This window comes from Suncus etruscus, chromosome 11, assembly GCF_024139225.1.
Source record: "Suncus etruscus isolate mSunEtr1 chromosome 11, mSunEtr1.pri.cur, whole genome shotgun sequence".
Lineage (NCBI taxonomy): Eukaryota > Metazoa > Chordata > Mammalia > Eulipotyphla > Soricidae > Suncus > Suncus etruscus.
Genome location: NC_064858.1, coordinates 63,021,414 through 63,093,502, shown reverse-complemented (window position 1 = coordinate 63,093,502; position 72,089 = coordinate 63,021,414). Strand labels below are relative to the sequence as shown.

General features: G+C 36.1%; 1 non-coding gene across 1 annotated transcript; it reads right to left on the bottom strand.

Moving 5' to 3' along the window:
• Positions 1-34,490: 34,490 nt before the first annotated feature.
• LOC126023582 (U6 spliceosomal RNA) lies at positions 34,491-34,597 on the bottom strand. The gene has a single exon (XR_007500696.1). It is a non-coding gene; the product is annotated as a U6 spliceosomal RNA (small nuclear RNA).
• Positions 34,598-72,089: the final 37,492 nt, after the last annotated feature.

Here is a 72,089-nt window from a genome sequence, read left to right as displayed (position 1 = left end):
ATTGTCTCCCCAAAATGCTAAATAAAAATAACAATACCTTTATGTTTTGTTATCCAATCACAGAAAACAATGTAATCATAAAGATATGTTATTCACTCATGTAATCAAATACATTTTAAAGTATTATTCTCTAAGATCTTAAAAATTGATAGGAAAACATAAAAAGGAGAGAAGATATTAAAATAAGGCAAAGTTTAATATAACATGAGAGTTCTAATGTTTTTGCTTGCGTAACATTAGATAGTCCCTGAAGCACCACCAATAATGATCTTTGAAATGTGAATTAGGAGTAAATCTCTGATATGCCTCTTTCTCTCTCCCATATCTCTAAACATATTAATGAAGGTTTTTATGTGTGTTGCAATTATGATGTTAATGCAGTAAGTGAGGGATGTGGCTTGCTGGTAAAATGTATGACATTTGGTGCCAGAGAGATAACACAGTGGTAGGGCATTTGCTTTACATGCAGCCAATACTGGTAGTCTTCAGAGATCCCTTATGGTTCTCCAAGTCAGGAGCCATTTCTGAGCACATAGCCAAGGAGTAAAACCTAAGAACGACTGGTGTGACCCCACCAAAAAATATTATAATGTATGACTTTCAATATTGAGATCTGGGCTTCAATCATTAGTAATAAAGGAAAAAAAATAAAAAAAACAAAGTTCAATGCAGCAATTTTTGCAGTCCTCAAATATATTATGCAGCATCATATCTTGTAAGAAACCTTCCTATTCAAAAAAATAAATAATGCCTTTTTTTCCTTCTCTCCTGCACAGGCACAGTACAAATCACAAAACAATTGTTCCTATTTATCTAGTAGTCTTTGTTGATTTCTTTGTTTTGGTGTGGATATTGAAGTTGTTGTCTCCATTTATATTTATTTATGTTTTTTTCTTTTCTTCCTTTATGTGCTCTGCCATGTTTTTTTTATCTCAAGACCAGGGCTTTTATGTGGTGCTTATCTTTATTGTTGGAGTGCTCACTGGATATTTTATTTGACACCTATTTTTGTACTGTTGTGGTGCTTCACCTTTTTTTCCCCTTCAAACCTAGGATGAGCGCCTCTAAAAGGACTCTGCCCATTTTTGGCGTATTTGATTTTTTCCCAGTCTATTACTTTTCTTTTCTTCAAACAAACCCACATAACTTGAACTATCTGTCCCACCTCTTAATTAGAGCGGAAAATAAGGCAGGTACCAAGACCAAACAGAGGTAAGACCACTAAGTAGTAAGCAAAGCACAGAGGGAACCACTTATTCTGGCAGCCCCGGGGGTGAGGGAGGAGGATATGGGAGGTAGGATGGAAACGGAGATGGAGGGAGGACAATTTGGTGATGGGAATTCCCCTGATTTTATGTTAATAAATACCTAAAATATTATTGTCAATGATATGTAAGCCACTATGATTAAAATAAAAATTATATTCATAAAAATAGAAAAATAAAAGAATGCAAAATTACTGCCTAATGCTGCTGGCTATCCCTTCTCTAAAGGATTCATATATCTGTCAGCACCAGTAAGGAAACATTGCATAAAGAAAGTCCTGTTTATTGTCTAAAAAATAACCTAGCAAAGGAGTCTAGTTCAGTAAGTAGGATGCTTGCCTTGTACAAGGAGGACCTGGGTTTTTCCACTTCAACTCAATTACCCCATAAGGTTCCAATTACTGTAGGACTCAGGGGAGTCCAGAGCCAGAATTAATCCTTCAGCACTACAAGGTCTAGTTCTCAAACAGAAAACAAAATAACATTGGGAAATACTACATATAAATTGTTAAAAGTCTTTGTCATTTTGTCCAAATTTCATACTTTATTATCAATGAAAAGACCTCAATACATGTTCCATAATTTCTTAAAAGTAAAAATATCAAATATGTCCAATTCTTTGAGCATGTCAAGACATATCAAGGACTCTTGATATATTTTTTGTTTAATAAAATACATGCAATATAAAGTTACTAACTCTTAAGTTATTAAATTTAAAAGAATGATGATCAAGCAGTTTTTGCACTATAATTAGGTTTCTAAAGTAGTTTTTATTTAAAAGATAATAATACTATACAGTTATAATTCTAAGTATTTTAATATGCTTATAAATTAAATTATCTAAATAAATTGTATGGGTAAAAACGCAAGAAAATAATTGTTCATTTTTCCCAAAGTCTATCTTAATATTCTTATCTCTAGTGAATAAATACTTGATTCTAAAAACAAAAAAACCAATAACAAAAATAAATAAGTAATAATAAACAAACGCAGGAAGGAGCATAGACAAATAAGAAAATTGGAAAATATAACCCATATTCAAAAGATACTCCACAGAAATCTATGTAATTTATATTAATTTATTGGTAATTAATGCAAATGTTTATTGCATTAAACTACAATGTTTATAAATTTATTAGAGATTAGTTTCCTTTTTAAAATATTTTTTATATTTTAGGAAACTTTGAGAATTATTGAAAATATCAGGTTTCTTCTTTGTAACCTGAAACATGGCAGAAGTCTTGGGCCTTCTCTTTGCTGTCCTGCGGCCTGGGATTTTGATCCTCTCTGCCATTGTTCCCTGACGGCCCTTCTTTAGAGATGAGCAATCCTGCCTACAAAGTGTGGAGCAAGAGAAGATTGACTGCTTTAATTTGCTTTGTGGCTGCACATATGTTCTAGCCAATGAACACCACCACAACACACAGAAAAAATCCACAATACAAGTGGGACAATGGGGAAACAATGCAGGCCAACACCAGGTAAAGAGAATGAAGATGACAACTCTGATGAATGGAAAACTGCTAACCACTTAAGTAGTCTCTTAAATTTGGAGTTTAAAGAAGAAATATTAAGGATGTTCATAGAAATAAAAGAAAGCATAGATTGAGTTCAACAGTACAATAATATGAATCAAGAGGATATATAGATAAAAATCAGAAAACTCCAAACTGAAATAACAGGTATGAAAAACTCAGTAGACCAATTAAAAAACTCAATGGAAAGCCTCTCTACCAAGGTAACAGCAGCTGAGGATAGAATTGGTGAGCTGGAAGATGAGATACATAACAACTCCATAAAGCAGACGAGATTGGGAAAAAAAAACCTTAACACAAATGATCAGACAATGGAAAAATTACTCAAAGAATGTGAAGAAATGAAAACAGAAGTTTTTGATAGCTCAGCAGAAACAAGAGATACCGGAAGATAATCCCCAGAAAGAATCAACTGTCAAGGCATCATTGAAGAGAAACTCCCAGAACTAAACACTACATGTTATCAAATCCTGCATGGCCGAAGAGTACTAGCTAAAAGGAACCTGAAAAAAAGACATGCCAAGATACATCCTAGACACAATGATGAATTCCACAGATAGAGATAGAATACTGAAATTAGCAAGATCAAAAAGGGAATACATCAATAGCAACATGATAATTGTGGGAGACCTCAACACTGCCCTATCACTCTTTGATAGGTCAAGCAGAAACCTAACAAAAATATATATTGTGTATCCAGAAACCTGGATACACATTCTATTCCAGTGCACCTGGGTCATTCTCCAGTATAGACCACATGATATCCCATAAAATATTCCTCCATAAAATCAAGAGGATAGAAATTTTGCAGACATCCTTCGCTGATCACAGGCACTGTAATTAAATGTGAACTACAAAGGGACACAAAAGAAACTTAACTTTGTACTGGAAAGTAAACAGTACACTACTCAACAATCATTGGTAACATGAAATCAGAGAGGAAATCAAAACATTTCTGAAAACAAATGACAATGAAGACACAAATGATCAGAATTTATGGGACAATGACAAAATCAGTACTAAAAAAAATTATAGTTGTGCTAGAACATATCAGGAAGGAAGAAGGTGAATGGCTTAAGGAATGAATAGCTTAATGACACAGTTTATAAAATTAGAAAATATCAACAAAAGGAACAAAAAATAGGTAGGCAGAAGAAAATAAAGTTTAAAGCAGAAATCAATTAAGTGTATCCAAAGGAAAAGAAACATTATGAAAGATCAAAAGAAGTCAAAGTTGTTTTTTGAAAAAATAAACAGGATTAATAAACCACTTGTAAAATTCATAAAGAAAGGGAGAGACAAAAACTTGGTAAATGGATTAGAAATGACAAATGTTGCAAAGATTCAAAGACTTCTTTGAGAAACTCTATGCTAAGAAACTTGAGAAACTGGAAAAAATGGTTAAGTTCTTGGAATCATAATATCCCATGGTTAAATAAGGAATATGGTATATCTAAACATCTCCATCAGTATAGAGTAAATTAAAATGGTAATCAAAAATCATCCCAAAAACAAAAGCCCAGTCCCAGATGAGTTTACTAATGAATTCTTTCACACCTTTCAAGAAGAAATACTACCAATTCTTTTCAGGGTTTTTAATTAAATTAAAGAAACAGAAACACTTCCAAATAGTTTTTATGAAGCTAAGATCACCTTGATAACAAAACCATACAGAGATGCTGCCAAAAAAGAAAATTACAGACCAATATCCCTGAGGAACGTAAATGTTAGGGTCCTCAACAAAATTCTGGCAAATAGGATCCAATGCCTAATCAAGGTCATGCTCCATGATCAAGTAGGTTTCATCTTAGGAATGCAAGAATGGTTTAACATTCGTAAATCAATCAACAAAATACACCATATCAACAAAGCAAAAATAAAAATCATGGGATTATATCAATATATCCAGAGAAAGCATTCGATAAGTTTCATCAACCATTCTTTATAAAAACCCTCATCAAGATATGAATGAAAAAACTCTTCTCAATTTAGTCAAGACCATCTACCACAAGCCAATGACAAATATTATCCTTTATGAAGACAAAATAAAATTTGTTCCTCTAAAATCTGGTACAAGACAAGGCTGCCCATTCTCACCACTCCTATCAACATAGTACTGGAAATTTTACCCTAGTGATTAAGCAAGAAAAAGATATCAAGGGCATCCAGGGAGGAAAGGAAAAAGTCAAGCTCTCTCTGTTATCAAATGACATAATACAATATTTATAAAACCCTATAATCTCTGACAAAAAGCTTATAGAAAGATAGATTCATATAGAAAAGTGGCAGGCTACAAAATTAATACACAAAAATCAATGGTGTTCTTATACACCAGTAATGATAAAGAAGAAATGGACATTAGAAAGCAATCTCATTCACATTAGTGCCACAATAACTCAAATATCTTGGAGCCAACTTAATTAAGGAGCTATACAAAGAAAACTACGAAAGCCTGCTTCAAGAAATAAGAGAGGACACAAGGAAATGGAGACACATACCCTGCTCATGGATTGGCAGAAATAATATTAAAATGGCAATATTGCCCAAAGTATTGTACAGATTTAATACAATCCCTGTAAAGATACCCAAGACTATAGGTGAATAAAACACTACTAAAATTCATTTGGAATAATAAAAACTCACAAATAGCTAAAGCAATCCTTGGGAAAAAGAATATGGGAAGCATTACTTTCCCCAATTTTAAATTGCATCACAAAACAATAGTTGTCAAAACAGCATGGTATTGGAATAAATATAGATCCTCAGATCAGTGTAATAGACCTGGGTATTCAGAGAATGTTTCCCAAACATACAATTAACTAATCTTTGATATAGGGGCAAAAAATCCAAATTGGAGCAAGGAAAGCATCTTCAGCAATTGGTGTTGGAACAACTGGCTAGCCACTTGCAAAAAGCAAACTCAGACCCCCATCTAACACCATGAACAATGGTCTTTCCAGATGGATTAAAGACTTTTATATCAGACTTGAAACCATAAGATATAAAGGTAAAACACTACTTGACTCTGAGACTAAAGGCATCTTCAAACAAGTGGAAGCATAGCTAAACATATGGGATTATTAAGTTGAGAAGCTTGTGTGCCTCAAAGAAAATAGTGTCTAGAATACAAAAGTCACTCAGAAATAGAGAATCTATTCACCCAATAATTATCATATAAGGGGCTAATATTGAAAATATAAAGATACTGTTAGAACTTAATATGAATTATAAAATATAACTTCATCACAAAATGGGGAGAAGAAATTAACAGACACTTCCTCAAAGAAGAAATGCAAATCACTTAAAGACACGTGAAAAATTGTTCCACATCATTAATCATTAGGGAGATGCAAATCAAAACAAAGATGAGGTACTATCTCATGCCACAGAGACTGGCACACATCAAAAAGAACAAGAACAATCAGTGCTGGTGGGATGTGGAGAGAAGGGAACTCTAATTCACTGCTAGTGGTAATGCCATCTAGTCCAACCTTTATGAAAAACAGTATGAAAATTTCTAAAAAAAAAAAAAAAAACCCTGGAAATTGAACTCCCATCTGATCAAACTATATGTACCTGAGATATACTCTAGGAACTCAAAAATACAGTTCAAAATTCCCCTTCTCACACTTATATTCAATGCATCTATATTTACATTAACCAGACTCTGGAAGCAACAAAGATGCCCTTCAACAGAGGAATGGTTAAAGAAACCTTGTACATATACACAATGGAATATTATGCAGCCATCAGGAAAAATAAAGTCATAAAATTTTCCTAAATGTGAATGTACATAGAATCTATTGTGCTGAGTGAAATAAGCCAGAGAAAAAGAGATAAAGATAGAATAGTTTCACTTTATGGATTTAAAAAAAATTAAGAACATTATTGTATTAATGCCCAGAGTTAATAGGGATGAGGGCCAGAAGGACTGGCTCACAATATGAAGCTCACCACAAAAACTAGTAAGTATAGTCAGGGAAATAACTACACTAACAACTATCATGACAATCTTAGTGAAAGAATTAGAATGCTTGTCTCGAATACAGGCAGGGTTGGGAAGGAGGTAGGGGGGCACTGGTGGTGAAAAAGTTGCTCTGGTGAAGAGGGGGTGTTTTTTTCTTTGTTTATGACAAATCCAATCACAAATATGCTTGTAATCATGGTGCTTAAATAAATATTTATATGAAATAAATAAATATTTCATAAATATTTTATTTAATATTTAATAATAATATTTCCTAAAAACTATATCGATAAGATATTCATTAAGAAGATTGTAAAAACTTTTATGAGATGTTAAACCTAAACAGCCTAGAAAGAGTTAGCACAAGAAATAAATTAGCAAATGGGTTTTTCCTCTTCCTTGGCAGTTGTTCCATAAGCAAATGTGATCTAAAATATATCCACTAGGGCTTAATTATTTAAGGCACACCACGGTAGCTTAAAAAATAGTCCCTATAAGTAAATAAACACTTTCATTTTCTTAGCAATATTTATATTGCATTTGGTGAGTGCTTTCTTCTATTTCTCTTTTAAGTCTTTGTTCTTTATTATCTTAAAAGTCACAAGTTTTCTGAATTTACTGAAAACCCTCCATACTGTTTTTACAGAGATTGAAACAGACAATATTTCTATCACCACTGATGACAGTTCCTTTATCACCACATCCCCTCCAACACAGATTGTTCCCAGTATTTCTAATATGTGCTATCGTCTCTGATGTAAGATGATACCTCATTGTTTATATTTAATTTATATAAATATTTATATTTACAACTTCAAAAATAAATACTCATTTATGTATGAGGAGCAGAGGTACAAACCAAATCTTAAGATATAATACAGATAATAATAAAAAATGGAATTTTAACTTTTTATTGTCAATTTCATGCTTTCTCCATTACACCATGTGGGATCTTTGGGACACAATATTTGTGACATAATGCATAATCTTCCAAATGCCCAGAGGTGTGCACATAAGATCATTTTTTTTGTTTTCTTTTTTGCTGACTTAATATAATACATTTTTTTGTTTAGCTTTTAATGTGCTGTGTCAGGAGAATATGTATATATATGTACACACACACACATATATATATATGTATAAATATGAGTGTTCTGAATTTTCTGTCTTTTGATCTGATTCTATATGTATCACATTCTCTTTACTAGAGAGCAATTAATGGAGTATATTATTGTTATTATATTATATTTCATCTGTAAATTTTTCTCTTTAGGCTTATAATATAGTTGAGAGGAAGTAGAACACTTAAAAATTCTTAAATTCATATTAACTATCTTTCTAACAGGATGAAAAAAATCCCATCAATAATGAAATGTGAACTATTTTTTAATAGTGTTTGTTTTTAAATTAAGCTTAGATGTTGAACATAGGGGATGGATAAATGGGAACTAAGGTCAGTGGAGAATTACTAGCTGATGGTAAATGTGGAACAGTAACATTGTAGTCCTAAAACATCAATATTCATTCAATGATGAATCACTGCATCATTTTTAATTGAAAGAAATGTTGAGATGGTAAATTTTTGGGAGAATAAAATATCATGGACTTTCTAGTTGTGTGTTTCCAGAAGATGAAATGGAAGAGAGGATTCTCACTATCAAAACAAATCTTAAGTCATTCATTGTAGAACCATGTATTGTTCTAGAGTTCCATCTATTATTAATTCCATCTTGCACAGGTTTCCCTACGATTATTTTTGTTTCTCTCTGGTAAATACATAGAGGCAGAAAGAACATATAAATCGAGGGTAAAAAGATGCAACTCACTTTATTACTCTTCTGTGTAACAGCAGTAAAAGTTTTGTATAAAACAATCATTTGTAAAAAGGTAAACTTACTGAACATCAATGCTCTGTTTTTAAAAGAACTAGAACTTTCTGTAGTCTCTCAAGAAAGGAGGATTAAATATTTATTGTCAAGGAAAAAAAGAAAAAAAAGATTGTAAAAAATTTCCTATATCAGTTAAACTAGTACATATATGTTGAAATCATACATCACTATAAAATGATTCACTGCAAAACATAAAACATTATTATAGTATTATTATGTTTCCTTTTTATTTTTTACAAGTTTTTCACAGTTGTATTTTAGAAACATAGTGACAGTGAATTAGGGCCATTCCTATGACCAGTGATGACCTCCATCCACCATAGTGCCCAGCATGCTTCCCTTAACTTTACCCAACACCCTCTACACTGCTAGCATAAGTTACATTTTGTGTATAGCTTATTATAGTTTGTATCTCTTTATTCTACTCTTATTGACATTTATTTGGGTATTTAGGGCTGACTATTTTATTTCCACTCTATGCTCCTGGAACCATTTGGCCCCTGGGTCACATCCACTTTTTTTTTTCCTTTTCTCAGTTTGTAGGGAGACATATGAATATGAGACAGAACCAGATGATTCATGTTCTATGATTGTGTAAAACAAAAATAAATAAATAAAAGGTGGGGCCCCTATCTAAAAGCTATAATTATAAACAAAGTTGAAAGAAATAAAAAATGGGGGTATATGTTGCAAGCAGTTTATTGTTGTTTTGCATAGGCGCAACAAACATTGGGGAAATTAGAAAAAAATTTCCTTTGTCTAAGAGATACAGAGTTTCTCTAGCCTTGAAGCATACTGTCATGAGACCAACTATAGGCTTCTGGCATGTTAGTTGTCAAACCCCAAGTTCTTTATTTATAGAAAAAAATTCTATTCAGTCACAGTTGTCAGAGTCATACAGGTGTCTCAAACTCGCGGCCCACGCGCTGCAAACAGCCCTCCGTACAACATTTTGTGGCCCTGCCCTAGAGGAATCTTTTTTTTTTTTTTTTTTAGTTGTTTGGGTCACAGCCCCCAATGTTCAAGGCTTACTACTGACTTTGCACTCAAGGATCACTCCAACTTTGCCTCCTGGGGCCCCCAGGTAAATTGAGTTTGAGATCCCTACAGGGTTTCTCTAGCTTTGAAGCATACTGTCATGAGACCAACTATAGGCTTCTGTCATGCTAGTTGTCAAACATTGTGCATTGTGTAGAAATATGAACCTACTGCAAATGGTGCATTTCATTATGAGTCTTCAATTGTTTCTTATCTTGAATACAGTCGCCAATATAGTTGCTTATTCAAGCACTTTTTTATAGCTAATTTACATGACTTACACATAGGGTAAGCTTCTCACACCATACATGAATTTTGATGACTGAAAAAAAGATGGGAGTGTTAGAATTGAGTTCATTTAAATAAGCTTAAAAGTAAAATCTGTTTCAGAAGTTATATTTTATTGAAGTAATAAACTACTATATCTACAATGTAAAAGATAATTTAGATAAATTAATTCCAGCTACATTTTGCCTATGTGTTAAGCACTTTAAAATGTTCTTTTGGGGATGCAGCAATAGTACACAGGTCTTGCAAGCTACCCACACTTAGTTCATAATCTGGCAAAATTTATGGTTCCCCAGTCATGGTTCACCTAGCCTGCCAGGAGTGATCCTTAAGCCCAGAACTAGAAATAAGCCCAAAGAACCAAGATATATATACATATAGTACAAACATATGTACATATACATATACATGTACATATATAATGATAATTGCAATAGTAGTGGATATTAGACACTATGATGATGGTGAGTAATAGTAAATGTGTATACAAGTATAAACATTATGTTTCTAAAAATAAAGATATATTTAATAAAGTAATAATTCAGAGCTGGATACAACCAATCTAAGTAGAAATGAAAATATTCTTTAGTCTGTTATTCATGCTTTCTTATTTTTTAAAATAAAGTTCTAAAATGTTATTATACTGAACTCAAAATTATATTACTCACTGAACATTAAAAACATTTGTAAACCATTGTATAAAAACCTGTTTCCGAGTGTAACATTGTAGTATCGTAGTAGTGCTGGAGAACATGATTTGTAAATGTCTTAAGATTTGTAGCTAGAGAAGATCAAGTGGTCAAAGCAGAGTTTAATTAAGCACTAAGTAGATGGGAGTAAGAAATATCCACTGTATCAGGCAAGATTCAAATTGGTCCCACCTGTCTAATCATAGCCCTGAGAAGATCCCAGGTCATAGACATATGAATAAAACAGTTTTAAATTTATGAATGATAAAGTACATCAGCAATTTTAAAAAACCTATTACAACTAACAACATGATGGTTTTTAATTTTCCACCAAATAACCTTAGAATGCCCATTAGTGTGTGAACAGATAATTAAGTTATAAAGAAGTGATACTAGTTTAAATCAGCACTATTCATTATTATGATGGCTACTTCTTAAATGATAGCACCGTTAATATTTATGTGGTTACAGTCTATTTGATAAATTATTTTAGCTATAGCATGAAAATACTGTATTTTATTCATAGCATTAAACTGCTAAGGGACTATTATTTCAATGTTATCAATATTTATTTATAAAAATCTTAAAAGGTTTTTTTTAATATAAATTTTTATTTTGATCATAATGGCTTACATATTGTTGACAATAATATTTTAGGTACATATTTACATAAAATCAGGGGGGATTCCCATCGCCAAATTGTCATCCCTACGCCTCCGTTTCTATCCTACCTCCCTTTTCCTTTTCCCTCACCCCAGGGCGGCTAGAATATGTGGTCCCCTCTGTATCTAACCCACTACTTAGTAGTCTTGCACCTGTTTGGTCCTGATGCCTCCCTTATTTCCCCCTCTATCTGGAGTCAGGACTAGCTAGTTCAAGTTGCGTGGTTTTGTTTGAAGGAGAAAAAAGCAATAAACTGGGGTAAGAGTCTAATACCCCGAAAATGGGCGGAGTCCTTCTAAAGGCTCTCATCATCACTCTGGGAGATGGAGAAAAAGTAGGTGAAACACTCCACTAGTACCAAAAGAAGTGTCAAATATCCAGTGAGGGCTCCAGCTATTTCGATAAGCACCACACAGAGCAGACAAAACAAACAAACAAACAAGTAGAAAAAAAATAAAACAAAAACAGACAAACAAAAATCACGCCATGGTCTTGAATTAAGAAACATGGCATAGCACATAACGAAAGAGAAGAAAGGAAGAGAAAAAAAAATAAAAAAATAAGTATAATTGGGGACTACACTTTCAATAATCACACCCAAACAGAGAAATCGACCAAAATAGATTGGTAAATCAAAAATAATAATAACAATAATAAATGAAGGTACTATATATATTTATATCAAAAAAATAACCAAGGTTTTGTGCTTTTTGTATTTTTGTTTTTTTCCCTCCTGCACTGGCACAGTAAATATTGGGGTCATTCGAAAAAGAATTCACTTGGCCTAAGAGATATGGGATTTCTCCGTCCTTGGAGCATACTGTCATGGGATCAACTCTAGACATTGCTCAGGATCCTTTACTTTCCCGGTGGTGTTTTTTTTTTTTTTTTCCTTTGGTGTGTGGAAGACTTCTGCTCTGTGTTTAGAGGTCTCAGTATCTGTACAGATCCTGAGGTGGGACTTATGATGAAGTCAGTCTTTGTGGTTCTAGAGGTTCTGTTACCTCAGTGTCATTTTAACCCATCTTCTGTGGTTGATGATCTTGGTCTTTGCACTGAGCCTAGGGTGGCACCTAGGATAGCGTCTTTCTTAAAAGGTTTTTAGAAGAGGTTTTCATATAGGAATTTTTTGTTGGTTTTATGTGGAAGGAATCAGCAAATGAAAATTTTCATCAGTAATAATTTAATGTTTAGCGGTCCCTTTAATTTTAGTTTTAAATCAGGCTTTCTATTCATATGCAGATACCAGGGGCTACTACTTAGATAGTCTACTTAGGCTACTGACCTAACTTTTCAGTGTTTGAGCCCAGAAACTCAGTAATATGGGGTTTGGTGATCCTGGAGGCAACAGAGCTATCCTAGATATAATTGATATCCACTAGGGTCATGCATAGATACATTTGGTTTTCAGTTCACCAGAGCTTTAACTCATATTGAACAACAAAAACAAAAAAAAACATAGTTCTGGATTTTAGCAAACAAGGCATATGTCTACACATTTATTTATATCCCTAGCCATATATATACATATATATGCATACATATGTGTATATATACATATATAGTGATACTACACACTTTTAGAAAAATATATGTATCTTTTCTTTTTGCCACAGTGTAAATCAACTCAAAGTTTTTATGTTAAGCAAAATAAGTTTGAGAAGAAAAAATAGCAGATAAGTTCACTGTAGATCTAATTCACAGAAACAAACAAAAAATAGAGACTGTCAAATGAAACAAAGATAAGAAAAAATGGAATCTGCTGAGAAAAATTAAGTTATGGTGAGAGGCTATTGTAAAGTTAAAACTTATTGCAATACCTATTGTTGTTGACCTTCAGAGTATTCTGATTTAATTGAAAATTTAGCCTGCCAAAATCACTCTTGCTGCTACATCATCCAGTATCACCAGGCTTTTTGGAGCAATTGTGGGTACCCTCCCCCATATCTTTCTTCTCCAGGAGACCTGGCAGCTCACATATGCCTCTAAAAGTCGTTATATCTGTAATAATATTTTGAACTACTGGACAGCTTCATTTGTTTACTGCTGTCAGCCCTAACTGAACATCCCAATTTAACAGAATGGACAGATAACAAGAGTTTAATTAAACTCTGTTACTGCATTAATGACTTCATTGCAGATAAAATAAATTTTAATATAATTTTTATTTTTATCATAGTGGCTTATATATATTGTTGAAAATAATATTTTATGTACATTTTAATATAATTTTTATTTTGATCATAGTGGCTTACATATTGTTGACAATATTATTTTAGGTAAATATTTACATAAAATCAGGGGGGATTCCCATCACCAAATTGTCCTCCCTACACCTCCATTTTTGTCCTATCTCCCATATCCTCTTCCCTCACCCCAGGGCTGCTAGAATATGTGGTCCCTCATGTACCTATCCTACTACATAGTAGTCTTGCACCTGTTTGGTCTAGGTGCCTCCCTTATTTTCCCCTCTAATTGGGAGGCAGGACTAGCTAGTTCAATTTGCGTGGTTTTGTTTGAAGAAGAGAAAAGTAATAAACTGGGGTAAAAGTCTAATACTCCTAAAGTGGGCGTAATCCTTTAAATGAGCTTCCTACTGTAATTCTTTTTTGTTTCTTCTTTTTTAACTTACCATCTTCTCTTCCCTATTTTTCTTTTTAAATAAATTTTCTTTCACTTATATGAAATAAATGTATTAAATCAAGTATGTCATTTATGCAATGCATTTTCTTAAATAAAGTAAACAAAACATTTGAAAAATAAAAGTGGTGAAGGAAAGAGAAATTGACACCAAATGATTTTGTGTATGGCAAACAAATAAATATTTATTTTCTTACAACCAATGTGACCTAATCATTTAAAAAAATGAAAAAGCTCATGGGTAGAGTGATAGGATAGTAAGTAGTATAGTGTTGGTCTTTCATGTAACCTACTTATTTCAATCTGGCACTCCTTATTTTTGTCCTGAAAAAAATATCAGGACTGACCTTCAAGCACAGAGTTACAAGTAAGCCCTGAGAAGAGCCAGTTCTGAATTCTGCTACATGTGGCCCCCAACAAACAAATAAAAAATTTGAGTATCATGCAAACTGCTATCAAATAAGGGTTAACTATAAAAAGGACATATTTTCCTACTGTACTATCTTTCCCACCCTAAGATTATCATTTAATAATTAATTCTATATTTTTCTTGTAATTTACCATTCTCACTTTCATTATACACAGATAATCTGAGCACTGCTAAATGTGTGTTTAAGTTGACAATACGTTTTCTTTTACTTAAAGTTAATATTAGGAGCCGGAGAGATAGCACAGCGGTGTTTGCCTTGCAAGCAGCAAACCCAGGACCTATGGTGGTTGGTTCGAATCCCGGAGTCCCATATGGTCCCCCGTGCCTGCCAGGAGCTATTTCTGAGCAGATAGCCAGGAGTAACCCCTGAGCGCCACCAGGTGTGGACCAAAAACCAAAAATAAAGTTAATATTAGTTTTGACTATTCTATTGTGATAATTTATTTTCATCCATGTTCACATTTGAAAATTTATCCTTCATTTCTATATGCTTGAAGTCAGAGACTTTCCCTATGCTGACATAATCACAGAAAATGATATTTCAGTGTGATGCTTATACAAATGTGAAATAAATGGTTAATAGTGTGCACAATGTGTTCCCTCATTACCGATTAAAAAGGATTTGCAGCATCCTTAGCTATCATATCACCTGAAATAATTTACATAGTATTTAAAATAAAAATATCCTAATCAGAATATCTTCATAGTAGCCTAGACAACCTTCAATAACACATGTTATATATATATATATATATATATATATAGAGAGAGAGAGAGAGAGAGAGACAGAGACAGAGACAGAGACAAAGACAGAGATGTTTCTGATCAACTTAATTCTTATAGCAGTCTGAAACATGTTGTTCACTTTCAAATTAAATATAGAATTCCTATGAAACAAGTGAAAGTGGGTTTAAGTATTAAAGCAAGAACCAGGAATGCAAGCACCATTTCTGCAAAACAGTCAAATATCAGAGAGAGTTTTCAAATGAATACCATGAGGTAGTGTTTTTCGTAGAGGAATTTGCAAAGCTGCCCATAACTGCACTTTATCACAAAGCACAGACTTGCATGGCTGAAAAAGATAGTGCTTCAATGCCAGCTAGAAGCTGCCTGGTGATCATACCAGTACCAGTCCAGCAATTTTAGCAAAGAAGCAGGCAAGGAGTTATTGCAACCCATTTGCTTCCATTGAAGATGGATACATAGCTCTGAGACTAAAAATAGACAAAGACATGTTTTCTAATGATTGAAAATAAAATAATGCCTCTCACATATTTCCTTTTAATAAATATTAATCACTTCATCTAATTCTATATTTGGGGATAGCACTAAAATAGCTATTCTTCAAAAGCAAGATTATTATTTCTACAATTATTATTTTTGAAAAATATATTTATATTTTATATATTTTGTTATCCTATCTCACTATCTTTAAGCACATAAGTGTACTGCACAGAATATTTTCTATATACACTTTAACTATGAAACTGTATAATATAGTTTTATCAGAATAATTATTAGATGCATAAGCCATTGCACTGAGAACATTCTAATTTTAATGTTTTTGCCCAAATGAGAAAAGGATTTTTAAAGAAATCTCTTTTTAAAATCTCATTGTTTGCATTTTAATTAATTGATTCCTTTATTTTAACCAGATACAAAAATTATAATTATTATGTGTAACACTAAATAGTTGTGATAAAATAATTTCAGTGCAGTATTCAAATTATATAAAAATCAATTTTCAGAACATTTAGAAGTGGTAAAGTGCTTAGGAATAAAATAATTTTAGTACCTTTAACATTTTAATTATTATCTCCACGTTATTTTCATATCTTGTAGATCATAGAGTAAAATAATGAATAAAATAAATATAAAATAAATATAAAATAAAATAAATTAGAACAGATTATATCATAAGGCTAGAAAGCTTTAAATACATCTTTAAAGATTGTATAAAATGGAGTGACTATCTTTTCAGAATGCAAATCTTGCCAATGCATTCCCAAAACATTCTAATTTGTAAGTTTATAAGACTTGCCTTATGCAAGAAATATAATATTATGGTCTTATCATTATTTAAAACTAAGTTGTAATATTTTAGTATTTTATTTGTGAGTATTAAAATTTCTATCTAAAGATATACGATTATTAGCTAAAAATGAAAAATATAAGCTTGAGTAATGTACCATGTCCTTGAAGAAAATTATAAACAACTGGGATCAAATTTATATTTTAAAAGAACTATTCAGAACTAATGCCTGGGTGCTTTATTCCCCAAATCCTTAAATTTTTCATTAAATTTTTCATTAAATCACACTTCCTAGCACAAGTTGATCTCTCATATGATCAGCAAATGATCATGTTAAAGGGGTTTATACACAGATTCTGCAAATAGAATTTCTTGCACTGATTGTAATTTAGTTGAAATCATTTCAGTGCCAGTAATCTACCTGCTAACCAGCCTGATCTTCTTTACCGGTCTGATCTACTCCTATCGAAAACAAGAAATTTGCTTCAATTGTGCTGTTTGGGATCAAGTACCCAAAACACAGGATGAAAAATATAAGTAATAAAAAAAATCCATATAAATGAAAACTAAAAAATTATATTAATACCTAAACCTCCTCCAGGTCAAAAGATCATTTCTTTCATTATAATTAAACATTTCTTTAGAGTTAATGTTAGTATGTCATAATACTACAGTAATATTCATTTATTGACATTATTCTTGCACATAAGGCTGGCAGTTTGACAATATTGACTATAATTATGCAAAATTACTGAAAATGAAAGCCAATAAAATAGATACAAGGTAATGCAAGCTAGGGTATGGGCTAATTGCATAACGTCACAAAAACATTAAATAAAATTAAAATTACTCTCGTTTTTATTTTAAAAGAAGATGTACAACTTTAAGTATAAAATCCATGCAGTTGATAAATAGCCAAACAAAATTGAAAACTCATTCAATCCCCCCCACAAACTATACTGCAAATTGAAATAAGTCAGTTTTCTGATTATAGTGTCAAGTAGTATATATATATGTATATATATATATATATATATATATATATATATATATATATATATATATATATAAAGACTCTACCAAAAAGCTTCTAGAAACAATAAACTCATATAGCAAGGTGGCAGGCTACAAAATTAACACACAAAAATCAATAGACTTTCTATACACCAATAGTTATAAGGAAGAAATGGACATTAAGAAAACAACCTCATTCACAATAGTGCCACACAAACTCAAATATCTTGGAATCAACTTGACTAAAGATGTGAAGGACCTATACAAAGAAAACTATAAAACTCTGCTCCAAGAAATAAGAGAGGACACGCAGAAATGGAAACACATACCCTGCTCATGGATTGGCATGATTAACATAAGTAAAATGGCAATACTCCCTAAAGTACTGTACAGGTTTAATGCGACCCCTCTAAAGATACCCATGACATTGTTCAAAGAAGTGGATCAGGCACTTTTGAAATTCACTTGGAACAATAAACACCCTTGAATAGCTAAAACAATCATTGGGAAAAAGAATATGGGAGGAATTACTTTCCCCAACTTTAAACTTTTCTACAAAGCAATAGTTATCAAAACAGCATATTATTGGAATAAAGACAGGCCCTCAGATCAGTGGAATAGGCTTGAATACTCAGAGAATGTTCCCTAGACATACAATCACCTAATATTTTATAAAGGAGCAAGAAATCCTAAATGGAACAAAGAAGGCCTCTTCAACAAGTGGTGTTGGCACAACTGGCTAACCACTTGCAAAGAATTGAACTTAGACTCCCAGCTAACATTATGTACAAAGGTAAAATCCAAATGGAGTAAAGACCTCAATATCAGACCCAAAACCATAAGATATATAGAACAACACATAGGCAAAACTCTCAAATAGTAGATTTACGAATGTATTTACAGAATGACAAATAGTTGTACTAGAAATCTTGCAATTACTCTTTAAAGAATAGTGTTTTAAAAAATAAGCCAAATAAGGGGTCGGAGCAATAGCGAAGAGGTAGGGCATTTGCCTTTCACGGGGCTGATCCAGGACGGACCTCAGCTCAATACCTGGCACCTCCTATGGTCCCTCCAAGCCAGGAGTGATTTCTGATTGCATATTCAGGAGTAGCCACTGAGCATCATTTGGTGTGGCTCAGAAACCAAGAATCAAAAACATTTAAGGCAAATAAACAAAGATTGCCAATAGTTCAATTTAATCAATCCTAATTAAATGTACCCATGTCACTAAATATAATTATGCTACATTTTTCATGGGGTTGCATTTCATAAGCTATTACATGTCATTATTGGTAATGGGAACTCAATCCTCAGCCAGCAACCTGATATTTACTTTTTGAATGAGTTAAATTAAATAACTGTAAATCTTTATCTAACAATTTATTTGATTGGGTTTGAAAAATAATTTTAATTTGATATATCTCCAAAGGCAGAACCATCATATGAAGAAATTTTATATTATGTTAGACAATAACAGTTTGTTTACAAAATAATCGCATGTTGAAATGCTTGAAAATCCTGTAGTTTCCCAAATCTAATTTCACCTTAAAGATATTTGTTTTTTTTTTTTGCAGTTTTTGTCATCATCTTTCCCTGCAGACTCCATGAACATGTACTGTAGGCTAAAAGATATTGAACAATTCTAAAGCTTTTAAAATCCCTGTATTAAATTGCTCTTGTTTTTTTAGACCAAGCTGTAACTTATGTTTATACTTGTATTGTGTATTTATCTATGCCCTATAAAATTTACAATAAACTTAAGGTAAGTTGTTTAAAATTTATGTGAAAATCAAGATAGCTCATATTTTAGAAAAGTAGATAATTCTGACTTAAATTCTGACTCAAAATGTAGTACTATATGACCAAACAGTACTCAACATGCTCATTTATTTGAGCTACTGCATTAAGTATTACATATAAAATAAAAAATTTAATATCATTTTGATAGTAGAACCTTAATATTTAGCTACAATATAATAATAACACCACTTAATTTGGAAGAAGATATACCAGATGGTTCTTAGGAGACTGGTTTCTGGCCATTGTCAGCAGCTGGAGGGTCCAAGGCTATGCCATTCCTTTGGGGATTGGACTAAAAGCAACAACACTCAGTGACCTCCTATGCTGCTCCCTTCTAAACGTGACACTTGAAAAGAAAACATCAACATCTACATTTTAAAGATTTATAAACTAAAGCCAACATTTATATAATTCTATGAAATAAATTTATAAATTAATATAATATAATGCTATCCTCACCATTGTGCTAATTATATCATGCATCTTCACAATTTGGTAACATCAAAGGCTGCAGGTCTTGGTTGCAAATATTAATATTCTAAAATATTCAGTTCCTGCTTATAAAACTATCATCAACATGCTGAGTTCAAGAAAACAGAGGAAGTGTGAATGTTATTAACATGGTTTTAGGATGGACTATAAATGTCTGTTAATGTTGCTTTTGGAGATAGAGGAAGGAAGCATGTTCAGATAGAAAACATTTTTTTTTTTTCAGGAGGTTTCTGGGCTAATTGTGTGAAAGGATTAAATGATAGTTAGGTATTTATCAGAACACAACTTAGTGCCAATAAGGAACTCTTAATCAAAATGATTGGTTCCTTTTCACAGAGCTGCTAAAATATGGTTCGTAAATCTATGCATGGATTTTGTTTTGGCACATGAACTAAGCGTTGTTTTATATTTTTAGATATTTAAAAAACAATGAACAGAGATGTTTCTGATTCACAATATCAAAATTTTTACTTATTACATATTTACTAAAATTATCTTGATTAATTGTAACATTTTTAAGAAAAATGCAACAAAAATACAAGGAAAATAAGGATTGAAATAGTAATGTCAATTAATAGTGCAGATAAAATGAACCTTTTGCAAAGTCTTTTAAATTAGAAGGGGAAAATATTTCTTTACATGTCAGCACAATTAGGGAAATATGATTCAAAAAAGAAAAATATTTATTTTTTCATCAGAGATTTGTTTTTACTCTATGATAGCAATGTTTCTAAAGATGTAATCTTTTTAATTACTTAATCTCCAGACATATGCATATTACTGTTCATTTTCTAGTCTTATAAATATATGTACAACGTATTTCCATAATCATAATTATGTTAATTATCTGCAGCTTTCCACACTATTTCACTCTATTATTTAACATTTTAATATTACATCAATATTTTTAAGCAAATGGTAGATATATTACATTGACTAATGCATTCATTTAAATATATTTCTATTTCTACTTGTGCCCTATTCAATTGTTAATAGAGTAAAAGTTTCAGACAAGGGCATTAGTGAAACATATTATGATGATTGTAACCATAATGATGACAACTGTGACCATGATGTTGATGATTGTTGGGGTTAGCCAGTACCTTGCCCCACTATTGGAGGTGAGCTTTGTTTTTCCAATAAGAGCTCCCTGGGAATTGTTATATATATATATATATATATATATATATATATATATATATATATATATATATATATATATATATATATATATATATATATATAATCTTTATTTAAACAGCTTGATTACAAATATGATTGTAGTTGGGTTTCAGTCATGTAAAGAACCTCCCCTTCACTAGTTCAACATTCCCATCACCAATGTCCCAGATCTCCCTCCTCCCCACCCCACCCCCGCCTGTCTATTATTTTTCTTAAAATCCATAGATGAGGAAGACTATTCTGTGTCTATCTCTCTCCCTCTGACTTTTTTCACTTAGCATAATAGATTCCATGTACATCTATTTATAGGAAAATTTACTGACTCCATTTCTCCTGACAGCTGCATAATATTCCATCATGTTTATGTACCACAGTTTCTTTAGCCATTCATCTGTTGAAGAGCATCTTGGTTGTTTCCAGAGCCTGGCTATTATACATAGTGCTGCAATGAATATAGGTGTGAGGAACGGATTTTTGTATTGTATTTTTGTGTTCCTAGGAGTGGTATAGCTGGATAGTATAGGAGCTCAATTTCCAGGTTTTGGAGGAATCTCCATATCGCTTTCCATAAAGGTTGGATTAGATGGCATTTCCACCAGCAGTGAATAAGAGTTCCTTTCTCTCACCTCCGGTCAGCACTGTTTATTGCCATTCTTTGTGATGTGGCCAATCTCTGTGGTGTGAGATGGTACCTCAGAGTTGTGTTGATTTGCATCTCCCTTATAATTAGTGATGTGGAGCATTTTTTATGTGCCTTTTTGCCATTTGTATTTCTTCTTTTACAACGTGTCTGTGCATTTCTTATTCCCATATTTTGATGGGATTAGATGTATTTTTCCCTGTAAAGTCTGTCAGTGCCTTGTATATTTTGGATATTAGCCTTTTATCTGATGGGTATTGGTGAATAGTTTTTCCCACTCAGTGGGTGACTCTTAAATCCTGGGCACTATTTCCTTTGAAGTGCAGAAGCTTCTCAGCTTAATATAGTCCCATCTGTTTATCTTGGGAAGCCGCCATCTTGGCTAGCTGTTTTGCTTGGTGGAGCCGCTAGCTGGAGGGGTTAGACTTGCAGTGTGGTTTCCTGGTTTCTTGTTTTTTCCAATTGTGTGTTTGGATCATTTCCTGCTTCAGATTTACTACTGGATTTGAGTCTCTAGTCCTATGCAGACTGGGGGCATAAGGATCTTTCTCACTGTGGATTGTCGAATACTCAGCCTAATATTTCAGATGATGATAATGATGATTTAATACCCTTTGCTAATTATAAAGAGTGGGAGAACTTTTGGTGACTTGATAAACTGGTAAGGCAATGTAATTTCAAAACAGATAATACAGTATACTTTCAAAATAAATTTTTGGGCTAAATCAACAAATCCTCCCACTATCACAGGTTATATTAACCAGTGGACAAAAGATCAACAATTAATAAAGACTCAAAAACTTGATCTGCCGGGGCTGGAGTGATAGCACCATAAGTGGGGAATTTGCCTTGCACCTGGCCTACCTGGGTTTAATCCCTGGCATCCTAATTGTTCCCCCAAGCCTGCCAGGAGTGACTTCTGAACACAGCTACACAGATCTGGGAATGGTACAGAAACAAATAAACAGAAAAACAACTTGATCTGCCATTTTATTCTCCCCATTCTTCTCAAGGTTCTGATAGATTTTAACTTTTAAGAACAAGACATGAAATAGATATCAGATATTACATAGTGATCCCAGAACTTAAAAAGTATAAAATGCCACTACAGACTGCTACATAGAAAATTCAAGATTACAATATCATGTGGTCTGTGTTCCCAGCTAATGTTTTCTCTTGGTTTGGAGAAGTGAATATACTCATATGTCCTGTGATATACTCTATTTCAAAAACCATAAGTCATGAGAATTTCATGCTGATAAATTAATATATATAGTGGATATAAGTATGTAAAATAATACTTAAGAGGCATGCAAAAACTGCCCTTTAGACATCCTCAACTGGAAAAAGAGAATGTATAAAAAATAAAACCAAACATAATATTCAGTGACAAATATTGAACTTTTTTCACTAAAATTATTGGAAAAAGACTGATCCAATGAATTTCAGGAGAGCTTGATCCACTTCTTTGAGAATGTCATGTGTAACTTTAGAGGGACTGAATTAAATCTGTACAATGCTTTGGGGAATATTTCCATTTTAATACCCTGCCAATACATAAGCAGCATATGTTTCTCCATATCCTTGTGTCCTCTTTTATTTCTTGAAACAGTGTTTTGTAGTTTTCTTTGTATAGGTCCTTCACCTCTTTCTTTAGTAAGTTTACTCCGAGCTATTTGAGTTTATGTGACACTAATGTGAATAGGAATTTTTTTAATGTCTATTTTTTCTCTGTCATCATTGGTGTATTAAACCATTGATATCTGTATTTTAATTTTGCAGCCTTCCACTTAGATATATGAATATATTGTTTCTAGAAGGTTTTTAGTAGAGCTTTTAGGGTTTTCTAAATACAGTTTCATGTCTTTTGCAAACAGTGAGAGCTTAACTTCTTCCTTCCTTATTTAGATGCCCTTAATATCTTTTTCTTGCCTAATTGCTATATCAAGTACTTCCAGTACTATGTTGAATAGGAGTAGTGAGAGAGGGCAGACTTGTCTTGTATCAGATTTTATAGGAAAGGCTTTTAGTTTTTCTCCATTTAGAATAATATTTTCCATTTGTTTGTAGTAGATGATCTTAACTATATTGAGAAAATTTCCTTTCATGCCCATCTTAATGAGAGGTTTTAGCAAGAATGGGAGTTGGAGCTCATAAAATGCTTTCTCTGCATCTATTTATAGGATCATATGGTTTTTATTTTTCTTGTTGTTAATATTGTGTATTATGTTGATTAATTTATTAATGTTAAACCATCATTGCATTCCTGGAATGAAACATACTTGATCATGGTGAGTGACTTTCTTGATGAGGCAATGGATTTTATTTGCTAGAATTTTGTTGAGGATCTTTGCATCTGTTTTAATCAGGGATATTGGTCTGTAATAATCCCTCTCTGGTTTTGGTATCAAGGTAATGTTGGCTTCATAAAAACTATTTAGAAATGTTCTCACTTTTCCAATGTCATGAAAAAGCCTGACAAGGATTGGTATAGTTCGTCTTGAAATGTTTGAAATAATTCATTAATGAATCAATATGGGTCTTGTATTGAATTCTGGGCAGACATTTGATTACTATTTTAACATCCTCAATAATAATGGAGGTATTTAGATATGGTATATCATCCTTATTCAACCATGGAAGGTTATAAGGGTCCAAGAATGTATCCATTTCTTCCAGGTTCTCATGTTTAGTGGCATAGTTTCTCAAAGTAGTCTCAGAATACCCTTTGAAGATCTGTAATATCTGTAGTGACTTCCCTTTTTCATTTCTAATCCAGTTTATCAAGTTTCTCTCTCTCCTTCTTTGTGAGTTTTGCCAGTAGTCTATCAATCTTGTTTATTTTTTTCCAAAGAATCAATTCTGGTATTGTTAATCTTTCATATTGTTGTTTTGGATTTCTACCTCATTGATTTCTGTTCTACGCTTTGTCATTTCCTTGTTTTCCTAATTTTTCTTCCTTTTGTTGATCATTTTCTAATTTTATAAACTGTTTCATTAAGCTATTCAGGTAGGCTCCTTCTTCCTTCCTGTGTTGCTTGCAAACTGATAATGACAGTTCTCCAAAGTTTATTAGAACTTCATTCATTCTATTTTCAAAGGATCCCTCTGCAAATGTTCTTTGATGGCTTATATTATCTATCCAGTCTATCCTACTCTTCCTGATAGGCAATTATGTTGCATTGCACATGGGAAGAGTCATTACTTTGGGAACACTTAACATATCTATTCTTTATATTTGTATTTTATGACGTTTAAAAATTTCACAATACAGAAAAAGTTTCCATAGAATAAAATGGTTGATAAAATTCTAAAAGTTTTTAAAAAAAACACTGCATTTTGAAGCTGGTGAGTGCCTGCATTGTGGGGCCGTGGAATCGCTTTGCCCTGCCCTGGCTTTGTTTACTCTGAGGACTTCGGGGAAAACTCCTATCTCTGTCTGCCTGAAACTGTGCTTCTGAACTTCCGAAGGTTTCCTCAGGGGCCTAGGGAGCGCACCCCCAAAAACACTGCATTTTGAAGCTGGTGAGTGCCTGCATTGTGGGGCCGCGGAATCGCTTTGCCCTGCCCTGCCTTTGTTCACTCTGAGGACTTCGGGGAAAACTCCTATCTCTGTCTGCCTGAAACTGTGCTTCTGAACTTCCGAAGGTTTCCTCAGGGGCCTAGGGAGCGCACCCCCAAAAACACTGCATTCTGAAGCTGGTGAGTGCCTGCATTGTGGGGCCGCGGAATCACTTTGCCCTGCCCTGCCTTTGTTTACTCTGAGGACTTCGGGGAAAACTCCTATCTCTGCCTGAAACTGTGCTTCTGAACTTCCGAAGGTTTCCTCAGGGGCCTAGGAAGTGCACCCCCAAAAACACTGCATTTTGAAGCTGGTGAGTGCCTGCATTCTGGGGCCGCGGAATCGCTTTGCCCTGCCCTGCGTTTGTTCACTCTGAGGACTTCGGGGAAAACTCCTATCTCTGTCTGCCTGAAACTGTGCTTCTGAACTTCCGAAGGTTTCCTCAGGGGCCTAGGGAGCGCACCCCCAAAAACACTGCATTCTGAAGCTGGTGAGTGCCTGCATTGTGGGGCCGCGGAATCGCTTTGCCCTGCCCTGCCTTTGTTTACTCTGAGGACTTCGGGGAAAACTCCTATCTCTGTCTGCCTGAAACTGTGCTTCTGAACTTCCGAAGGTTTCCTCAGGGGCCTAGGGAGTGCACCCCTAAAAAACTGCATTTTGAAGCTGGTGAGCAGCTGCATTCTGGGGCTGCGGGATCGCTCTACCTTGCCCTGCCTTTGTTCACTCTGAGGACTTGCAACTAGAGGCAACAGAAGCGCTCAGCCTCTTCGCTTCCCTTTGCAGCCGCGAACTCTTCCTAATCAATGAACCCCACCACAACACGCAGGAAAAACCACACTACAAGCGTGACAATGGGGAAAACTCGCAGGCAAACACCATCCATAGAGAATGAAGACGAAAGCTCGGTTGATCTAATAAATTACAACCACCTGATTAACCTTTCAGATAAGGAGTTTAGAGTAGAAATATGGAATATGTTTGTAGACCTCAAAAAGAGCATAAATCGATCTGAAGAGAACACAAAAACAGAAATCAGAAAACTCCAAACTGAAACAACAAATCTGAAAAATATGGTTGCTCAACTGAAAACCACAATGGATAGCCTCGCCAACAGGGTATCAGCAGCTGAGGAGAGAATCGAAGTACTGGAAGATGAGATGCAGAAAAGCTCAACACAACAGAAGAAATTGGAAAAGAACATTAAGACAAATGAACAGGCAATGGAAAATGTACTCAAGGCATGCGAAGAGATGAAAATAGAAGTCTTTGATAAACTCAACAGAAACAACATAAGAATCATTGGAGTCCCAGAAACCCAGGAAGGAGATCTCCAAGAAGAATCAACTGTCAAAGACATCATCAAAGAGATACTCCCAGAGTTAAAGCCTACATGCAATCAAATACTGCATGCCCGAAGAATACCAGCTAAAAGAGACCCAAAGAAAAACACCCCAAGACACATCCTCGTTACAATGACAAATCCCATAGATAGGGATAGAATACTGAAAGCAGCAAGATCAAAAAGGGAAATTACATTCAAAGGAGCATCCCAAAGACTTACAGCAGACATGTCACAAGAAACTCTCAAGGCCAGAAGACAGTGGTTGGATATTGTGACAAGATTGAATGAAATGAATGCCTCCCCAAGAATACTGCACCCAGCCCGACTCACATTCAGGTTTGGAGGAAGAATACACAGCTTCACGGATAAACAACAGCTCAGAAACTTCACAGAAGATAAACCAGCCTTAAAGGAAAAACTGACAGGTCTACTCTAAGACAAGAGAGACCAACAAACACAGCAAACTTATCTACAAAGATGACATTAAATCCTATGACAATCATCTCCCTCAATGTCAATGGACTAAATTCACCAATTAAAAGACACAGAGTGGCAAAATGGGTCAAAAAGATGAATCCAACCTTCTGCTGCCTACAAGAAACACATCTGAATAGTCAGAACAAACATAGACTCAAAATCAAAGGTTGGAAGAAAATTATCCAAGCAAACAACACCCTGAAAAAAGCTGGGGTGGCCATATTAATATCAGATGACACCAACTTTATACTCAGAAAAGTGGTAAGGGACAAAGATGGACACTATGTACTAATCAAGGGATATGTGCAACAGGAAGAAATCAGACTATTAAACATATATGCACCCAATGAGAGACCAGCAAATTATCTAATACAATTACTGACAAATCTGAAAGAAGAAATCAATAATAACACAATCATTGTGGGAGACTTCAACACAGCCCTATCAACACTTGATAGGTCAACCAGACTGAAACCCAACAAAAACATACTAGCCCTGAAAAGTGTTATGGAAGAAAGAGGACTAGTAGATATATACAGGACACTCCATCCCAAAAAACCTGGATACACATTCTTTTCCAATGTACATGGGTCATTCTCCAGAATAGACTACATGCTGACACATAAAACATACCTCCATAAAATCAAGAGGATAGAAATCTTGCAGGCTACCTTTGCTGACCACAAGGCTCTGAAATTAGATGTGAACTACAAAGCCACACAGAAGAAAAACTTTAACAATTGGAAATTAAACACCCTGCTACTGAACAACCAGTGGGTCCGAGATGAAATCAAAAAGGAAATCAAAACTTTCCTGGAAACAAATGATAATGAAGACACAAACTGCCAGAATCTATGGGACACAGCAAAAGCAGTCCTGAGAGGAAAATTTATAGCTCTACAAGCACACATCAGGAAGGAAGAAGGAGCATACCTGAATAACTTAATGGCGCAGCTTAAACAATTAGAAAATGACCAACAGAATGAACCAAAAATAGGGAGAAAGAAGGAAATAATAAAGCTGAAAGCGGAACTCAATGAAGTGGAAAACCAAAAAGCAATCCGAAAGATCAACGAAAGCAGAAGCTGGTTCTTTGAAAAAATAAACAAGATTGATAGACCATTGGCAAAACTCACAAAGAAAGAGAGAGAGAGAAATCTGATAACCCGTATTAGAAATGAAAAGGGGGAGATCACAACAGAAATTGCAGAGATCCAAAGGATAATCAGAGGCTACTTTGAGAAACTTTATGCTACAAAACATGAGAACCTAGAAGAAATGGAAAAATTCTTGGACACTTATAACCTTCCACATTTAAGTAAGGAGGATGTAGCATATCTAAACACCCCCATCCCTACTGAGGAAATTGAAACTGTAATCAAACATCTACCAAAAAAGAAAAGCCCAGGCCCAGATGGTTTTCCTAATGAATTTTTTCAAATCTTTCAAGAGGAGCTACTACCAATCCTAGCCAGACTCTTCCATGAAATTGAAAAAAAGGGAACTCTCCCAAACAGCTTTTTTGAAGCCAACATTACCTTGATACCAAAACCAGACAGAGACGCTGCCAAAAAAGAAAATTACAGACCAATATCCCTGATGAATGCTGATGCAAAGATCTTCAACAAAATCCTGGCAAATAGGATCCAATGCATCATCAAGAAGATCATACACTACGACCAAGTAGGCTTCATCCCAGGAATGCAAGGATGGTTTAACATCCGTAAATCTATTAACATCATACACAACATCAACAACAAGAAAAATAAAAATCACATGATCATATCAATAGATGCAGAGAAAGCATTTGATAAGCTCCAACACCCATTCTTGATCAAAACTCTCAGCAAGATGGGAATGGAAGGAACCTTTCTCAATCTAGTTGAAGCCATCTACCACAAGCCAATGGCAAATATTATCCTCAATGGAGAAAAACTAAAAGCCTTTCCTCTAAATTCGGGTACAAGACAAGGCTATCCTCTCTCACCACTCCTCTTCAATATAGTACTGGAAGTTCTTGCTATAGCAATCAGGCAAGAAAAAGATATCAAGGGAATTCAGATAGGAAAGGAAGAAGTCAAACTCTCATTGTTTGCAGATGATATGATACTCTACTTAGAAAACCCTAAAGACTCTACCAAAAAGCTTCTAGAAATAATAGATTCATATAGCAAGGTGGCAGGCTACAAAATCAACCTACAGAAATCAATGGCCTTTTTATACACCAATAATAATAGGGAGGAGATGGAAGTCAGGAAAGCAATCCCATTCACAATAGTGCCACACAAACTCAAATATCTTGGAGTCAACTTGACCAAAGACGTGAAGGACCTATACAAAGAAAACTATAAAGCCCTGCTCCAAGAAATAAGAGAGGACACACGGAAATGGAAACACTTACCCTGCTCATGGCTTGGCAGGATTAACATCATTAAAATGGCAATACTCCCCAAAGCATTATACAGATTTAATGCGATCCCCTTAAATATACCCATGACATTCTTCAAAGAAGTGGATCAAACACTTATGAAGTTCATCTGGAACAATAAACATCCTCGAATAGCTAAAGCACTCCTAGGGAAAAGGAAAATGGGAGGCATTACTTTCCCCAACTTTAAACTGTACTACAAAGCAATAGTTATTAAAACAGCATGGTATTGGAATAAAGACAGACCCTCAGATCAGTGGAATAGGCTTGAGTTCTCAGAGAACATTCCCCAGGCATACAATTACCTAATTTTTGACAAAGGAGCAAGAAATCCTAAGTGGAGCAGAGAAAATCTCTTCAACAAGTGGTGCTGGCAGAACTGGTTAGCGACTTGCAAAAAAGCGAACATAGACCCCCAGTTAACATCATGTACGAAGGTAAAATCCAAATGGATTAAAGACCTTGATATCAGACCAGATACCATAAAGTATATAGAACAACATGTCGGTAAAACACTCCATGATATTGAGACTAAAGGTATCTTCAAGGAGGAAACTGCACTTTCCAAACAAGTGGAAGCAGAGATTAACAGATGGGAATACATTAAACTGAAAAGCTTCTGCACCTCAAAAGAAATAGTGCCCAGGATACAAGAGTCACCCACTGAGTGGGAGAAACTATTCACTCAACATCCTTCAGATAAGGGGCTACTATCCAAAATATACAGGGCACTGACAGAACTTTACAAAAAAAAAAAACATCTAATCCCATCAAAAAATGGGGAGAAGAAATGAACAGACACTTTGATAAAAAAGAAATACAAATGGCCAAAAGACACATGAAAAAATGCTCCTCGTCACTAATCATCAGAGAAATGTAAATCAAAACAACGATGAGATACCACCTCACACCACAGAGATTGGCGCACATCACAAAGAATGAGAACAATCAGTGCTGGCGGGGATGTGGAGAGAAAGGAACTCTTATCCACTGCTGGTGGGAATGCCGTCTAGTACAGCCTCTATGGAAAGCGATATGGAGGTTTCTTCAAAAACTGGAAATTGAGCTCCCATTCGACCCAGCTATTCCACTCCTAGGGATATACCCTAGGAGCACAAGAATACAATACAAAAACCCCTTCCTCACACCTATATTTATTGCAGCACTATTCACAATAGCCAGGCTCTGGAAACAACCAAGATGCCCTTCAACAGACGAATGGCTAAAGAAATTGTGGTACATATACACAATGGAATATTATGCAGCCGTCAGGAGAGATGAAATCATGAAATTTTCCTATACATGGATGTACATGGAATCTATCATGCTCAGTGAAATAAGTCAGAGGGAGAGAGAGAGACGCAGAATAGTCTCACTCATCTATGGGTCTTAAGAAAAATAAAAGTCATTTTTGTAACAATCCTCAGAGACAATTAGAGGAGAGCTGGAACACCAGCTCACTCCATGAAGCTCACCACAAGAGTGGTGAGCACAGTTATAGAAATAACTACACTGAGAACTACCATAATCAAGTGAATGAATGAGGGAACTGGAAAGCCTGTCTGGAGTACAGGTGGGGGTGGGGTGGGATGGAGGGAGATTTGGTACTTTGGTGGCGGGAATGTTGCACTGGTGAAGAGGGGTGATCTTTATAGGACTGAAACCTTATCACAATCATTTATGTAATCAAGGTATCCAAATAAAGAGAAAAAAAATTCTAAAAGTTTAAAAGTCTAATGCTATATACTTTCTTTGGTATGATATATTTTATATTTTCTAACAAAATTTTTTATCATATTAACATAAATTGTATTTGTAATTTAAAGCCATGTCTATGAATATATTTTTTAAAAATAGCACTTTAGTGGCCAGAGTGATGGCAAGGGGTGGTAAGGCATCTGCCTTGCTGGCACTAGCCTAGGATGAATCACGGTTTGATCCCCCAGTGTCCCATATGGTCACCCAACCCAGGAGCAATTCCTGAGCGCATAGCCAGGACTAACCCCTGAGTGTCACTGGGTACACTTTCCAATAGACACCTCAACATATGCTGGTAACTTGCCCCACTTACCTAGAGCTACAATTGGTTTTGAACTGACATCCACTATGTTCTTTTCCAATGTCGCAACACCTTGCTACATACTCTAGCCACATTTTCTCACTTTTCATTTCATAACACTCAGTTTATTGGATCCCTGAGAAAGCCAATTAGCAGAACTGTCGTGACAAATTAGAGCTCAATAAGAACTTAGATGGCTGATTCAGAAATTTAATAAGCTAGGCTTGTATTCTAGCCTATGCTCTCCTTGAACATGTATTTCACTCACCTGTCTCTGTTCCTCTTTACTTGTTATTTCCACTCTGGGAAGATTGTGATTTCTCTCCTGAACTTGTACTTATATCTTTTTCTCCATCACATTTTTCTAAGTATGTTTTAATAAGAAACCATCTTGTTTTGCAAAGGAAAGAAAGGAAGAAAAAATGGAAAGGCAAAGAAAAGATTTGAAAGAAAGGAAGAAAGAAAAATAATATCATTTGCAAAGGTCATGTTGAATCAAATAATTAACGATGGGGCTGGATGGTGGTGGATGGCATCCCAGGCCATGTGGCTTCTGGCTCCCATCCAGCTCGTGGGTCCCAGGCCCAGGCGATCGGCAAAATCAAGACTCACTCACAGGCAGGTATCAGGAACCATCAGCTTTATTCATGCCCTGTTCACCACATGTATGTGGCCTACTCATAACCTTTCAAGCACTAGTTATTCTTGGCCCTACATCTAAACTCCTTTTAGCCATCTTCCCTTTGGGCTCCATGCTGGTCCAAGACCAGAACGCAGAGACCCAAAAGCCAGAGTGCCCAGCAGAGCAGAAAAGGCCAAATTCCCTCGGACCAAGGCTTATCTAACTTTTCCAAGACCCCTCCCAAGAATGGGCTGGGTCTTGCAGGTAAGGTTGCACCTACTATCTGGTTCCCAAGACCCCTCCCAGAAATGGGTGGGTCTCAGGTAGCTACACCTACAGGTCACATGAAAATAAACTAAAAGGGCCAGAGAGGTGGCGCTAGAGGTAAGGTGTCTGCCTTGCAAGCACTAGCCAAGGAAGGACCATGGTTCGATCCCCCAGTATCCCATATGGTCCCCCAAGCTAGGGGCAATTTCTGAGCGCTTAGCCAGGAGTAACCCCTGAGCATCAAAATGGTGTGACCAAAAAAAATAAAACAAACAAACAAAAAAGCTCAAAATGGACTAAAGACCTTGATATCAGACCTGGAACTATAAAGGATATAGAAGAAAACATAGGTAAATTACGGTATGACATTGAAGATATCTTCAAGGAGGAAACACAACTATTCAAGCAAGTAGAAACAAAGATAAATAAAGATAAACAAAGATAAACAAATAAACTGAGAAGTTTCTGCACTTCAAAGGAACAGTGACTAAAATACAAAGACAACTCACAGTTCGGGAGAAACTGTTCACCCAAATCCCATTTGATAAGGGAATAATATCTAAGTTATAGAAGGTACTGACATAACTGAACAAGAAAAATATCTAACCCCATCAAAATATGGGGAAAAATCAAAAAAGAAACACAAATGGCCAAAAGGTGCATGGAAAAATGCTCCACATCACTAATTATCAGGGAGATGCAAATGCTAACAATAAGGTATCATCATTTGATGCCACAGAGATCTTCACACTTCACAAAGAACAAGAACAATCAATGCTGGAGTGTATGTGGGAAGAAACTCTCCTTCAATGCTTGTGCAAATGCTGTATAGTCCAGCCTTTCTGGAAAATAATATTTATTAAAAATGGACATTGAGTTCTCATCTTACTCAGCAATACTACTTATAGGAATATACCAAGGAACACCAAAACACAATACAAATATTCCCTCTTCACTATTATGGTTAGATCAGTGTTAATTACAATATCCAGTGTTAATTACAATCTGGAAACAACCCAGTTGCCCAATAAAAGATGAGTGGCTAAACTATGTTAGGAAAAATGAAGTTATTAAATTTTTCTACACATGAATGAATATAAAGACTATTATACTGAGTGAAATAAGTAAGAGGGAGAGAGATAGAAACAGAATAGTATCACTCATCTCTGGCATATAAGAAAAATAAAAGAAAGATGGTAATAATATCCAGAGACAATAAAGATGAGATTCAGGAATACCAGACCACGATATGAAGCTTGCTACAAAAAAAGCATTGAATGCAATTAGAGCACTAACTGCAATGACAACTACCATGATAATGATAGTGAGAAAGAAAGGCAGAATATTTGGGAGACATTGGTGGTAAGTAATTGCACTGGTAAAGGGTGGTGTACATTTTATGACTGAAACCCATTTATAATTATTTCTGTAACCATGGTGCTTTAATAAAAAAATTAAAATTAAAAAAAATGAAGCTTACCACAGTTTGGTTAGAGAAATAACTACACTGAAAACTATCATAACAATGGTTGTGAATGAGAGAAATAGAATACCTGTCTCCAATACAATGGGGAGGCATTGGTGGTGGGAATATTGCACTGGTGAAAGTGTGTGTTCTTTTTTATAAACCCAACTACAAACATTTTATAATTATATGCTTAATTAAATATATTAATTTTAAAAATTAAAAAAGAAAATTTTGATGATCAGGCAGAGAAATTATAAATATTTTGTGGGTTCATAGGGTAAAAATGACTAAAATGAGAGCCCATAATGTATATGATGAATGTATGAAAGAAATATAAAAGTTTATGTAAAAATATAAGAGATTTTCTTTTGAATTACAAAAATCTATTATAGACAAAATTCTATATGTGTAAATGTGAATTATATTTAAATATGATTTAATTATACTTAAATTTTTATATAATTTATATAATGGAATAGAGTAGTAGATACCACTCAGCTATTCTGACCTCAAATTATGATTCTTCTCATGAGAAATAATGGTCATAATATCCAAAAATTAGGAAACAATGTATTGTCTGTATATGTCAATATAAGACAGCAAATTATACAATCTCGTAGAAACTTGGAAGATCGATTTAATTTAGTAATCTTAGATATCCTCACCCACATATTCTGAGAAAGATAACTGCTATTTTTTAAAATAAGGAACACTTCAAGAATTTGCATGTCATCCTTGTGCAGGGGCCATGCTAATTTTCTCTGTACCATTCCAATTTTAGTATATGTGCTGCCGAAGCGAGCATGATAACTGCTATTTTAATAGAATATGGGCCTATTATAATATATACCAAATCTCTAATTAATAGCATTTAAAACTACTTCAGAAATGTTCTTTTACATAGATGAATAAAATTTCTACTGTTAAGTCATATTTTTGTGTTGAATAAGGAATAGAGGAGAGATTTTATTTAGGCAAAACCTTAAAATATAATGAAACCTTTATTTCTTGAAACGAAGCTAAATTATTTCCTTTGAAACCTTAGTTATATCTTGTACAGCTCTTCATTCAAAAGTTTACAAAGATTTAGAAAAAAGTTTTAAAAATGTTTCCAAAATAAAAAGTATTACTTTGAATAATCACATGCATGACTTTGTGTTCCCTTCTTTGAATACGATTCATATTAGAATTGTCTCTTTCTTTTGAAAATTTTTTTATTGTGGACAAAGTGAATTACAAATCTTTCACAGTAATATTTAAGGCACATAGTAGTAATGAATGAAGGGTATTCCTACCACCAGTGTTGCCCTCTCTCCACCGCTGTTTCTAGCATGTATCCCACATCCCCCTTCCTCCTCCTCTACCCCCTGTAATGCTAGTGCAGCTGTTCCTCCCACATACAGCTTAATGTAGATTGGGTATCATTTCTGTTGTCATTGACTTGGATTTTGTATTCAAGTCTAATCATTATTTTTATTTCCATCAAATGGACATACGACTGTCTGGTCTTGGTACCATCCAGATGTGGACGATGACATTCCACCTCTGTAGCTGAAGATCTTGCTATTTGCATAGCTCATAAGGTGAAGGTTAGGAAAGAAGTCCTTTGTTGTTTGTTTGTTTGTTTGTTTGCTTTTTACGGTTCTAGAATTTCTGTTCCATCACTGTTGTTGCAATCAGTCTTCTGTGGCTTGTGAACTTAGTTTTTGCTCAGATCCTAGAGCAGAGCCTAGGCTATAGTCTTTCAGCATGGTTTCAGATGTTCTGCTCAGTTGCAGTTGTCAAAGTCAGACCTCTGGGATTAGAGATCTTGGTTTTTGTACGAGTCCTAGTCAAGGAACTTCCTCCTTGGTTCCATGCTAGGTTCTGTCCAGTCCGTGTTTGTCAAGATCAGTCTTCTGTAAATAACAATTTTGGTTTTTGCTAGGGAAAAGGATGACATGTCTTCCAATTATATCATACTGCTAGATGGTGAGATAGGGCAGCCCTCTCCTAGCTCAAGTTGTTGCCGTTTCCACATTTCAGGGTGTCATTGTAAAACTGGTGCAAGTTGGTGCCGGGGTGGCATTCGGAATTTCCCTGGGTGGAGTCTGGTTCCTGGTGCTGTTGCTGGGACCTGTGTCAGTTTCATGTCTGGTTCTGGGTTGGATGGTCACTGTCTGATCACATGGGGTCTAAGTTGAGTCCACATGACATATGTTCAGAGTGGAAGGCTAGCCTTTATTATAAAAAGTGTGGGTTCTTATCCCTAGTAGGTAAGACCTTATTTCTGTGTATAGCAGTTCCCTTTTTTTCGAGTGCCTATGCAAAAGGGTATGATGTCAAATTATTTTGCTGGTGAAATTGTAGGTGAGAATGATAGTCTGCACAGTCCCTGTGCTCTGGTTTTGACCTGGGCTTTTATCCCAGGCAAAACTTTTCTTGTAAGTTTTCATATCACTCAAAATCAAAACAGGTGAGGTTGGAGAGACAAGGAGAAAAAGAGAATATATATAATAGAAGAAATACATAAAATTGCATTTTAAAAAGACTTTCAAAAATAATGCTGTTTACAAAGTTTATTTACTTTTGGATATAAACAGACTAGGAGGTATTATTATGGAGGTATTAAACACATAAATTAAATATTGGCTTCCCTAATAAGTCTTTTGAGGTATTCTTGTGGTGAAATTCAGGGCAGTTTTTCAGCACACATCACATCTTGTTTGGTTTGTGAAATTATTTGTAGCAATGAGGGAAGTGTCCTTGAGCTAGGGTCCTTCTTGGGCTGACTCAATAGCATGCTATAGTCCATGATTAGGAGGGTAAGAAGAAGGGCCATAAAGCATGAGTCAGCAGCATGTGTTGGTTGTAGTTTCTTGCCAAGGCATATGATGTGGGTCTGGGAGGGTGTCCTTTCGGTTTGGGTGCTTAGTGTTGGTTTATTGGTACCTAATGGGTTAATAACTGAGTAAATAGGGTTAAATAAAAAAGGATAATGGATCAGGATTGGGGGATGAGATAATAGAGGGATTTCTGAAGGGGGAGAGGTAATATATGAGAGAGGTTATATACATTTTAGGACTGGTTTGTTTACATTTTAGGTTTGGCAATCAGAAAGGAGTCCATTGTCTACAAACTCATGCTCACATAAAGGTAGACATTAGTGTTCTATTCCTAGGTTGTTGTTTGAGGCCTGACCCTTATAGGCTAAATTTGAATTTTTGAGATATGATTGAGGTAAGAAAAGATAAATAATTGGTTGAGATTTGGCTTAAGATAGATAGGGGAAAACCAAAATATTAGAGAGAAGAGAAACGAATAATAAATAAATATGGTGAAAACAAGTTAAAGAGAATTGGGCTAGTGAGTCGGTATTGGCGAGTTTTCCTCTTTCGAGGCTCTTTGTCCCTGATGGGGGTGATCTTTGCTAAGTAAAGGTTTCAGGATTATATAGTAGCTGGAGCTTTTTATAATGAGCACAGTTTTCACATCTGAGTACTAAGCAATATGGTGGTGAGGACTATAGGATGTGGTTACCCTATGCAGTTTCATCTGCTGCATCTTAAGTATAGAGGTAACTTTCCTACACAGCAACTGAGAGCTAGAATTTTTTTAACAGATTGTATTGATGAGGAAGGATAAAGAAGTAGAGGGAAGAAGAGAGAAAGGAAAAAATGTAAAAAGAAAGAAAAAAGGGAAGTAATGATTTGCCAAAACATATTTGGTAAGTGAGACCTGTAACATAGGTCTTTGGTGCACCATTGACCATTCCAGTGGTCTAAATGATCACATGCTTTGGGTCCTAATAGAAGACATAAACAAAAGTAACTGGGCAAGTTAGAGTATTTCATCAAGATATTGACATAATGGACAATGTATATGGTAACTGGTGTGATTAAAGCCATGGTTTAAAAATAAGGTGTCCACCCTTTGTTCCTAAGGCCCTCTGTGGACAAAGAAGCTGAAGGTTATTTTATACTTGGTAAAATTAAGGCATTAAAGCATATTGTTAGTAATCACTGCAGCAGGAGTACAGGCTTCTCATTATATTCTTTACCAGGATCTGTGGATAAATACATTAGCACATTATAATAGACCTTTGTGGTTAGAAGTTGATTACATACCTATTGGTTCCATCATTGTTGGTTTCTTTAGGCTGTAATGAATATTCACTTCTTTGTGCTGCACTCCTTCCACTTTATTTGAACAATTCTCGTTATATGATGGCACTTTTGGTGTTTGGGGTTTTTACCTTTCCACCCTTTTATTTGTTCATGGATTACTGTATGTCAATGTGGCATGTGTTCTAAATACCTCAGAGAAGTTCTATCATTCTGTATTTATCCTTCTTCGTCTGGCTTATTTTGTTTAACAATATTTTGAAGATTCATCCATGTTGCTGCAAAATCCATGGCTGTATCATTTCTAATAGCTGTGTAGTATTCCATTGTGTATAAATACCACATATTCATGATTCATTTATCTGTAGTTGGGCATCATGGTTGGTTCCAATTCTTGGCTATTGTGCTGAGTGCTGCAATGAATAGTGGGGTGCATACATACATCTGTCTTGGTTAGATACCCAGGTTAGATACCCTGGGTTAGATACCCAGGAGTGCAATTGTAGGATCATATGGCAGCTCAATTCTGAGTTTACTAAACATCCTCCAAACTGATTTCCATAGAGGTTGGTCCAGGCAGCATTCCCACCAGCAGTGGATGAGAGTTCCTTTCTTGCCACATCCTTGCCAACAGAGATTGGTTCCATTATTTTTGATGTGTGTCATCCTCACTGGTGTAGTGGTACCTCATTGTTGTCTTGATTTGGATTTCTCTAATGATGAGTGATGGTGAACATGTTTTTATGTGTCTCTTGGCCCTCCATCAGTCTTCCTTGGAAAAGTTTCTTTCATTTCTTTTTCGCATTTGAATTTTGTGGGATTCACCTTTCTGAGTAATTTGTATATCATAGATATCAATCCTTTGTCTGATGTTTCAAGTGAAATTTTTTCCCATTCTGTTAACTATCTTTTAGTTTTAGCCAGTGTTTCTTTTGCCACACAGAAACTCTTTACTTTCATGTAGTCCCATTTGTTTAAGTTTGATGCTATTACTCTTGTCCTTGGCATTCCATCATTAATGACTTTTTTGAGGTATAAGTCTTATAGTTTTCTGCATATTTTTCCTTCAATAAACTTTATAGATTCAAGTCTGATTTTCCAGGTATTTAATCCATTTTAGTTGATCTGTGTGTATGGATCAATATTTGTTTCTTTCAGCTGGCTATCCAGTTGTTCCAACACCATTTGTTGAAAAGACTGTCTTTGTCCTATTTCAGATTCTTGGATCCTTTGTCAAATAACATTTGACCATGTACTTGTGTGTATATCTCTATATATTCTGTTCTAACCCACTGGTCTGAGACTCTGTCATTGTTCCAGTACCATGGTGTTTTGGTGACTACAGCTTTATAATAAAGCTTCAGGTTAGGTAAAGAAATGCCACCTAGTTTCTTATTTTCTAGTAAATATTTGGCTAACCTAGGTCTTTTGTGGTTCCAGATAAATTTTATAATAGATTGTTCTAGTTCCTTAAAAAATAATGTCTGAATTTAGATAGAGATTGCATTAAATCTATATAGTAATTTAGGTAAAATAGTCATTTGGATTATGTTGATTCTTCCTATCCATTAGCAGGTGAAGTTCTTCAACTTCCTTAGGTCCTCTTCAATTTCTTTCTGGAGTGTTAAGAAGTTTTCATGGTCAAGGTCTTTCACTTCTATTGTCAGGTTGATTTCTAGGTACTTGATATTTTAGATACTATTTTAAATGGGATTGACTCTTTAATGTCTTTCTCCTTTACTTCGTTATTTGTATAGAGAAATGCTAATGTTTTTTTGCATATTGATTTTGTAGCCAGTCACTTCTCTGTATAGTTTATTGTTTCTAAAAGTTTTACTGTGGACTATTTAGGGTTTTTTTATGTATATTATCATATCATCAGCAAAGAGTGATAGTTTGACTTTCTTTTTCCCTATCTGTATTTCTTGAATTCCCTTCTTTTGTCTAATAGCAATTGCTAGTACTTTTAAAACTATGTTGAATAAGAGTGGAGAAAGGGGCAACCTTGCCTACTTCCTGACTTTAGTGGACATTTTTCAGTTTTTTACCATAAAGAATGATGTTGGCTGTGGGCTTGGTATAGATAGCTGTAACTATCTTGAGGAAAGTTAAGTCTAATTATCTTTTGCTGAGTGTTTTCAGCATAAATGGGTGTTGAATTTTGTCAAGTGCCTTCTCTTCATCGATTGATAGATCATGTGTTTTTTTTTCTTCTTGTTGATGTGGTGTATGATGATGATTGATTTGCATATGTAGAACCATCCTTGCATCCCTGGGATGAAAACGACTTGGTCATGGTGTATAATCTTTTTGATGTATTGCTGGATTCTGTTTGCTAAGATTTTGTTGAGGATTTTTGCATCTATATTCATGAGTGAGGTTGGTCTGTAGTTCTCTTTTTTGTCGGTGTCTTTGGCATCTTTGGGAATGTGAGTGATATTCACTTTCTAAAAGGAGTTACAAAGGATTTCTGTCTTTTCAATGTTTTGGAAGAGCCTGATAATCAGTGATTGTAATTTTTCTCAGAATGTTTGATAGAATTTACTTGTGAAACCATCTGTACTGTTTCGATTTATTCAGATGTGATTGGACTGTTTAGGATTTTTACATCCTCTTTATTCAGTCCCGGGAGATGAAATATTTCCAGAAATCTTTTGGTTTCTTCATGAATCTCTAGCCTAAATGACTATAGTTGTTCATAGTAAGCCCTCATGATGTCTTTGATTTCTTGGAGTTCTGTTGTAATCTCTCCCCTTTCATTTGTGATTCTTCTATTTATTTTCTGCTATTAATTCCCTCACTACTTCTTCTCCTTTCCCTTTTTCCACCCCTTCTGATATTCCTACAATTCATAGGTTATTTCTTTTATTTTTGTTCATTAGGTATCTAACGTTTTCTTCCAATGTTTTGTCTATTGCTTTCTTTTTTTTATTTTAAACACCTTTATTACATACATGATTGTGTTTGGGTTTCAGTCATGTAAAGAACACCACCCATCAAAAGTGCAACATTCCCATCACCAATGTCCCAAGTTTCCCTCCTCCCCATCTGACCCCCGCCTGTACTCTAAACAGGCTCTCCATTTCCCTCATACATTCTCATTATTAGGACAGTTCAAAATGAAGTTATTTCTCTAACTAAACTCATCACTCTTTGTGGTGAGTTTCCTGAAGGGAGCTGGAGCTTCTAGCTCTTTTCTCTTTTGTGTCTGAAAATTGTTATTGCAAGAATGTCTTTTATTTTTCTTAAAACCCATAGATGAGTGAGACCATTCTGCGTTTCTCTCTCTCGCTCTCTCACATATTTCACTCAGCATAATAGATTTCGTGTACATCCATGTATAAGAAAATTTCATGACTTCATCTCTCCTGACAGCTGCATAATATTCCGTTGTGTATATGTACCACATTTTCTTTAGCCATTCATCTGTTGAAGGGCATCTTGGTTGTTTCCAGAGTCTTGTTACGGTAAATAGTGCTGCAATGAATATAGGTGTAAGGATGGGGATTTGTATTGTATTTTTGTGTTCCTAGGGTATATTCCTAGGAGTGGTATAGCTGGATCATATGGGAGCTCGATTTCCAGTTTTTGGAGGAATCTCCATATCGCTTTCCATAAAGGTTGAACTAGATGGCATTCCCACCAGGAGTGCATAAGAGTTCCTTTCTCTCCACAACCCCGCCAACACTGTTTGTTCTCATTCTTTGTGATTTGTGCCATTCTCTGTGGTGTGAGGTGGTATCTCATCGTTGTTTTGATTTGCATCTCCCTGATGATTAGTGATGTGGAGCATTTTTTCATGTGTCTTTTGGCCATTTGTATTTCTTCTTTGTCAAAGTGTCTGTTCATTTCTTCTCCCCATATTTTGATGGGATTAGATGTTTTTTTCTTGTAAAGTTCTGTCAGTGACTTGTATTTTTTGGAGATTAGCCCCTTATCTGATGGGTATTGGGTGAATAGTTTCTCCCACTCAGTGGGTGGCTCTTATATCTTGGGCACTATGTCCTTTGATGTGCAGAAGCTTCTCAGCTTAAAATATTCCCATCTGTTAATTTCTGCTTTCACTTGCTTGGAGAATGCAGTTTCCTCTTTGAAGATGCCTGTAATGTCCTGGAGTGTTTTGCCTATGTGTTGTTCTATATATCTTATGATTTTGGGTCTGATATTGAGGTCTTTAATCCATTTGGATTTTACCTTTGTACATGATGTTAGCTGGGGGTCTAAGTTCAAATTTTTGCAAGTGGCTATCCAGTTGTGCCAACACCACTTGTTGAAGAGGCTTTCCCTGCTCCATTTAGGATTTCCTTCTCCTTTATAAAAATTAGGTGATTGTATGTCTGGGGAACATTTTATGAGTATTCAAGCCTATTCCAATGATCTGCGGGCCTGTACTTATTCCAATACCATGCTGTTTTGATAACTATTGTTTTGTAGTACAGTTTAAAGTTGGGGAAAGTAATTCATACTATATCCTTTTTCCCAGGGATTGCTTTAGCTATTCTAGGGTGTTTATTGTTCCAAATAAATTTCAAAAGTGTCTGATCCACTTCTTTGAGAATGTCATGGGTATCTTTAGAGGGACAGCATTAAATTTGTATAACGCCTTGGGGAGTATTGCCATTTTGATGACGTTAATACTGCCAATCCATGAGCAGAGTATGCGTTTCCATTTCCGCGTGTCCTCTCTTATTTCTTGGAGCAGAGTTTTATAGTTTTCTTTGTATAGGTCCTTCACATTTTTAGTCAAGTTGATTCCAAGATATTTGAGTTTGTGTGGCACTATTGTGAATGGGATTATTGTCTTAATGTCCATTTCATCCTCATTACTATTGGTGCATAGAAAGGCCATTGATTTTTGTGTGTTAATTTTGTAGCCAGCCACCTTGCTATATGAGTCTATTGTTTCTAGAAGCTTTTTGGTAGAGTCTTTAGGGTTTTCTAAGTAGAGTATCATGTCATCTCCAAACAGTGAGAGCTTGACTTCTTCCTTTCCTATCTGGATTCCCTTGATATATTTTTCTTGCCTAATCGCTATAGCAAGTACTTCCAGTGCTATGTTGAATAGGAGTGGTGAGAGAGGACAGCTTTGTCTTGTGCCAGAATTTAGAGGGAAGGCTTTTAGTTTTTCTCGATTGAGGATAATGTTTGCCACTGGCTTATGGTAGATGGCCTTAAGTATATTGAGAAAGGTTCCTTCCATTCCTATCTTGCTGAGAGTTTTGATTAAGAATGGGTGTTGGACCTTATCAAATGCTTTCTCTGCATCTATTGATATGATCATGTGGTTTTTATTTTTCTTGTTGTTGATGTTGTGTATTATGTTGATAGATTTACGGATGTTAAACCATCCTTGCATTCCTGGGATGAAACCTACTTGATCGTAGTGGATGATATTCTTAATGAGGCATTGAATCCTGTTTGCCAGGATTTTTTTGAGGATGTTTGAATCTGTATTCACCAGCAATATTGGTCTGTAATTTTCTTTTTTGTAGCATCTCTGTCTGATTTAAGTATCAAGGTGATGTTGGCTTCATAAAAGCTATTTGGAAGTGTTTTCGTTTGTTCAATTTCATGAAAGAGTCTTGCCAAGATTGGCAGTAGTTCGTCTTGGAAAGTTTGATAGAATTCATTAGTGAATCCATCTAGGCCTGGGCTTTTGTTTTTCGGCAGACATTTGATTACCATTTTAATTTCATCAATGGTGATGGGTATGTTTAGATATGCTACATCCTCTTCCTTCAACCGTGGAAGATTATAAGGGTCCAAGAATTTATCCATTTCTTCCAGGTTCTCACTTTTAGTGGCGTAGAGTTTCTCAAAGTAGTTTCTGATTACCCTTTGAATCTCTGTCATATCAGTAGTGATCTCTCCTTTTTCATTCCTTATACGAGTTATCAAGTTTCTCTCTCTCTCTCTTTCTTTGTTACGTTTGCCAGTGGTCTATCAATCTTGTTTATTTTTTTCAAAGAACCAACTTCTGCTTTCGTTGATCTTTCGGATTGTTTTTTGCGTTTCCACTTCGTTGACTTCTGCTCTCAGCTTTGTTATTTCCTTCTGTCTTCCTATTTTTGGGTCCTTTTGTTGAGCACTTTCTAGTTCTATTAACTGTGTCATTAAGCTACTCAAGTAAGCTCCTTCTTCCTTCCTGATGTGTGCTTGCAAAGCTATAAATTTTCCTCTAAGTACTGCTTTTGCTGTGTCCCATAAGTTCTGATAGTTTGTGTCTTTATTGTCATTTGTTTTCAGTAACCTTTTGATTTCCTCCTTGATTTCATCTCGGACCCACTGGTTATTGAATACGAGGCTGTTTACCTTCCAGGTTTTAAAGTGTTTCTTCTGAGTGCCTTTAGAATTCACAAATAATTTCAGAACCTTGTGGTCAGCGAAGGTAGTCTGCAAAATTTTTATCCTCTTGATATTATGGAGGTATGTTTTATATGCTAGCATGTAGTCTATTCTGGAGAATGTCCCATGTACATTGGAGAAGAATGTGTATCCAGGTTTCTGGGGATGGAGTGTCCTATATATATCCACTAGGCCTCTTTCTTCCATTTCTCTCCTCAGGTCTAGTATATTCTTGTTGGGTTTCAGTCTGGATGACCTATCCAGTGTTGACAAAGACCTGTTGAGGTCCCCACAATTATTGTGTTGTTATTGATATTATTTTTCAGATTTGTCAACAGTTGTATTAAATATTTTGCTGGCCCCTCATTCGGTGCATATATATTTTTAGGAGAGTAATTTCTTCCTGCACTACATACACCTTGATTAATATAAAATGTCTATCTTTGTCCCTTACAACCCTCCTGAGTATAAAGTTTGCATTATCTTATATTAGTATGGCCACTCCAGCTTTTTTCTGGGTGTTGTTTGCTTGGATAATTTTTCTCCAGCCTTTTATTTTGAGTTTATGTTTGTTCTGACTATTCAGGTGTGTTTCTTGTAGGCAGCAGTAGGTTGGATTGAGTTTTTTGATCCATTTAGCCACTCTGTGTCTCTTGACTGGTGCATTTAGTCCATTGACATTGAGAGAAAGAATTGTCCTGGGATTTAATGCCATCTTTATATCAAAATTTGGTGTTTCTTTTGGTTAGTTTTGTCTTAAATTAGGTCTTTCAATTTTTCTCTTAAGACTGGTTTTGAGTCTGTAAAATTTCTGTGCTGTTTTTTGTCTGTGAAACCATATTTTCTTCCATCAAACTGGAAAGTGAGTTTTGATGGGTACAGTATTCTAGGTGAAGCATTCATTTCATTCAGTCTTGTCACAATATCCCACCACTGCTTTCTGGCATTGAGTGTTTCTGGTGACATGTCTGCTGTAAATCTCAAGGATGATCGCTTGAACGTAATTTCCCCTTTTGATCTTGCTGTTTCAGAATTCTGTCTCTATCTTTGGGATTTATCATTGTGACTAGGATGTGTCTTGGGGTGGTTTTCCTGGGGTCTCTTTTGCTTGGTACTCTTCGAGCATGCAGGATTTGATCACATATATTCTTTAGCTCTGGAAGTTTCTCTTTAATGATGTTCTTTTTTTTTTTCTTTTTTTTGGTTTTTGGGCCACACCCGGTAATGCTCAGCGGTTAATCCTGGCTATGTGCTCAGAAGTTGCTCCTGGCTTGGGGGACCATATGGGACACCGGGGGATCGAATCGCAGTCCGTCCAAGGCTAGCGCAGGCAAGGCAGGAACCTTACCTTTAGCGCCACCGCCCGGCCCCTTTAATGATGTTCTTGACTGTTGATTCTTCCTGGAAATTTTCTTCCTGGGTCTCTGGGACTCCAATGATTCTTAAGTTTTTTCTGTTGAGCTTATCATTGACTTCTATTTTCATCTGTTCCCATTATTTGACTAATTTTTCCATTGTTCATTTGCTTTAAGTTTTTTTTCCAATCTCTTCTGCTGTATGGAATTGTTATGTATCTCATCTTCCACAGCACCAAGTCTATTCTCAGCTTATGATACCCTGTCCCAGAGCTTATCCATTTTGTCATTCACTTTGTTTACTGACTTTTTCAGACCTGTTAGTTGACATGTTATTTCAGTTTGGAGTTTTGTGATTTCTGTCTTCATATTTTCTTGGTTCTTATTAGTTTTCTGTTCAACTTGATCCATGGTTTCTTTGAATTCTTTGATATCTTCCATATTGCTAGTCTAAAGTCCTTATCTGAGAGGTTAATTAGTTGGTTGGTCATTATCTGGTCATCAGAATTGTCATCTTCATTCTCTATGTCTGATGCTGGCCTGCGTTATTTCCCCATTGTCACACTTGTATTGTGGGTTTTTCTATGTGTTGTGGTGGTATTCATTGGCTATATGATGCAGGCAGCACACTCCTCTGGCTCCGCCCTTTCTGGATGTGCTGACTTGCCTCTAAGGGAGGGGAGTCCTCCGTGGATGAAGCCTCACACTGGATCAAATCTTAGGCCCAAGCATACAACAGAGAAAACAGTCCAGAAAGAAATGCTTGCTTCTGTGATCCAGCACAGTTCTTCGTGTGATTTTTTCTTCTTGTTGCGATGGTGTTTTTTTCTTAGAAAGAGCGCATGGCCGCCTAGCGAAGCAAAGCGACCATGCTCTGCTGGAGCCTCTTTTTGGCCCATTCCTAAGAGGTTCATGCAAGAGGATAGTAGACAGATACACAGAGGCAGCAGTCACAGTGTTTCACAGTCGGGCCCCACTGGGCAGGCGTAGTTTTGTGGATTTTCCCAGCCTGATGTCACAAACATCAGGGGACCCAGCCTCTGCAAAGCTTAGCCAGTGTTTATGTTCTGGATTCCCGCCCTGAAAATGTCCTCTGGGAGAGCGAGTTTTCTGGAGCTTCTTTTCGGCTCACGCCCAAGAGGCTCACGCAAGAGGATAGTAGACAGATATACAGAGAGAGCACTCACAGTTTTTCACAGTCGGGCCTCACTGGGCAGGCATAGTTTTCTTGTCTATTGCTTTCTTATTGACATCTTTGTCATGGTTATTTTGTCGTTTTTCCTCAAGTTTCTCTATGTGTTCATCTGTGTAATTCTGGTATTATGACTTGCTTTTTTTTATTTCACCTTATTCCAATTGTATAGATTCTTTAATCTGTTGTAAAAGTGTTTCCTTGAGTTGGGCGAATTTTTCATCTATAGATTTCTTAATCTTGCAGGCTAGTGATTCTTGGATTTCCATTGCTAGGGCATTCATTGCTGCTTTTAGATTCTCATCTATTAAGCTCGTGCGTTTTGGTGGCCTTGGAAACTTAATAGAATTTCTCTCTGTTTCCCCAGCTGTTAGTGTCTGTCTTAGTTTACTCATATATCTGCATTTGGTGGTTTTCAATGTTGAGTTTTCTGATTGTTTAATAAAGTTGTCTGCCATACTGATTTTACTAGAAATACTTGAGTGTATGTTTAAGTTAACCAAGTGGTTTGTCTAAGTATGATAGGGATATTACAAGCTGCTTCAGTGTTTTGCTATCCTGTGGATTATCTGGGGAAATTAAGTTTTAGGTCTGAGCTGACTGGGCCTACGTGTTGTAAGTTAGACTAACTGGTGGATTCACACATTTTTTGGTCTGTGGGAAGGAGGGTAAGCTGTCTCTAGCCTATCCAAAGGTCCCAGGCAGAGGGGCACACACTCAAGTTTGGTGGGGGGTGATGAGGGGGAACAGTCCCAAGCTCGGCACAGGTCCATGGGTCCTAGGCATTGCAGGGGTGCGCACTCATGGCCAGCAGGAGTGGGTGGGGCAGAATTGTCTTTTTATGAATAAAATTAAGGACTTCTAATGACTCTTTTTTGTATTGCCTAAATTTTCCTCAAATAAAAATATATAAAATTAGCATTTAAGGTGCTCAGGTACAAAATTCTGTTAATCACAGAAGAGTAATTTTTAGAAGAATTGTGTTTTTGTGTTAATGTTTTCTTTGACTATGTCTGATCAGTTTACATGGAGGAATATGATATTCTCTCAACTCACTACACATTTTAAGGCTATTCTTTCAAATAAAAGTACATTATATATTTTTTCTTAAGTTTAATTTTTATACTTACAAGGAAGTTGCATTCAAATTACCCAAGAGTATAATATTCTTATTTCACATAATTACTTTAAAGTTATTTTGTCAAACCTATGTTAAATATAAATTAATAATTTATAAATTGTAAACAATATTATGAAATATAAAGTTCTCAGGAGTATTATAAAATGACGTTTATTTTTTCAAGATTTAGGATTTCAAGATTTAGGATTTAGATTTAGATTTAGGATTTAGGATTTAGGATTTCAGACCAAGAAACTCTATTAATTATAGATTAGATTTATATAATTTTAACAAAATATTATATACATAATCTTATAAAGATGAACAATTTTCATTGTCATAATTGTTATTTTTATTGAAATATACTACTTTGGCCATGTTAACCACTCTGATATATGGAAGTGGGGAGAGAGGAGAGAAGGATCAGGAAATCTGGTTAATATAATTGGTCATTTTATTTATTATTTAGATTTTTTTTTTGGTTTTTGGGCCACACCCGTTTGACGCTCAGGGGTTATTCCTGGCTATGTGCTCAGAAATCATCCCTAGCTTGAGGGGACCATATGGGACACCGGGGGATCGAACCGCAGTCCGTCCTACGCTAGCGCTTGCAAGGCAGACACCTTACCTCTAGCGCCACCTTCCCGGCCCCTATTTAGATTTTTTTAAACATAGATGAAGGTGCTTTATGCTCAATGATCACTATTAGTAATGCTCAAGGGACTATTTCTGGTTCTAGGGATTGAAAAAGGGTCAGCCAAAGGCAATTGTCCACCTAAATAGGTATTTTAAATCTTACCAATATGAGGTAAAGCCAGTCAAACGATCATGGACACATCCTGGATAGAAATAACAAACAGGGGTCAGAGTAGTGGTGCAAGTGGTAAGGCATTTGCCTTGCATGCAGCTGACCTAGGTTGGACCGTGGTTCAATCCCACAGCTTCTCATATGGTCCCCCAAGCCAGGAGCGATTTTTGAGCTCATAACCAGAGTAATCACTGAGCATCATAGGGTGTACTTCCCCCCCCCAAAAAAAAAAAAGAAATAACACATTAAGTGTGGGTAACATGAAGCAGGTCATTTTTCCCTTGACTCTACCTGAAGATAGAGTACAACCACTCTTTTAACCTTCCCTTCCACCTAGATTGATGTTAATCAGCAGTATTTCTACAGAGTTGGCTTGAAAAAAAGGAAAATTCACAGGTAAAATAACTTTGACACATGGTTCATGGAGTCAGGGCACAATGTTCCAGTAATATACTCCAGAATATCAGAGATACAACAGAGGACCTTTGAGCATTGGATATCATAGATTTTGTCAGACATGATTATAGAAGAACAAGATCAGTATTACATGCACAAGACATTCAGAACACAGACTACCATTGTAGGCTGTTAAATTAATAATATTATAAACATCTGGATTATAATATGTTTTAATTTTACATATGATTTAGTTTAATTTACATATGATTCATATAATATACAAGGATCACTTGCTTAGGAGCAAGACCAGCTTCATAGGATCTACTTTACTCAAAAGCTCTAAAATTATGTTTAATCAATTTAACTAATTCAGAAGCCACATCCAGAAGAACTCTAAGCTTACTTCTGGTTTTATATTCAGAGATCAATTCTGCTTTGGGCACCATATGCAATGTAGGGGATTGGGTCAGCTTCATAAAAAGGAAGTGTCTTTGGCACAGTACCACAGTACCATACTACTCTTCATCTTAAGCAAATCTAAAATTGTAGTTGACTTTATTTGATTTTGTTCACACATAGTCACAATGAGTCATGTTAACTCTTTATTGATTGATTAATTGATTGGTTTTTGGGTCACACCCGGTGGTGTTCACGGATTACTCTTGGCTCTGTGCTCAGAAATTGCTCCTGGCGGGCTTAAGGGACCATATGGAATGCTGTGATTCGAAACACCAGCCCTTGAATTCATTGCGTGCAAGGCAAATTCCCTACCTCTATTCAGTCAATCATAAAAATATGTTTTAATAACCAAAATTTCACATATTTTCCTTTTTATATGGCTATACTTATCAAAGGAACATTTAAGATTTCCATAATAGTTAATACATGTTTGCTAGACCTAGCAAGTTAATGTATGCAAGAAAATAACCATTACATAATTATTTAACTAGAGTAGAATGTTAGAACTAAGACTAGAAAGAATTCTCTGATTTTTGTCAAAATTTATAAATGCTGAGATAAGACATCAGAAAAATTCTAGTCAGGAATAAAGATTCTAGCCAAAGAATTCAGGTTCTTGATTACATAGTATAAAAAATGCTAGAGATTGAGATAAATAAAATAGAGAAAGCAAGTTATTAAAACAAAGAATGTATTAGATAAACATGGTACCAGAAGAATCTAAGAAGAGTACATGGTTTTTACATGAAACAATACAAGCAAAAGTATATACTCCATTATCATATTTTAGGCATATAATAATATTCTGTTACTAGTAAGACAAAAAGATCACAAAAGTAAGGGTGTAAGTGCTTAGTAAGGTAAAGAGTGGGCATTTTCTAGAGCAGTATTGGTTCTATATAACTTCTATATGTAAGAAATGGATAAATTAGGGGCTGAGAATGTGAGATTTCAGAAAAATGGTAAGTTTAGGATGATGAAAATTCTGATTTCCAGTAACAATGGATTTGGGGTCTCCTTTAGCTTATGACAAGGGGGAGGAGAAAATATACTTCTGTCTCCTTTACTACCTAGGCCACAGTAGACTGATGAGTTTATGATGAGCAACTGTCCCTTACCAACCTCAGTTCTCACCAGTTTCACAAGGTGGATGTCAAATGCACTGTGTTTCCATAGCTCAGCCCATTGCAGAAAATGAATCCAAATACCAAATTTCTCCAGGGAGCCATGGAACCCATGCTGGAACAAAGAATTGCTTTTTGCACATCAGTAAGATCATTTCTAAATATGACCTAGGCTTTTCATATCTTTCTTCTTTCCATATAGTCAAATATTTCAGGAAGAAACCAAAGTGAATTATAACAAGTTTATTTGGGAAAGAAAGGAAGGAGAGAAGTAGATAAAGTTGTATCCTAAAAGGAGAACATAGACTTCTTTGAAGTGGAAAATAATTCAAATATAAACAGGGATATACTGGTCATTTCCTCAGATTAAAAAAATTCCTTAAAAAGGAAACTTCCAATATCAGGATGATAAGGATAAGAAAGAAAGCTTTTCATCTGTAAATTGAGTTTTTTATACTTCTCCAACAGTGCTCCCAGCACTATTGTTAGAGTTATTGTTAATGCAGAGAGCTGAAAAGAATTAATGGTCTTCTTGGGCCTATTCCAAGCTCTGCTCTCAGAGATCACAGCTGGCACTTCATCTTCTGATATCTTTTGGTAGATTTTCATCAGCTGTCTCAAGACATCTCTTTTCATTATAACTCTTTACATCTGGCGTTGAATTCTGTATCTCAATGACTTTCTAAAAAACCCTCTTGACATGGAACTTTTATGTCAAATAAGTTCCAAGCTGTTTTTCCCACCTGTTTTTCAAGCTTCCCTATCTTCCTGTAAACAACAAGAAACACCACGCAGTTCTCAGTCCATTTGATAGATCAGACGTTGCCATGCAAACTGTCAAATTTGCCATAAGAAACTGTCAAGGAGCAAGTACTGTAATTTTATAATGTAAATTATACTACAGTGAGCATGTAATAAAGTCTATTTTTTACTTGGTCTTTTGATTTGACTCTAATTGGGTTTAAGCTTTATAGTCTCCTCTTTATTTGTTATCTAACATTTATAATTTTTATCTCTGATGGCAACAATATCAATATACCAGAGTGTTGGTGTATTTAGTATTTAAGTTAAGTAGCCAATATGCATTTAAGGGGTGATGACGTCCCTCATCTAACAGAAATTGGACTAGTACACACCCCCTGTAACAGATGACTGTTCTAGTATAAAAAGTAAAAGCCAGGCTGTTAGTGGGAGAGACAGATCAAAACTGAAGTAAAGCCTGCCAGGGACCAGAAGCCCAGGCTTATCCCCAACCTTGGCTGGGTCAGACTTTTATATAATATCAGCAAGATGCAATTTGTTCCATTTCTCTCCCCCTTCTCTCTCAAATCCCAAAGCTAGAGGCTCTGATTGGCCCAGGAGCAACAGGCCTCCTCTTCCTACCTGTTCTCTATCCTGTGTGCTCTCTCTTTTTCTTTCTCTCTCATTCTCTTTCTCTCTCTCTCTCTCTTTCAGACAGATTAAGCTAACTTGTGGGTCAGTATATTTGATTTCCCTGGGTTGGCCACTGTAATTAGTGCCCTGAACAGGTGGACATAGTTGATCCCTGGACATTACAAAGTGGACGTGAAATAGGAAACCTCGCAATGACTAAGATGTAAGTAATATAGTGTGAAAAGAGAGAGAAATGAAAGAGAAAAAATTAAAGAAAGAAAAATTAGTGAGACAAAATAAAAATGAAAAAGAAAAAAGAAAAAATTGAGAAAATGAGTAAAAAAGAAAAAATACAAAAAGTGAGCAAAAGCAAGAGAAAGGGATAAACAAATAGGTTTTTAAATAGAAAAGAAAGATGACCCAAAATAAATACAGAAAATTAATAAAATAACATTTTGAAATAAAGAGTATTTGCTCCTTACAAGATAGATAATTGAAAGTGAAAAATTCTGACAATCCACAATGTCACTTATAAGCATGAAGTAGCTGGAAAGATTTTATTGGTCCATTAACTAAAAGATCAGAGTTTTTAAATTAGAATAGGTGTAGTTGATTTTCTAAAAAGTTAATAAGTTACTATTATGTTTCCTATATAACTGTGTCAATTTTTCTTTACACATTATCACTGAGCTTTGGAGCCTTAAAAATAACACTAAGGATAGGCAGAAATGCAGTTGAAAACCATCCTGACTAGAAGATTTGCAAGAAACAGACTGATCTCTACTGACCCTGAGGATAACTCCTAGATTAGATTTGAATAGGACTAATATAAATAATATAGAGGATAACTGTCCAAAAGGACATTCTGGGCCAGTGCAACATTCCCATCACCAAAGCCCCCATCTCCCTCCTCCCCCAGCACCTGTATTTGAGACAAGATTTCTACTTCCCTCAATCATTGACATTGCTATGATAGTTCTCAATGTAGTTATTTCTTTAACTGCATTCACCACTCTTTTGGTGAGCTTCATATCGTGAGACTGTCCTTCCCACCCTCATCTCTGGGAATTATTTCAATAATGTCTTTTATTTTTCTTAAACCCATAGATGAGTGAAACTAGTCTCTCACTTCCCTCTGACTTACTTTACTCAGCATAATAGATTCCATGTACATCTGCATGTAGGAAAATTTTATGACTTCATCTCTCCTGACTGCTGCATAACTTTCCATATACACATTGTGTATATGTACCACAGTTTGTTTAGCCATTTATCTATTGAAGGACATCTTGGTTTTTTCCAGAGACTGGCTATTGTAAATAGTGCTGCAATGAATATAGGTGTGAGGAAGGGATTTTTATATTGTGTTTATCTGTTCCTAGGGTATATCCCTATGAGTTGTATAGCTAGATTATATGGGAGTTCAATTTCCAGTTTGTTTCCACAGGTGGTGTCCATGGTTCAGGGACAATGGTCAATGTCCGATCAGCTGAAATTTAAGCCAAGTCACTATGCCAGAAGTACAGGGTATAACATTTCTATGTTAAAATGTTGTGGTCCCATCTCTGTTATATAAGAACAGCTGGGTCCCCAGAAGTTTGGGGGAAGGCAATCAGTAGCTGCTGTGAGTGTATAAACCAGAATAGGCTTGGTGACCTCCTCAGCAGACCCCAGCAACCAGGATATAACCCTTCCTCTAACAACTGGTAACAGGATGTCTCTGTGGGGGTGAGCTAGCTGATAGTGCTCCTGCACTGAACCCTACAGCAGGACTATGGGACCCAAAATCAGGCCTTCACAGCAAGAAAGCACAATCCAGTGCCCGGGGATGTGGGGGAAGGGAACAAATAGCCCTTCCCAAGTTCATAAAACAAGCTGTGCATCTGACCTTCTTGCAGTAGGGTCCTTTCTCATTAGTCCCATTTCCAAAAATGTACAGGCGACGATTGTACTTAGTTTACATCCTACCACAATGCTCATAATATTGGACTTTTCCTAGGAAAGAAAACGGAATGTCCAAGACCCGATGGATAATACTTCATGTGCTTAACTCTTCACAAAGCAAAACATCCTCCTCACCCCAGCAAGATGTCAACCATCCCCCAAAGTGAAAAGATAGATTCCCTACATGAGAAAAACCGACACTCAGCTGCTACTGATTTACTCTCGGTGGCCGCTCTTCCTTCACCTTCCTTTACCATGGAACTTTTGCTTGCTACCAGATTTGGTGGCTGAGAAAACCCCCAACTTGAGGATACTCCCTGATATGTAACTGCTAGAAGCCATCTTTCCTAGACTCCAAAAACCAACTCAGATTGAACCTGAATTCCAGATCTCACCCCTTCCCTGCTTATTTCAAAGACTTAAAAAAAAGGACATACAAATCAGCTTTGATTATCTCTTTAGTTACATTCTTTTAATAAGTATAACCATGACTTCTCATGTAGTGGCAATTTCCCCCATCTTTGGGATCTCTTCGGTACAGAATTCTAGTAGACAAGCCTGTGTCTAGAGGCCAAGTAAGAAAAAGGTTATTGGGATTGTTGGTGTTGATACCTGGATCCTCATATGCAGCAGTAATACCTCGTGGCATTGTTCCTTTTTGCATAGGCACATTAAAATGGGAAAAGATTACATATGCAAAGAAGTTCTTTAATACAGAAGGGATGACAACATATTCTTTGCTTTTTAAGAAAAGCAAATCATTAGGGACTCTATTTTTGTTCTTCAATTGCCACTAAACATCCAATTTTATTCTTCTAGGACATAGGACAAGAATCAAAAAGTAAAAGTAAGGGGAATAAAAGGATATATGCTTGGCTGTCCATTTTATAAAAGAATTAGCACAATGAGAATAACTCATTAAATAGTACTCAGTTTTTATATGAAATCCCACAACAAAGGCCAGAGGAATAGCAGAAAAGGGAAAGTATTTGCCTTGCATGCAACTGACCTGGTATCAATCCTTGGCCACCAATATGTCCCCTGAGCCAACCAGGAGTAATTTCTGAGTGAAAGTCAGGAATAATCCCTCTACACTGAGGGATATGGCTCAAAAGCAAACACAAAAGCAAACAAATAATCAAAACCCACAACACAATTTGTCCATATCTTAAGCTTAGTCCTGTACTGACTTACAAATTGGCGTATGGCTTCTTTCTCTTCTTCTTCTCAATAAAATTTTCTATTTTCTGAGTTTAAACTTCTTTGCTACTCATTATTTTTTTACTAGCAAAATACTGAAGACAATACGAACCAGGGAAAAATAACTAGACCACCTATCACCACTTCCCCTGAGCCCCACCAAGAATAACCCTTGAACACAGAGCCACCAGAAAGCTCTTCTGGGTGTAGCTCAAAACTCCTCATTTTTATTGATTTTGTTTTTGTTTTTGAAAGAGGGGCACACTCAGCTGTGCTCAGTTTTTACTCTGGGCTCTGCATTCAGAAATTGATTCTGGCAGGCTCAAGGGATCATGTGGGATGCCAGAGATCAAACCCTGGTAGTCCTGGGTCCCCAGATCATCAGCATGCAAGACAAACATGCCCTACAACTGTTTTATCATCACTCCAGCTCCTCCCTTAATTTTTTTAGAGAAAGAAAACAAGTATAAACCTTGTTATGTTATTATTTGGGATCTAGAATTCTAAAATTAGAACATAAACAGCATATTATCTCTGAAACTTCCATGGAAGAATTCTTACATTGTATTTTCTACTATTCTGTGTTTTGAAACCAATCCATAGAATTCTGGGGTTTGGAGCAGCTGCAGTCACCTTGCCTTTGTCAGCATCGATCATGTTTTTAAATTTCTGTAAAAGTATGTTTTCTCTTTTATAAGAATATTGGTTACATTGAATCAGAGTCTACCTTAATCATAGATCAAAATTTGATTACATCTTCTAAAGAGCACTAAAGCCAGTAGCATAATAATTATCTGGGTTATTAATATTGTTTTAATATTAATATTTAATGTTAATAATAGGGTTGCAATAAACCTCGTCAGAACAATACTTCAACTCATAAATATATCTAACTGTAGAGACTGCAACAAATTTTCTGAATTTTCACCCACTTTACATTTAAAGGCAGTCATCCAAAACAATTATCTCTATAGGGTACTATATTAGGAGACTGAGTGAAAGTATGGGAACAGTTCCATAACCGTCCAAATAAAATTCTCCTAACATTCCTTGTCTCTTTTTATTCCTTATGGTTTAAGAAACGCTTTCTAAGAGCTATGAAATTCTACCTTTGAAAATAATCCTTGAGATTTAATTTCATATATATTATTAACTCATTCTCTGATTTAAATAAATCAATTTCAAATATGTAAATAGGTGGTTGAGACAAATGACAAAAATGATTCTTTATCATAAAAAAACAGCATATAAAGAATTCCATAAACACAACTAAATGGTCCATAGTTCTTTCTTAAGATATCCTAACAACCAATTCCCATGATCCAGAATTCTTGTTGAGGGACCCACTTAAATTACTACCCATTAGAATTGCTAATGTTGGAGTTTAATTTCACTGTACTGATATAAAATATACTCATTTTTGTAAACAGCTTTGTATTTCTTCTGAAGAAATTAGTAACGAATGTATTAGTTATTTGCATTGAATAAATCATTTTATAGGGTGAGATACTATTCAAGTAGTAGCAGATATGCCTACCATGTTTAAGACCCTGAGTTTTATCCCTAGCACATAGACATTCCAACCAGCATAAAGGAAATCATTCACATCTGCCTTTTCATTTAATGTATTCAATACTAATCTACAGGCCGAATTTGCATTATAATAAGCCAAAGATTTTACTAGAAAGTTTCTCACCTCCTCATCTTCGATTTGTAACTTTAGCGCATCTTTAAGCTTACCCACAAACTCTACAAATGGCTCATAAGGGCCTTGGGTAATTTTTAAAAACTTTCCTCTTCCAATGTGGTTAGAATCAATTTTTTCCATACAGTATTGTCAGAATGACCTTTCAGGCTCTTGACCTCACAACTGGCCAGTTGCAGTAGATTCTTATGCCACATAGTTCTGTCCTGCCATATGAATTTGGCATTGAGCATCAGAAGGAGTTTATCACTTATTTTATCCAGTAAATTTTGTAAATATAGTGTATATCATTGAACCTATTTGATGTAAAATAAGTCTATCCTTTGTAACCTGCTTCACACTCTATCCATTTCTCAGATTTTCTCCTTTTCCACCAACTCCCTTTCTGCTTTATTGTTAATTATAACACTATGGCATCATTAACTAAAACAGTAAAGGTGTTTGTGCTTGTCTTGTTCATACAGTTTAATGAAAACTTCTCATGTTTATCAAGAATTACACATATTTCTCTATTTTTAAAGATAAATCTTATTAGGTCCATACATCTTTTTTATCCCAAGTTTCTTGCAAGTATAATGTGAGCATTGTTTAATTTCATCACAAGATTAAAATCACATAGTTGATGTAATCTTTATCATTAAGTTTATTGATATGGTACATTTCACTGATAGATTTCCAAGCTTAAAGCAGTTGGAACTAGAGTAATAACACTAATTTGATCTTACTACAACATTTGTTTGGCACCATGATAGAGTCTGTTAATATTTTATGAGAACTTTCATAGATATGCATGTGTGTATACTAAATTGGAATGTGCATTGCATTTATATTATATTATATATAATATTATACTATTGTCTACATTTTAGAGAGAATTGATAAATGCCTAACAGTCTCCATAGATTTTTAATTTTTCCTTTAAGTTTTGTAAATACTTTTCATTTACTTTAAACTTTTATAATTCATAAAGTGTTCATGTTTGTTAAATAATATTACCATACATTTGACTGTAAATGTAAATATTTATTTTAAGGTATTACTAGGATATTTTATGTTGAATATTTGCCAACAAGAAAAAAAACTTTTACATTCTTTCAGCAACAGAAAATAAACTTACTAGAGTTATATAAAAATATCAGGGATTTTTTTTACCACAACTCTTAGGACATTGTCTATAATAATAAATAAGTTATTTTGTAAAAAAAAAAAAAAAGCCACAGATATCTCAGTATGGGAGTAATAGGAAAACAGCATAGGGTTGAACTTAGGTGAAATTGAAATTAATATCCACAGTTTAGATGTCAGGTGGTTTCAGATGACATGACTGTTTAATCTTAGTTTGTACAGGTGTGAAAATCATAATGTAAAAACTGACACATTCAAACAGAAAAATAGACAATATTATAATTAGGTTTCAAAGTTGTAACAAAGTGTGAAAGTAAGACATTTTCACACAATGTCTGAATATAAAAATGTAGACATTTTGGAATATAAACATAGGTATTATATAGTATTCATTAACTGAATTACTCATAACAAAAACTTTATTTAGGAACTATGTTGAAGACTTATTATATTAAAGTTGAGATTATTTTTAGATCCAAGTATATGAGGGGAACATTCCTATATACATAGTGCAACACCTTCATTTTTCCTCTATGAAGAGTGCTGTTTATAAATTGAAGCACATTCTGTGCTTTCTATTTTCTAATCTAGGCACAAATATAGTTAGGCCGACCAACTGAAAATTTCTGTAAAATGCATTTCAGTTACTTTAATAAATCAGTATAAAATATTATGAAAACATAATTTCATAAGACATTAATATATTTTATCAATATTTTGTTTAATAACTTTTATTATACATCACATATTGATTACTTATAACATCATGGCCTAGAGTACATATAAAATTATATTAATATTGTTTGCAATAGTAATATTATAAAATTAAAGCTTTTTTATTCCAGTGATGACAAATAAGCATGTAGGATAACTGATTATCAAAAATTCCCCACAAAAAGAGCAAGTACTGGCTTTGAAAACATTGCTTTTAGATAACTCTCATTGAACATAAGACAAATGTAATTTCTAATCATGTTATGCAATTCAGTAGGAGATATAGTATAAGGCTTAAGGTGCTTGCATGAATGAGATGGAATCCAGTTCAATATCTGACATTGCATATAGCCCCAGAGTATCACTAGGAGAAATTCCTGAGCACAGATACACTGAATAGCATTGGATACAGATTCCCAAAGCATCACAAAATGCCATTTTATTTCTTAAAATACTCTATTGCCGTATTATCTGAAGTGTGACTACACTTGATTTTTAAGTAAGACTCATCTATGAAAGTAAATCTGTGAGTTTAAGAAAACATTTGAGTGGAGATAGAGAGATAGCATCAGGATAAAGTGTGTTGTATGCAGGCAAATTTGGTTCATAACACCACCAGAGTACTACCAGGTGTGATCCCTGATCAGAGCCAACAGAAAAGAAGAGGAAATGAGAGAGGAGAGGAGAGGGGAGGGGAGAGGAAAAGAAAGGGGAAAAGAGAGAAGTCAAGTAAAGGGAGAGGAAAAAGGTGTGGGAAGAGAAGGAGAAAGGAGAGAAGAGGGGAGAGGAGTGGAGAGGAAAGGAAAGAAGAAGAGAGAGAGAAGAGTGAAGAAGAGAGGAGAGGAAATAAGGACAAGAAAGGGGAGGGGAGGAGAAGAAAGATAGGGGAGGGGAGTAGAGAGAAGAGGGAAATATGAAAGTAGAAGAGGGACAGAGGCAAAAAACCTCCGCTCCTCTCACCTCTCCTCTCCCTTTTTCAGTTCTGCGAGAAGAGAGAAGAGAGAAGAGAAGAGAAGAGAAGAGAAGAGAAGAGAAGAGAAGAGAAGAGAAGAGAAGAGAAGAGAAGAGAAGAGAAGAGAAGAGAAGAGAAGAGAAGAGAAGAGAAGAGAAGAGAAGAGGAGAGGAGAGGAGAGGAGAGGAGAGGAGAGGAGAGGAGAGGAGAGGAGAGGAGAGGAGAGGAGAGGAGAGGAGAGGAGAAGAGAAGAGAAGAGAAGAGAAGAGAAGAGAAGAGAAGAGAAGAGAAGAGAAGAGAAGAGAAGAGAAGAGAAGAGAAGAGAAGAGAAGAGAAGAGAAGAGAAGAGAAGAGGAGAGAAGAGGAGAGGAGAGGAGAGGAGAGGAGAGGAGAGGAGAGGAGAGGAGAGGAGAGAAGAGGAGAGGAGAGGAGAGGAGAGGAGAGGAGAGGAGAGGAGAAGAGAAGAGAAGAGAAGAGAGGAGAGGAGAGGAGAAGAGAAGAGAGGAGAGGAGAGGAGAAGAGAAGAGAGGAGAGGAGAGGAGAAGAGAAGAGAAGAGAGGAGAAGAGAAGAGAAGAGAAGAGAAGAGAAGAGAAGAGAAGAGAAGAGAAGAGAAGAGAAGAGAAGAGAGGAGAGGAGAGGAGAGGAGAGGAGAGGAGAGGAGAGGAGAGGAGAGGAGAGGAGAGGAGAGGAGAGGAGAGGAGGGAGAGGAGTAGTGAAGAGAGAAGAAGGAAGAGGAGAAGAGGGAGGATGAGTGGTGGGAGAGGAAAGAGGAGGGGAGGGAGAGGAGAGGAGGATAGGAGAGGAAGAGAAGGAAGAGGAAGGGAGGGAAGAGAAGATGAGAGAGGAGATGGAGGAGAGGAAAGGGGAAATGAGAGGAGGAAGGGAAGTTTTCTGTTTCTAGGCACTTCATCAATGACAGGGGTTATCTTTTCTAAATGAAGCTTTCAGGGTTAGATAGTGACTGAAGCAATTTAGGATAAGCCAAGTTTTCACGTTTGTAGTACTATGCAATGTGGTGGTGAGGACTATAATAGGTGTCTTTCCTGTAGAATCATCTGCCACGTCTTATGAATTGAGGTTCCTTTCCTAAAAAAAAAAATGACAGCATGGGCTTTATGTAACATAGATTGTATTGAAGAAAAAGAAAGGAGAAGGGAGAAAGATAAAAAGAAAAAGGAGAGAAAAGAAGAATAAAAAGAAAAGACAAAAGCAAAGGAGAAAAAAGAAAAAGAATAAAGAAAAGAAATGAGATAATAGTAATTTGTAAAAACGGATTTGATGAATGGAACTGTAATATGTCTGCAGTGTGCAGTTGTTTGTTTCCATGGTCTCAGTGGTCCTATACTTTGGGTTCAAATAAAAGACATATATATAAGGAAATGGGAAAATGGGAGTATTTTACCAATACATTGTCATGAATAAAACATCTCGTATTCTAGTATGATTGAGCATCGAGTTGCAAAATTAGGGTCTCCACACTATTTTTCCAGGAACCATTGAAAACAAAGAAGCTGAAGGGTTATTTTATACCTAATAAAATTCAGGGTTTAAAACATATTGTTAGTAATCACTGCATCAGGAGTCCTTGGCTTCATCTCATATTCTGCACCTGGTTCTGTGGATCAATGCATTAGAACATTATTACAGACCTCTGTAGTGAGACTGTAAATGAAATCCTCTTCACTCTGAACCAGTACTTCCCTAGTTGCTGGTTTCTTTAAGATATAAAAGATAGTTGAGGCTTTGTGTTTCCCTTCTTCTGCTTGATTTGATCACTTCCCCTTGACCCCTATGGAAAACGGAGTTTCTACCGTTTAGACTGTTGTGTTTATTCATGAAGAATCTTATGCATTTTGGTATATATTTAAATACCTCAGATACATACTATCATTCTGTATTTATCTGTCTTCTTCTGGCTTACTTCATTTAACATATTATTTTCTAGATCCATCCATGTTGCTGCAAAATCCATGGTTGTATCATTTCTATCTGCTATGTAGTATTCCATTGTGTATAAGTACCATATCTTCATGATCCACTCATCTATTGTTGGTCCTTGAAGATGATTTTAAATTTGACTGTTGTGCTGAGTACTGCAATAAATATATAGTACATGCATGCTTTGGGATGATGTCCTTCTATCTTGGGGATAAATACCTAGAAGTCCAAATGCTAGGTCATATGGCAGCTCAATTCTGAGTTTTCTCACGAGAAAATTCTTCACGAGAGGCTTGGTAGGATATGAAATATAAAATAATGAATTATGTGGGACAATATGTCTTCAGGCATGTCTGTGACAGCTTTACTCTTCTATGTTGGTAGTATATATACATAGCAAACCTAGTCTTAGTCATGAAAGAAATTTCTGCATTGACAAAAGGCGGAAGTCATAGAAAAACAGAAATAATAACAGCAGGCCATGCTAAAACATACATATCAAAACTAGCATTGCAGGTGAAAAGAATCTTACTAAGAGGTCCTGAGGAAGGAGGAAGTAGCATAATCAAGAGAAGGGAATGTATCTAGATTAGAAAGAAGGATCTTATGACAAAAGATGAAAATTTGTTTGCTGCAATTTGGGGATTGGGCCGGGATGGAAGTCTCTGTAGGCTAGCATAGTGAAGGTGAAAACTGTTTATTATTTAGAAGCTGAAACCAGAAAGGCTGGATTTGCAAGTAGATGGCTGACTTGCTTTAGAAATGTAAATGTATTTGGCCAAAAGGGAAGCTTTTTGTATACTTTGATGCTGAGATTTCTCTGAGCAAGTGATAGTGAACATGTTTTCATGTGTCTATTGGCCATTTGTTGTACTTTCTCGAAAAAGTATCTATTCATTTCTTCTCCCCATTTTTGTAAGGATTTATTAGGATTTTTTGGAGCTAGCCTTTCTGGGTGCTTTGTGTTCTTAAATATCAACCCTTTATCGAATATGTTACATGCAAAAATATTTTCCCATTCTGTTACCTGTCTTCTAATTTTAAACAGTGTTTCTTTTGCCATGCAGAAACATTTTTGTTTGATGTAGTCCCATTTATTTAGGTTTGATGCTGTAACTCTCACCATTGGCATTCTATCATCAAAGACTTTTTCGATGTATAAGTATTCAAGTATTATGCTTATATTTTCATCAATGAACTTTATAGATTTTGGTCTGATTTCAAGGTCTTTAATTCATTTTGAGTTCACTCTTTTGTAAGGTGTGGGTACATCTTTATTTTTTTACAGGTAGTTATCTAGTTGCTCCAACTCCATTTGTTGAATAGACTGTCTTTGTTTCATTTCAGATTCCTGGCACCTTTTTCATATATTACTTGACTATATTTTGAGGGGGGACTATATTTGAGGAGATTCTATGTTCCAATACCATGATGTTTTGATCATTATGGCTTTATAGTAAAGCTTCAGGTTAGGTAAAAAAAAATTCCACTAAATTTTTTGTTTTTCAGTTTGTATTTGGCTAACTTGATTTCTTATGGTTTCATACAGATTTTATAATTGATTGTTCTAAGACCTTAAAAATGATGTCTGGACAGGCTTTTTGCTGCCGCACCCTCCACCCCTCCTAGGGACCCCAAGCCTGAGCGGAGAGCACACAGGTGAGTGCTTTCCCTGGCACCTCCACACTCTCCATGTGGGAGCCTGAGACAGGCTTCTCGCTGCCGCACCCTGCGGCCCTCCTAGGGACCCCAAGCCCGAGCAGAGAGCACACAGAAGAGTGCTATTTTCGACACCTCCACACTCTACACATGGGAGCTTGAGAAAGCCTTCTCACTGCCGCACCCTGCACCCCTCCTATGGACTCCAAGCCCAAGCGGAGAGCACACAGATGAGTGCTTTTCCCGGCACCTCCACACTCTCCCCATGGGAGCCTGAGACAGGCTTTTTGCTGCCGCACCCCATGCCCCTCCTAGGGACCCCAAGACCGAGCAGAGAGCACACAGGTGAGTGCTTTTCCCAGCACCTCCACACTCTCCACGTGGGAGGCTGAGACAGGCTTCTTGCGGCTGCACCCTGCGCCTGCGTCCCTGAGCCTGAGCTGAGTACAGACCGGGTGAGGAAAACCCTGTACCTGACACACTCTGTGCTGCTGGGATGGGCTAGGACTGGTTGATCTTGGGCCTGCCACTGGGACCATTGGCTAACCTAGAGCAGCCTACCCCTGAGCCCTGGAGTGGAACTGAGACTCCCCAAGGGCTGAGGGCAGTTACTGGGTGGGTTTGAGCCAAACCTCAGCGAGCCCACCCAGCAACCCCTCTAGAACCACGCTCAGGGAGGGGACCCATCCCCACGCCACAGGGGACCAAAGGAGACTGAATTTAGAAGGCACATCACTACAAACCACACAAATAAATGCAAAGAAATATGAGTAAATCAAGGAGAACCCTAATATCTGGAGATACGGAGTTAAACCATAGCAAGTTTCCATGTCCACCAAAATGCACAGATCCATGAATAGGGGACCTAAAAGCAGCTACGAAGAAGGAAATAAAAGCATTGATAAAAGAAATGAAAGAAGCCCTAGCTACCAAGTATAAGAAATATATAAATGAACAAATCAGCCAAATTAAAGAAGAAATGTTAAAGAACATGAGAGATTCCATACAAAAAGAATTGAAGGAATTAAATGACAAAGTAACAAGCCTTATGAGCAGAAACAGAAATCTGGAGAAGCACATTGAAGAACTAGAAGGAAAACTGCAAACAAAAAATGACCAAGAAACCAACAAAGAAATAAAAGGCAAAGCACTGGAAGGAAAAGTCCAGTATCTAATGAACAGGGACAAAAGAAACGATCTAAGAATTGTGGGTACACCAGAAGGGGAGGAAATAGTTAAAGGGGAAGAACAAGTAGTCAGAGATATAATAGCAGAGAACTTTCCCACCCTCTGGAAAGAAACTTCAGTGCAAATCCAGGAAGTGAAGAGTCCCTAATAAAATAGACCCTAATAAACCAACACCAAGATATATAGTAATCCAAATGGCAAAAAAAAAAAAAAACACAAAACAAAAAAAAAAAAAACAAACAAACAAAAAAACAAAGAGAAAGTGGAACTCCTTAAAGCAATAAAGGGGGAAAAAACCTCAAGTACAAAGGAAGGGACTTAATAATCAAACCAGATCTCCCATTTAAAATAATTCAAGCAAGAAGACAGTGGAATGACATATTTAAACGAATGAATGAAAGAAATTTCCAACCTAGGGTCCAATACCCAGCAAAACTATCGTTTATATGAGAGAACAGACTAAAAACATTCTCAACCAAGAATGAACTTCAAATATTTGTGCAAACAAAGCCAATCCTAAGCGACCTACTCAGAGATGAATTACACAAACAAAAGTCCCGATTGTAACGAAAAACACCCTACACAACACAACTGCACAACAGTCATCTCTGTCAATAATCTCCCTAAATGTTAACGGACTAAACTCTCCAATTAAAAGACACATAGTAGAGAACTGAATTAGGAAAAATAAACCAGACTTCTGCTGTCTGCAAGAAACACACCTACAACTACAGGAGAAACACAGGTTTATAATAAAAGGATGGAAAGTAATTATTCAGGCCAATGAAAAACAAAAAAGAGCAGGGGCAGCCATTTTTATATCAGACAAAATTGCATTCAACCTCAAGAAAGTGATCAGAGACAAAGAGGGTCACTACTTACTGATCAAGGGGATATTAGATCAAGAAGTACTAACCCTGGTCAATATCTATGCACCTAATGTAGAGCCAGCAAAATATGTGAGGCAACTGCTCGCAAACCTGGAGAAACACATGAAGGAAAATGTGATAATAGTAGGGGACCTCAATACTCCACTATCACCACTGGACAGATCCACCAAAAAGAAAAATAGCAAAGAAATAAGAGCCATAAATGAAAAATTAGAAGACCTAGGGCTAATAGACTTATATAGAGCACTCCATCCCCAGAAAGAAGAATACACATTCTTCTCAAGTCCACATGGAACATTCTCCAGAATGGACCATGTCTTAAGATACAAAGCCAACCTATATAAGACCACAAAAGTAAAGATCATTAGAAGTACCCTATCAGATCACTATACAATAGAGGTCAAAATTGACTTCAAGAAGAAACAATGGAGAAAAACTAATACCTGGAGATTAAACAACATGCTGCTCAACAACAGCTGGATCAAAGAGCTACTCAAGGAAGAAATAAAAAGATTCCTTGAGATAAACAATAATGAAGAGACAACTTGTCAAAATTTGTGGGAAACAGCAAAAGCAGTAATTAGGGGGTGTTGGTGTACCTAGCTAAAACCCTGAAGTTGGGTGCAAAGACCCTAAGACCCACCCATATCTGGGAGGGGTCTTGGGAACCGGATAATAGGTGTAACTACCTGCAAGACCTCCCATTTCTGGGAGGGGTCTGGAAAAGGATAGATAAACCTTTGAGCCAGGGGATTCGGGCCTTTTGCCGTTTTTCTCTTGGCCCGGCTTGGCTTCCTGGCTTTTGGATCTTTGGGCCGCATGGAGCCCAAAGGGAAGATGGCTAACAGGAGATAAGATGCAGGGCTAGCAAAATATAGCTGAATGCTTAAAAGGTTGACATAGGCCACACACCTGTGGTGGCTAGGGCATAAATAAAGATGATTCTTCCTGAAGCCTGGGCCTGGAACTCGCCGGCTGCATGGAGGATGCAGAGCCATGTGGGCTGGATGGCATCATCCACCATCCAGCCCCATCGTTAATTATTTAATTCTACATCTGGCGCTCCGAACTTTGACCTGAATCCTGGACCCAAGAAATCAGCAACAATGGTAACATTTCTGCTTTTCAGTTTAATTTTGGCTCTTGTCGGGTGCACTGAGCCCAAAACCCTGGGCCACGTGCAACCATTTTTAAAAATGGCCGACACCCCATCTGGGGGTTCAAAGGCCATTAAAACAAAAGAGGTGGAAGCTTGCATCACCTCCAGCCCAGGCCCAGGCCCAAAACTGAAACTTTGTTACAAGAAACAAAAACCTGGGCCTCTTCAAAGACTTATTAAAAGTCTAAATTGGAAACGGAGGAGAAAAAAGACTGTATTTAAAGTGGACTGATTTTCTGAAAATGACCTTTGGCTTGAATTTGGATTTCGACTTTGGAAATTTCGAACTGAACTTTTAGTTTAAATCACTTGGAACTCTGAACATCCAAAGTGCTCCCAGAGGGGAAAAAAGGCAGCGGTGAAGCCCCTGCGGCAAAAAGCTCCAAGCGGCAAGCTCCAAGCAGCTCGGCTCGGCTGGGATCTCGGCTGGAATCGGCTTGGCTGGGCTCAGCTTTGCCCGGAAAAGCGAAAAACCTGGAATCCTCGCTCCAGATCACAAACCGGCAGCGGAGCCTGGAACTACGGAAGAAAGCCACGTGGTAAGATCAGCGTGGGACAAACCAACATCTGAACTTTAAAAGTTTTCAAAAGCCACGTGGTGAGATCAGCGTGGGACAAATTAATCTAAACTATGGTTTTAGGTGTAGAAAATTAGTGGGTAGTAATATTTTACTCATAGTTGGTGATGGAATAAGTTTTAATTAGTTAGTGGTTAAAAAATAAAAATATAAGGGAGGTAATACAGATTAGCCCATTTTAACATCTAATTTCTAACCACCTGCATCTTTGTCTTAGTCATTTTCTTTATGATTTAAATGTGTTTTGTTGTCTTTCAAAGTTAATATTTTCAATTGCAAAATGTTTTACTGTGTATTTTAATGTACTTAGCCTGTTTTTAAAATGTATGTTATGCATGTATGCTGCAGTACTTGTGTATAGAAAAGTTATAGGAACAATGAAGTTCCCCCAATATAGTTTAAAAGTATAGGAACATGAAAGTTCCAAAATAGTGCTTGGTAAAAAAGCATTAATAGAATTTTAGGTTACAGGTGTAAAGTATATTTTGCAAATAATATGTTTTTGAAAAGGGCTGGTATATTAATTTTCACTCTATTACGTTGGTGCATAAAAATATTAAGAAAAGGAGGAAATGTTGGTGTACCTAGCTAAAACCCTGAAGTTGGGTGCAAAGACCCTAAGACCCACCCATATCTGGGAGGGGTCTTGGGAACCGGATAATAGGTGTAACTACCTGCAAGACCTCCCATTTCTGGGAGGGGTCTGGAAAAGGATAGATAAACCTTTGAGCCAGGGGATTCGGGCCTTTTGCCGTTTTTCTCTTGGCCTGGCTTGGCTTCCTGGCTTTTGGATCTTTGGGCCGCATGGAGCCCAAAGGGAAGATGGCTAACAGGAGATAAGATGCAGGGCTAGCAAAATATAGCTGAATGCTTAAAAGGTTGACATAGGCCACACACCTGTGGTGGCTAGGGCATAAATAAAGATGATTCTTCCTGAAGCCTGCGTGTGAGTGATTTCACCTGGGCCTGGAACTCGCCGGCTGCATGGAGGATGCAGAGCCATGTGGGCTGGATGGCATCATCCACCATCCAGCCCCATCGTTAATTATTTAATTCTACAGGGGGAAACATAGCAATACAGGCCTATGTCAAGAAACAGGAAAATAACACAATCAACAGCTTAAAGGATCACTTCAAGGAATTGGAACAACAGCAGAGAAATCCAACCACGACCAGAAGGCAATAAATAATAAAAACCAGAGGAGAAATAAACATAAAAACTAAGAAAACAATACAAAAAAATCAATGAGACCAGGAGTTGGTTTTTCGAAAAAATAAACAAGATAGACAAAGCACTGGCAAAACTCACCAAAGAAAGAGGGAAAACACCCAAATCAGTAGGATCACAAATGAAAGGGAGAGATTACAACAGAACCCAAGAAATACAACATATCATGAGATCATATTATAAACAACTATACTCAGAAAGGCTAGAAAACCCAGTAGAAATTGACAGATTCTTGGATTCTTCTGAGATTGGAAAAGGAAGAACTAGAAAGCCTAAAGAGACCAATCACCTCAGAGGAAATTGAAAATGTAATTAAGAAACTCCCTAAGAACAAAAGTCCAGGACCAGATGAATTTACAGGTGATTCTATTCCACATTCCCAGAAGACCTACTTCCACTTTTCCATAGGCTCTTCCAAACCATCAAAAAAACCCTGGAATCCTCCCAACTCCTTTTATGAGGCTAATATCACACACATCCCCAAAGATGGCAAAGATACCACCAGGGAAAAAAAAACTATAGACCAATCTCACTAATGAACATAGATTCAAAGATACTCAACAAAATCTTAGCAAACCGAATTCAGCACTTCATCATGACCAAGTGGGTTTTATACCAGGAATGCAAGGTTGGTTCAACATACGCAAATCAATCAACATTATACATCACATCAACAACAAGAAAGACAAAAACCACATGATCATATCAGTCGATGCACAGAAGGCCTTTGACAAAATCCAACAACCTTTCATGTTAAAGACACTCAGCAAAATAGGATTAGAAGGAACCTTCCTCAGCATAGTTACAGCTATTTATGAAAAGCCTACAGCAAACATTATACTTAATAGTGAGAAACTAGAAGCATTCCCACTAAGGTCAGCAACTAGACAAGGCTGTCCACTCTCTCCACTATTATTCAATATAACCTTAGAAGTCCTAGCAATAGCAATCTGACAAGAGAAGAGAATCAAAGGAAACCAAATTGGGAAAGAGGAACTCAAACTATCTCTATTTGCAGATGATATGATGATATACATTGAAAACCCTAAAGAGTCCACAGTAAAACTCCTAGAAACAATCAGCCAATACAGCAAAGTGGCTGGATACAAAGTCAATACACAAAAGACAGTAGCGTTTCTATATACAATCAACGAAGTCGAGGAGAGAGAAAACAAAAATACAATTCCATTTAAAATAGTATCAAAAAATATCAGGTACTTAGGAATCAACCTTACAAGGGAAATGAAAGACCTATACCAGGGAAACTTTAAAACACTCCAGAAAGAAATTTAAGAGGATCTTAAGAAATGGAAGAACATCCCATGTACATAGATAGGTAGAAATAACATAGTCAAAATGACTATACTACCCAAATTACTCTATAGATTTAAATGAAATCCCAATCCAAATTCAGACATCATTCTTTAAAGAATTAGAAAAATCAATCACGGGCCGGGCGGTGGCGCTAAAGGTAAGGTGCCTGCCTCGCCTGCGCTAGCCTTGGACGGACCTCGGTTCGATCCCCCGGTGTCCCATATGGTCCCCCAAGCCAGGGGCAACTTCTGAGCACATAGCCAAGAGTAACCCCTGAGCGTTACCGGGTGTGGCCCAAAAAACCAAAAAAAAAAAAAAAAAAGAAAAAGAAAAATCAATCACAAAATTCATATGGAACTACAAAAGACCCAAGATAGCCAAATACATACTAAAAAAACAAGAAGTTGGGTGGCATCTCCTTACCTAACTTGAAACTATACTATAAAGCCATAGTGATCAAAACAGCATGGTACAGGAACAGAGACAATCCTCAGACCAGTGGGTCAGAACAGAATTCCCAAATATAAACCCCCAGATATACAGCAAACTAATAGTGGATAAAAGAGGCAATAACTTGAAACAGAACAAAGAAAGTCTATTCAACAAATGGTGTTGGTACAACTGAAAAACCACATGTACGAAAGTGAAAATTGACCCATACCTCACTCATACAAAAATCAACTCAAAATGGATAAAAGACCTTGAAATCAGACCCAAAACTATAAAGTTTACCGAGAATAAAATAGGCAGAACACTTGAAGACCTATATATCAAAAAGGTCTTCGAGGATGGAGCACCAATGGCAAAAACTTTAGCAGCAAACATAAACAAATGGGACTACATCAAACTAAAAAGCTTCTGCATGGCGAAAGAAACCCTACTTAACACAAAAAGACAGTTAACAGAATGGGAAAAATCTTTTTACTCGACATATCAGATAAAGGTCTAATATCCAGAACATACAAAGCACTCAGAAAGCTGAGCCCCCCAAAACCAAATAAAGCCATTAAAATCAGGAGATGAATTGAATAGACACTTCTCTGAGGAAGACAGAAGGATGGCCAACAAACACATGAAAACATGCTCACCTTCACTCATCATCAGGGCGATTTAAATGAAGACAACAATGAGGTACTACCTCACACCAGTGAGGATGGCTCACATCAAAAATAATGAGAACAATCTCTGTTGGCGGGGTTGCGGTATGAAAGGCACTCTCATTCACTGCTGGTGGGAAAGCCCCCTAGTCCTACACCTATGTAGAACAGTCTGGAGAGTGCTGAAAGAACTCAGAATTGAGCTGCCATTTGACCCAGCAATTGCTCTCGTAGGTATCTACCCCCAAGTTGGAAAGATATTCATTCCGAAGTATGTGTGCTCCCCACTATTTATTGCAGCACTCAGTATAATAGCCAAGTCCTGGAACCAACCTCGATGCCCAACTATAGATGAATGGATCACTAAAGATGTGGTATCTATACCCAATGGAATACTACATGGCAATCAGAAATGATACAATCACAGACTTTGCAGCAACGTGGATGGACCTAGAACACATTATATTAAACTAAGTAAGTCAGAAGACGAAAGATAAACACAGAATGATAGCACTATTCTGAAGCACCTAGAACATACACCTTATAGACAACTAATACTCAACTACCAAATAAGAGGGTTTAACAGGGTAGAAACTCCAAACACTGTAATAGTCAACATATACTCTGGAGTAGGGTCCAAAGTTCAAGAAAAAGGAGCAACAAAAATTCTTGACAACACATTATACCACAAAGGAACCAACAACAGCAGAAAAAGCAGCAATGAGAGAATAGGTATGTGATCAGCCTTCTAATACAAAGGCCCATAATTATCCCTTAGGGATCTTATACAGGATCACAGGTAAAGAACACCACGGGAAACCACTGACTCCAATGGAAACATCTCATAACACTATGTTTAAATGCCTTAATCTTAACATATTTATAATAACCTCTCAGCTTTTCTATCCACAAGCGTTCTTGGATGCAAAGGGTGGACAAACTAAGATGGCATCTCGGGGCTCAGTCACACGAGATACCATACCCAGCTTGCACTACGAGAATGTCCCCAGAAAACTCTTTAACATACACTTTATCTCTAGGTTATACCTTCTTTTAGGATTTGAAGCATGTGACCTATCAGACCACCGAAGCAGCAACTGTGACGTACAAACTTATACTACAGGCCCTACTCATCGAACACATTCAAGCAAACTAGCATTCCCTTGCTTTTTTCTCCTCTCTTCTCACTACTTTCTTTTTTCTTTTCTTTATCTTTCTTCTCTTTTCCTTTTTTCTTTTCTCTTCTCCCTTTTTTCCTAATGTGTTTTCTCTTTTCTTCCTTCCTACCCCTTCCATATACTTTCCCCTTTCTCCCTTTTGGAAATC